This window comes from Dermacentor variabilis, chromosome 4 (assembly GCF_050947875.1).
Source record: "Dermacentor variabilis isolate Ectoservices chromosome 4, ASM5094787v1, whole genome shotgun sequence".
In the NCBI taxonomy this organism is placed as follows: domain Eukaryota; kingdom Metazoa; phylum Arthropoda; class Arachnida; order Ixodida; family Ixodidae; genus Dermacentor; species Dermacentor variabilis.
Genome location: NC_134571.1, coordinates 60,821,647 through 60,891,646, shown reverse-complemented (window position 1 = coordinate 60,891,646; position 70,000 = coordinate 60,821,647). Strand labels below are relative to the sequence as shown.

Below are 70,000 nucleotides of genomic sequence, written 5' to 3'. Positions count from 1 at the left end.
TGAAGCTATGCGCCGCAGTGATGGAGACTTGGCGTGGGGCCTCCCAGTTGTGCAGCGCGAAGGCTATCAAGTGTCGTGCTTGCATTCGGGCAAGGGACGGCCTTCGAACAAGTGCCAGCTGCAAGTTCCGTCGTGCTTGTTTTCTCGTGTGTTTTCTTCTCATCACTGGCATTACGAGACATCTGGAGGGAATTCACATCGCACTAGGAGAATAAAGGGATGAGAAGCATATTCCGCCCCGCAATCGCTGTTAAACAGCGTCACTCCGAAATTTGCGTTTTATTGCTCGAGGTACACTCATTCAAAACTCTTTGCGCTTGCATGATATTGCCTGTGCAACTTTGAAAACGTTTTGTCGTAGCAGTTTGATTGCAATTTGTAAACTACCCTAATAATTTTTTTTCGCCGCGTTCGCGCTTAGCAATTGCAATGGAGGAGAGTATACCTTCGGAAAAAATGGTTGAGTTACAGAAAGCTCTGTAACATCCTGACGACAGAATTTTAGGGTTGACCTACATAACTGCATATGCCAAGCTTAACCCTCAACTAAATGCAATGTTGTTCTTGAAGACTCCATTCTTGAAGCTCTTCTTGAGGCAATGCTGTTGAAGAATTACATTACTTTTCTAACGTCGAACGAAAAAATAACGCACTGGATCCATACAATCAGTGCTTATAATGCTAAAACTACCACTGACAACTTGCCATAGAAGCTTATGCATGACCCGAAACCCTAATATTGCCGTCTCCTGCACAGTCAGGGGCTACAGAGGTGCCTCTTGCAATTTAACCACGCCACAAAAAGGAGATCTTCGTGTGTCTCAATGAATATGAGGCCCATCATGAACTCAAGGCTGAAAAAGGTTTAAAGAAAGGAACCATGTGCAGATCAAACTTTCATCTGTTTTTTGCAAACCACCCAATTCTTGGCCGTCCTCCACAGTGGGTATTTACCATTTGTGCAGAGGAACAACAATGCACATGTTGGAACCTACGTGAAGGGAAGCTTAAGTACGGTGGTTAACTAAGTGCCTTACAACTAAGAATGATGCTCGATGATTAGGATCATTATTAGTATTATTATGTAGTGGTGGACTGCGGCCCTGCTCCACCACCAATTAGCCAGGCGGCCCCAACTTGCCACAGCCCTTGCTGCTGTGGACGATGTCGACGATGATGATAATGGAGTGATCATAATTATCATCAGCAACAGCAGCAAGTTGGGGCCGCCTGGCTGATCGGTGGTGGCGCAGGACCGCGGTCCAACGCGGTCTCCTGGTCCCGGCCTCAACAAGGGCCACCATGCCACGCTACTTCGTGGTCCTCTGGCCTCCGCCCATGAGGTTCTCCTGGTACCGGCATCTTCGCTTGCTTTCCTTTCTAGCCTATGTCTCATGTTCTACATAGCATGCCTCGGGCTACCGGGAGGCAGTATTCTGTGTATCATGTTAACGAACCTCAAGCAACCGGATACCTTTGTTGTCCAGTTGGTGTCACTTTTGTGATTACAGTGAATGTGGCAATACCTCGGAGGCACGTGATTTTGCTTACGAGCTCCCGCCACAACCTACTCTTACAGCCTGCTCTGGGGAAGAGGAGAAAAGGAGAAAAGGAAATGTTAGATCACGTGGTGAGCAACTGGTGGAGTACGGGTTTACTGACTCAATTATTATCCCGACTATATCGCAGTCTAGCGGCCATGCATGTGTTGCTTGCAAGCAACATCAACAGACGGTTTATTTTGCTGGCAGTTTCTGCGGAAAGCCTTTCGCACGTGTGCACTATATCATCAGAGAAGCAGCAAGGACACGGTGTGCTTGAAGATTATGGTGCAAAGGCAAACGTATTTTATTCTGTATTTCAAATATATTTCAAATTTATTTCATCTTCTTCGGTATTCAGTGAATCTGTTAAAGCTATTAATGCTCACGTCGACGCCCCGGTATTTCACTGCCGCCAATTACCATACGAATGATAGCTATTTCAGTCTGTACATATAGCTACTGTTTGAAACGTAGCGCTAGAAAACGGAATCAATAAAAAAAGACTCTTTATATTTCCTGGTATACTTTGTCACGGAGCAGCTGCCCACGAGACGTGACCACCTCAGCCTAAATGTTACAATCTCTTAAGGAGTGAACGATCTTTAACAATATTGAAAACGCTGACTACACGATGCCGAATGACGACTTATTTTCCATGTGGTGACGTAATGATGGGCCAGCTAGGCCGGAGAAGCCTATGCCGTCACAAGTTTGCTGAATTTCAATTCGCCTTATCTTTGAAATCTGGTGAGAACCGTGAGTCAGCTCCTCCCACAATAAGGAGGATTCCGTGAACGTTCCCGAGAGACTTCAACTTCTATGGTGCACTCGGCTTTACTTGAGACCACATTTTTCACTCTGCTTTAGCGACCGACTAAAAGCTGACTATAATATGCTTTCCGAAGCCCGCGACAATTTCAGTTATACATTTACACCCCTACAGGGTCATTGCGCAATTTTTTTAAGCAAAGCGATTTTTTTTTTTTACCTACCTTCCCGGTGTTTGATGTGTCGCTGTGTATCTCGCCGAGTAATAGAGGATACCGGAGACGGCGTATAAAAAATGGTGATTTAGTAGGCCAATCCGAATACAAGTGCACATTACGTGTCCTTGCAAGGTCTTTAATATGCTTTGCAGCGCAGGCCGATCCTAGAGGCACTGCAATCAAAGACATCTGTGGGCCGATCTCGATAGTGCTGTCGCATGTCTCCTAAAAGCAGCATGTGGACCTTAGCTTCTTTGCCTCTTTCTCCGGGGTTTGTCGCCGTTGTCTCACTGAGGAGACATTGCGGACGGTCGCCCACGCAGCTGGAACACGGAGATAGAAATAATGAATAAGAGCTGTGATGTTAATGCGGAAAGGATTGGAGAGGAAGTGCTCATGCAGTGGGCGTTGGTTTAGAAGTCAAAAATGGTGTTCGTGTAGTTCAGCGCGACATTAGAAGATATTTGCCGACGTCTCAAAGCGAAGGTGCTATTTATAAAGCATTTGCAATGGATATAGACGCGCTAAACGTCAATCGTTATGTTCCGTATTTCGCTGTACGCACACCCATATGCTTGCAATTCTACTTGGGTCGAGATACAAACATTGTCTTGGCATTGGGTGATGTTATGGGAGCCGTCGATCACATTACAAAGTTTTTATTTGCAAGCTTGTTTCTAATTTTCTTCTTGGCTTTGTTCACTCTGTGCACCTAGGCAAGCACCAGCACTTGTAAAAATCTCGTCATCGTTCGTCGTTGTTGTTGTTGTCGTTGTTGTTGTTGTTCCGATGCGAGCTAAAGGTATTCGCACTACATTCGCGCTCACACTGCCATGCGCCCCCGTCTATATATTTTCAAGATTGTGCTGCATGACCAATACATGCTTCTAAATTTATTGCGCCTCATTGATGCGTTTCTGCATTCTCAACCCCTACTATGACTGATACTTTCCTAATGTAAGAGAGTTTAGGAAAGGTATGGAATGTTTTAGACATAGATAAGTCTTATTTATACATCTTGCACACTTCTCCTTTTGGCAATATAAATTTTACAGACGTATTTTTGCAGACAAAAATTGTTAGCGTGTTTATTTTTTGGGGTGCACTTGTGGTTTCTATTCATTTAAATTGATTTACCGTAGAAGTTATACAGGCACTTCTGAACAAAGAGCGTGATACTGTTTACAGATATTCTGTACCCTCCGTAGAAAAACACTCGTTTAGGTGACTTTATAGCTATGTCGACCTATTGTTGAGATCAATGTCGCTGGTTCGAATCCCGACCATGGCAAAATATTCCGTAACTCTCCATAAGGCGTCTCATACACCCCCGCTGCCGCTATGGGGCGTTAAAAAATGCATCAATGAATCTCTATTTAAAAACAATAAAAGCTATTCACATAAAACTTTGACTGGGAGGTCATCCAAGTCTCTTTTGAGCGAGCTCTTTCAAGTGTACGTTCATGTCAAGAGCGACCTAGCTCAAGCGATAGCTCGTTCAAGTCTCTCTTGCACACGGTGTCTCTGATGCACGCTTTCTTTATTATCAATCGCCGCTTCTGGTGCATGTTGACGGCTGCCTTTATGTCTGCTGCGGCACTGTATTGGTGCCATCATTTAGCTTCCCCTCTGCGAACGAAAATTACCTTTGAGATTTCAGTGCGCACCTTTGATTCTTTTTGCCGCCTTTCTTTTTTTTTTTGCGTGATCAGACATATGACACACAAGAGGCTTTAGACAAGATTACGGGAACCATTGCAAACGCCAATTATAGCTTGAGTTAAAGTCTCCTGATTACGTATCACGGAAGCACATGTGACGTACAAGAGGTTTCACGAAACAATATAAACACCAAGTGCGATGATTGTTTAATTTATACATTTATTTTCTGATTGATTGATTGATTGATTGATTGATTGATTGATTGATTGATTGATTGATTGATTGATTGATTGATTGATTGATTGATTGATTGATTGATTGATTGATTGATTCTAACGTTCCAAAGCAACACCGGGGCTATGGAGACACGCCGTAGATCAAGTACCTAGGTTAATCTTGAGGGCCTTGGGTTTTTTAACGCGTACCTAATTCTAAGCAAGCGAACATTTTGCACTCCGTCCACACCTAAACGCGCTCGCCGCAACCGAAAATCGAACTCGCGACCCTGTGCTCAGCAGTAGAATGCCGTAGTCACTAAGCCGTTGTGGCAGGTAAACATTAAGTGCAAATTGATCGGCAATTGAAAACGCGCATATACTTATCCTGAGTGCTGATTTCAGTAAACAGGTGCTTCCTGCGCGTATGCGTGCGCGTTCAGGTGCGTGGTCAGCCGGCGCAACGTGGAGGACTTCGCGCGCTCGTGGCTCTCGTGGCTTCAGTGCCAGTGGCTGCCCGAGGAACATGACCCCTTCTGCTCGGCGGCCTCGACGTGCGCCCTGGCGCTGGCGTTGTCCGACGGGCGGCCGCGCAGGGCGTTCCTCGCGCTCACCGTGGAGCTGGACTTCTCCAGAGAGCCCGTGCTCCACAAGCGGATGCCTGTGTACGACTGCGAAGCCTGAACGACTACTCTCCGCGGCCTCTCTCGGTATCAGTACTGGGGCAAAAGTGGATGTATTGGCGAGAACGGTATCCAATGGGTGGCGCTCACGCTCGAGCGGGGCTCGACTAAGGAAGCCTTCGAATGCGCAGTCGGCCGCAAAAGTTCACGCGACATGAATTCAACTGGAAATGCGATTTTCTTTCTTTCTTAAGGGATCCAGAGAAAAGACGGGGAATGGCACTTAAGGGATGGCACTCCTCATTTAATGGATGACTATACGTAACTCGCAAAACTATGTAATCTTTGAAACCCAGGCTTTACGGAAATCAAGCTTTTAATGCAAATCTCGCGTCCCGCAATTTTTTGCGGCCGACTGTACACTCTGCACCTTAAGAACTAAGCTTCAGTGCTACTCATGTGGAGATAACAGCTTTATATATATATATTTAACCATATTTCCGAGGGCCATCGTATGCCCCAGCGCAGAACGTTCACACTCTGGCATGTCGCTATAGTTGGCTAAGAGGATAAATAATCTAATCATAAGGCGAATCCAGCGAATGTTTTAAACTTGTGGCTAATTTTTGAACGATTAATCTTGCAAGTAAGTGTTTACTTGACATCTTAATGATAACGGTATTGCAGCAACGCCAACCATCCGCAAAATACCTTTCATTGCCTTAACCATACCCTAATTTCTTACTCTGCGGACACTCTGAAGTCATGTCCACTGGTAAAACAAAGCACGAAATAGCGAAATAAACCCATCATTGCAATTAGAGTCAACTCATGACAACAAACTACATTTCATAAAGAACGCAAGGAAGTAATTAATAAAGGGAAAATCAGAAATCCACCCGTTCGTACCAATTGCTACAAAGGAAACCCATACGGGTTCCTCGAAAAAAAGGCCTCAGAGTTGAAGAAAAATTCGTCCTGGTCCGGTACTCGAACCCGGGACCACCGCCTTTCCGGGGCAGCCGCTCTACCACCTGAGCTAACCAGGCGGCTAGCAGTTGGCAGCGCGAAGTCGAATTTGTCGACAACGCAAAGCAAAGGCAAGTGTTTGACGCAGTAGTTCTGCGGAAACCCGCAAGGTGGAGAGAAGTAATTAATAAAGGGAAAATCAGACATCCACCCGTTCGTAGCAATACACCGGGACTCTAATCCGGTGGTCCCGGGTTCGAGTCACGAACCAGGACAAATTTTTCTTCAACTCTGAGGCTTTTCTTTCGAGGAACCCGTATGGGTTTCCTTTGTAGCAATTGCTATACGAACGGGTGGATGTCTGATTTTCCCTTTATTAATTACTTCTCTCTACCTTGCGGGTTTCCGCAGAAGTACTGCGTCAAACGTAAGGAAGTCATTAAGGACGTTCGAAGCGATCCCTCTCTCTAGCCGTGTAGTTCCGTCCTTGTTGGGCTGTTTGAGCAACCGTAGTGGGCAGACTTAAGCGCCGGATGTTTTCTAAGTACACTTCGCACGAAACTCCCTACAATGCCCTCGATCACGGGCATGCTGGAGACTGGAGCGAAACACCAAGAACGAAGGTCGGATTCTGATGACGGCGGGTTGAAAAACCGTGGTTATCTTCATTTTAAGACAACATTAAAGAAACCCAAGTGGGCAGAATTAACACGAAGGCTTGCACCACTCCCATACAGCGTCTATTGTCAGTCCAGATTTAGCATCAGGAGGTCAACTGCGTAGAACTTCTGTGCTCAGCAATATGTCCTTTCGGTTGCAATCAGCAGAACAAGGGGTGGAGTACGAAGAGAATTTAAATCACTCATAGTGCTTTGACGCCCACGGTTTAGGGTGTTCTGCATCCACTTAGGCTTGCGACTTTACCCATATAGTACTGAAATGTAGCCGCAGAAATCAAGCTTTAGCGTCCTCTGTGTTTGGTCTCCCAGCTAAATCTACCCTATGCCTACCAGTGGGTGGCACAATGTTATCTTTTTCCACTCTTTCCCATTGTTCCATTTATTTCCTTTATAAGAGTATTGAACCAATTACACTATATCAATTTCCTCTTTGCAGTACCATCCTGTACCTCTCCTGCGCATTCATTGTCAATCACGAGTGTTGGTTTTTTCTGTTAGTGCTCTTAAATGTAGATTCGGCGCGCGCATGCATTTCTTGTTGTTATCTTACGTTTCATATGCGCCTGAACGCAGTTGCTGGAACCGAGAGGGAAAGCTTCCGAAGTTCGACTCTGCTGCCCGGAATCCTCAAAATCGGAGGCAGGGCCCCAACTTTCCGTTACAGCTGCGAACGGAGCGGACATTCCACAACGTTTCCTTTTCGCTGGGATAACCCTGTGCCGTGATGATAAAAAAAATTTCTCGTACTAAGAGAACAAAAACATCGGGAACGGAGACGCGGATTTCTGTTTACTTGTCTTATGTATAGTAAACGCAGCACTTCCACCGCTCCATTGCAGTTAACCTCACCCATACAGGTCGAGAAGTTGCGTTCGGTCGTGACACCGCAAAGTATCCACAGAGTCTTTTGTCTCACCTGTATCAGGCTTGCTCTCGTTGATACAGGCGATCTCGCAAGCTCTTGCGAAACTCGCTCGTCAGCGGTTATCAGGCAGCAACTTGACACTGCAGCGGACCCAGCATGTTTTCTGTGGTGTACCACGCTTGTAGCTTTGATCACGCCCAGCATTTGTTTTTTTGTTTTGTTTTTTTACTTCGGTGGAAACGTATATCGAGAGGGCGCGCTAAGAATAAGCAAAGAGTGTTGCACAATACAAGAAAACATTGCCCGGCTAACAAGACACTGAACAGAGGCGCTAAGCTTAACTTGTGGAATACGCTTCTAGATGGAAGGCTTGTTAGCGGCAAAAATAATTGCGACGCGACAAGTTTAGTCATTTTCTAGAAGTATCGTGTCGTCGTTTCCATAAGTGTAATAAAATACTTGAGTAATTGTAGCTTACTGCAAATAATTTGTAGATATTCAATTCGTTTACGGATTCGAGCGAGTAGCTATTACCTCGCTCCCTTATTTGTTTCAATCTGCTGAAATGCAGTATAACAAGAACTCTACTTAATTACACTATCACCGCAAGCTTAAAGGCAGCCAGCTCGAGCTCCCCTCGTCGAAGAGCCTAATCTAAAAGCCTAACCTAACGCTGTGCGTTCCGAAACACTTTAAAAACTGACGCCAGCAAATTAAAAGCAAGGCGAGAAGAAAGTCGGGTAAGTTAGGCCAGTCTTTCCTGCTTTATTGCGCTACACTTTAAAAGGAGACATGAGGACATATGATAAAGTAATAACGAACGCGATAAAGTCAACGCGCATGCAAAAAAAAAAAAGAAACACCGTTCACTTCGCATTCAGACGCACTCGTACAGTCTACTTGCCTTAAAAGAATAGCGGTAGCACTGCAATATCTTCCTGTGTGGATAACGTTCGCGGCCAGGATTCTGGTGTGTTTCGCTGCGAGAAAGTCCACTGTCCACTCGGATGAGAGTACGTACCACGGTGATATGCAGCCGGTGATCCTCCAAGAACGAACAGTGGCAGAGGACAAGCCCAGTAGACCCACCGCCATCGCAAAGGTTGCACGAGACACTGTCCGCTGCAGCTGTGCTCGTAGAAAAAGGTTGAGCGTTCAAGAGGGCTGCGTCCATCTACAAGAGAGACAGTTAAGTTGCTTAGCAACGAGAGAGACCACGCGGAAGACAAAGTCGCAACGAAGAGTCGAGGGAGTGCAAGGTGAAGATGGTAAAGTCTTCTGGACGTCACTGTTGTAATGAAATGCGACGTTCAACTTACTGTAAAGGTTCAACAAACACGCGACGACAAGAATTAGCACATATGCTCGAAGACGTAAAAGAGCATCCGAGGGCGTCAACGTACACTTGTCCCCGCCTGCCGCTGTATAGCCTGACTCTCCTCGATGTTAATGACAATCTATGCAAGGGCACAACACAGAGAATACAGACAAACATCATAGCGTCTAGCGTCTCTGGCGTGTGTCTGTATGTCTTGCTTGTGACTGTGCCCTCACGCTACTTTGTCATTTAATAAGCGCAAGTTAGCAAAGAGCATGTCCTTCTCCTCAAACTGATTTGAACAGTGATATCTATGGTTGTCCGGAGCCAGGGATTCTTAGCACCCTCTCCTGCGTCGCAGGTCTGACCGCTGCCGTGGTCAGTTGCTTCGCAGCTGCTGGGGACTGAGGGCCGGGGTTTGATTATTGTATCCATATAGGAGGTTGTGGTCAAGTACTGCACCAGGGTGGCCCATCCTGCTCTGGTCTAGTCCCCGGAATCAGGCCGCACTCCAGGCCTGTTTATGCAATTTTATCAATACGCGGATTTTTTTTTAATCGGGTGGAAAATTGCACGGCACCGAACCACGATCCTCTTGCACGCGAGGCGGATGTTCTACCTCTACGCCACCCCGCTGCACTAACTCAGGGGACCAATTGCAATGCATGCTCACTGACCTGGAGAGGCAAAGCAGAAGGGTGGGTCTAAAAATTAATATGCAGAAAATTAAAGTAATGTTTAACAGTATCGGAAGAGAGCAGCAGTTTACGATAGGTAGCGAGGCACTGGAAGTGGTAAGGGAGTACATCCACTTAGGACAGGTAGTGACCGCGGATCCGGATCATGAGACTGAAATAATCAGAAGAATAAGAATGGGCTGGGGTGCGTTTGGCAGGCATTCTGAGATCATGAACAGCAGGTTGCCATCATCCCTCAAGAGAAAAGTGTATAACAGCGGTGTCTTACCAGTACTCACCTACAAGGCAGAAACCTGGAGGCTTACTAAAAGGGTTCTACTTAAATTGAGGACGACGCAACGAGCTATGGAAAGAAGAATGATAGGTGTAACGTTAAGGGATAAGAAAAGAGCATATTGGGTGAGGGAACAAACGCGAGTTAATGATATCTAAGTTGAAATCAAGAAATAGAAATGGGGCATGGGCAAGACATGTAATGAGGAGGGATGATAACCGATTGTCATTAAGGGTTATGGAATGGATTCCAAGGGAAGGGAAGCGTAGCAGGGGGCGGCAGAAAGTTAGGTGGGCGGATAAGATTGAGAAGTTTGCAGGGAGAACATGGCCACAATCAGTACATGACCGGGGTAGTTGGAGAAGTATGGGAGAGGCCTTTGCCCTACCGTGGGCGTAACCAGGCTCATGATGATCTATGGCTGAGGCTGATGGCAAACAGGCTACTTGAATAATCTGACAGGTACTACTCGCAATCGCGGGTCACTTCAAAAATGCGATTGCGCCGGTTAAATGAAACAATTGGTACTGAGTTGCGGTAAACGGCTGCGGATCAGCAGCGTGTTGCGATATCTGTGGAGGACCAGCCGTCGCTTACGATACGATGTTGACAGGTGTACTTTCTATCAGGAACTGCATTTCACCCGCTAACCACTCGAAAGTTATCGCTCAGCGCAATACGCACTTGCGTGATTGGAACTTGCTCGAATGTTATCGCTAATTCTATCTGTCGTGTATGCTCGGCTTGTGTAATCAGATTGCATGCGCGACACTAATTGAGTATTAGTTCCAGGAAGGCGCGCGGGCACCATCGATAACGCTGGAACTTTCGACGAGTAATGTATAAAAGGCGACGCGCTTGACTCGCAGATCAGATTTGGACGACCGCCGGCGGTGCCCGCCGCTGTTGGTTTGTTTCGAGCGTCACTTGCTTTTGTGCGGGCACAGGTTCGCCCAAATGAAAGTTGGTTTCGTGATTCAGTGTTGCTGTACTGTGTCCTTCACCGTCACTACAACGTGACAATATATAACTATTAAGTGAGGTAAATGCCCTTAGAGCGTATGCTTCCGTGGGACTTCCTGTGACATAGTTTCTTTTCTTTTAATGGCTGAGTGAATAAACTTTGCCTTTCAAGAAGAAAAAGAAATCTACCACGGTCTCATAGAAATACTCTCACCTTTGAAAGTCGCAGGCATCGCAATTTCACTGATGACAAGTCTCATTGTTCATTTATGTTTTGATGAAAGCGTTAGCAAATTAATAACTAGCAATCTAGCGTAAAACACTTTCTCCTGAGACCCGCAAAAAGCTCAAGAACCTAAACGCTTTTCGTGCCAGTTATCATGATCAACTAGTAGGTTACAAAGGTGAAGAACAATTTCTTTTTGCGTTCAACATCCTTCGGGAACTTTTTCCCACTTTGTGACATGGGTACATCAAACTTATTTCACCGAGTGACCCAGGTTGTCTACTAGTTTGGGCCACTGCCTGGACCAAGTTGGTAGACAGCCTTGACGGGCAGACAACATAGGCCACTGGTTATGTGCCCGAATAGAAAACTCGCTCATGGCTACTGTATGTTCTAGTACGACTCGTGTCTCTGAGTGTGTGCCCGCACAGTCAATGTCGACACGGCGTATAGAATATTGGTACACGCCCCTCATTGGCCAATCCCGCAGAATGAATGTGCCAAGGTGACATAAGGGGTACGTAACCTTAGATAGTGTTACACTGAGGTGAAGACGAAAACGGCACAGCCTCGCTGGGCTGTGTTAATTAGGAAACCCTTTAAAAAACACGCCAACTACAAGGCAGGCAGAGCAGGTAGATTCACGCTGATCTGCAGGACACCTTGGGGTCACTCGCACGTACGACCATGTCCGCCGTCGCTTCTACTGGCACGGCCTCTCTCGCTTCGTACGGCGATACGTTCCTGCTTGCGAGCCTTGTCAACATTTAAAAAAAACAGCGACGCTCCCTGTCGGGTCTCTTCAACCCTTTACTATTCCAATCGAGCCATTCTTTCGGGTGGGTTTAGATCTTCTCGGTCCTTTCCCCGAGTCCAGAACCGGCGACAGGTGGATCGCTGTGGCTACTGGTTACGCGACGCGCTACGCCATTACCCGAGCGCTTCCGACCAGCTGTGCAACCAACGTCGCGGATTTCTTCCTCTATCGCGTCATTTCAGCTCACGGTGCCCAGCGACAGATACTCATGGACAGAGTAGCACCCAAGTCAAATCCGACAACTTGCACTCTTGCTCTACCAAGCACCATGCTCACTGCATCCTATACCATCCTCATACATATGGCATGACTGGGTGATTGAACCGGACCATCGGTGTCATGCTAAGTACCTTAGAAGGGTACTGTGCTGGGCTAGTCGGTAACAATTCATGATAAATGTTATTTGTGCACCATTTGAAGCGAGGAGTAGGAAAGGACAGACACAAGCGCGAGTGCAGCTAAGTGCGTTTCGCCAGACCGCCGTGAGTGGGACAACGCGCTTATAATTCGTCGCTTATGTTTGTTCCCGACCCGAAATGGCCGTTTTATCTGTGGTTCGGTCACGACCCTGCATCTTTCGTGGACGCTCCACTTCCATCTGCTAGTGCCTCGAGAAACAAGTACACGCGCGACGTCATTGTCCCAGCTGACCACTCGCGGAAGCTTGCCTGTGCTCGTCTGTTGGCATCCCAAGAAACTAAGACAACGCATTTAGAATTAGCAGCACCATTACGTACACATTTCACTAGGTTTAATCGTGCTCCTTTGGTGCTGAAACTATCGACAGCGCGAAACGGCATGAACTACACATTAAAGATACACGGACAAGCGCTTGTCAATAGTTTTAGTATGCCCAACGTACCGTCCTTTTGAAACTCCTTTACTCCTCTTGCCGCCGAATGGGCCTGTCAGAAAAACTCATTCCGTGCTACAAGGGCGCTTGCCGCTTCTTAAATTACCACTGTCCACCTGTGAGACAGTTTCCGTCAGCTTAACCGTGTCGTCTGGCAAAATATCACCTGGCTCGTATATGACTGTATCCTGTACAAACACTGAGTTATTGTTTAATGTTGGTTTGAAGCCAATGTGCGGCGTACCAAGACTCACAAGAAGATATACCGCCCAAAAGAATTGAATTCTGGTGTTTTACGTGTCAAAACCACGATTTGATTATGAGGCACGCTGTTATGGGGGACGCCGAATTAATTTTGACCGAGGAAGCCGCCCGAGTCCAAGGACTCGAGGCCGTCACCTAGGCTGGGATGCTTATGGCCCCACCCCGCCCAAATCGCCGGACATTTACAATAAAGTTTTCACTCACTCACTCACTCACTCACTCACCAGGGGATCCTTAACGTGCCCCCATGCAAGAGACACGGGAGTTCTTGCGTTTCCCTCCCATCGAAATACGGCCGCCGCGGCGGGGATTCGATCCCGCGACCTCGTGCCTATAGCAGCGCAACACCAAAGCCGCAAAAGCCACCGTGGCGGGTCACCACCTAAAATAGTGCAATAAACAACACCGCCAATTAACTTGTTCAATCCTCAAAACGCATCAACATAACAACTAAAAAAAACAAGTGTTGGACGAGGTCATCACAACGGTATTAACAAATTTCGCAAAAGGCCAGGGCTCCGGAAAAAAAAAACCCACTTATGGACATGGTGCGACTGGTCAAGTTCAATGGAATACATTACTTGCGACTTGCGCAAGAGATGGTAAACAATTAACAATCACGGCAAGAAATATGTGTTCATGTCTTTTCTTTGTAGGCGTGCCGCGTTTAGCTTCAGTTTTAAACAGGGTTGGTCGCGGTGGCGATTACAAAAGATAACTGCACGCACAAACAACATGCAGGCGCACACGGACCTTACAATGAGTATTGCGCGAACACGTCCCACGCATATAGATGGCGACGCTATCCCCTTATCGCTCCTCGATTTCAATCGGGCATCCCCTCCCTATCTTTCTTTGTGACGACCACATCGTAAGTATTTTCCTGCCGGGGTTTTCTTCGGTGCGCACGCTATTCGAACGCGTTCGCGCAGATGGATAGCACGGCGCTGACAGCAAGCCGTGTGCGGGGAGTCAGCAGCCATATTAGCGGCGAACGAAATTTGTAAGGCCCGTGCCATCTATAGACGACCTTCTTTAAAGGGGGACGTGATTGCGGACTATGTCTAACTCTGGGACTTACGCTGCAAGCGCTGCACGAGAGCTCGGTGTCATCGGACAGACTGTGCAACGCCGAAAATACGACCTGGACAGGCCAGCGGAGGGCTTTCAGCTGGACTCCTTCGTCGGGACTCCGGAAATCACGGTCTGTATGCAGACGCCACTGTAACCGTCCATTTCGTTCGTCTCGCGCGCGTTACTCGGAAGCTGCCTTCGGACGAACGCATTTCCGTTCGGAAGCGCTCTGGCTCTGTTGAATGCGCAGTCACTTCTGTTATAAGTTCATACTATGCCGTAGAAGGCGGTGCTCGGCACAAACGTGGCACTGCATGAACGCATGCTTGCTCGCAGCTGACAATTGTCAAGATGAACTGCAAGTCGAGACAGAACAACAGAAACGGGAATGTGCCGCCTCGTTGCATGTAGTTGACGATGCGATGTTTCAGCGAGTAATGCATGTATCATGCTATACGCACAACTCGGAAAAATTAATTCACGAAGGAAGAAATAGTGGCTTGGGAGCGCTTAGCATGCCATGTTGTTTCAAGCGGGCTATTTGTAGCCGATATGTGATTCCCGGGAGTTCTGTTGTTGAAGGCACTGTGATAGCTTATCACGATAAAACACTCCGGTAGCTGATTAGGAATATAACGGTTTCTTTTTTTTCTCCCGTGAGTGACTAGATCCGTGTTGAGTGTTAAGTTAGAAGCCCTAGTACTGCTAGGGTATCTAAGCCACTAAGTTCAGCCACGTTAGTAAATTGCCCATCCTCCTATGACATTAAAATCCGTGAATTCGCGCTTGGATACCGGCGCTGAGGTATCTGGAAGTTAATTATTATTTATTTGACAAATACTGTAAGCTTTGCACAAGATATTAGAGGGAGGGGGTTTCAAAGTGCACATGAACGTACAGACGTTACAATTATTTGCCAAATACAGCAAAAATACAACAAACAATTCATAATAAGTTTGATTTAGGCACGCTGCATTTCGATGAGCCGAAATGCAAAAACGTCCGTGTACCGTGCATTCGGGGCACGTTAAAGATTCCATGGTGGTCAAAATTAACTCGGAGTCCCCAACTACGGCGGGCCTTATAATCAAATGGTGATTTTGGCGCGCAAGACTTCGGGATTCAATTGATTTAAGCGCACCGACGACGCGTACCAGTCACCGAATACACACAAAGCGCTTGTGTGCGCCCTCCACTCGCTTGTCTTCGTCGTCATTGCGCTTAAAAAAACCTTAGGTGTATGTCTTACCAACAAGGCCGTGCATCAACCGCTGCCAAATTCATTAAGTCTCGTAAGCAGAAAAACACCGACGTCAAACGTCGAGAAATTACGGGCAGTCACTTCAAGAAAAGAAAGGTTAGCCTACATTTTCGTCGGTAATAGGGAACATTTTTCCGTCAAATGAGTGAAAGTGACATAACTTTGTATTTAATTTAGTGTTGCTCTTTAGTAGTATAGTCTCAGCTAATATGTATCGCCGTTTTAGACCAACTGCTACTAGATTTCACTTTGGCTAAATTGGTATAGATGAGTAGTACACAATACTGACGCAATCTTGACGAAGCAGCAGGACTGGTAATTGTCTAATTTTCTTCTTAACGGCCTTTAAGTAGCACCTAAGCAGATGACGCTAGCACCTAGTTGTTAGCGGATATACCTAATCTTAGAGGTCATGCCGAGGCACCGCGTGCGTTGGTGGCGAGCGGTAGTGGCGTTCTTTTTATTTATTTTTTCCAGTTTACTTATTAAAGACGTCTGTATTGGCGAGTTTTCCATGACGCATCCATTTGAATTGCAAATGTAAAATCTTGCACGGAGGCTACATTAAAACTACATGTAAAAGTTTGAGTGATGGAGGCTGTTATAGAACTACACCATCTAAAGCTAAGCCTTTTTTACGTGGTGCAAAATTTTGTTGCAGTTGGCCTTATTTGATGCACTTCTCTCGGCCAGCTGTATTTGTGTCACTGCGTTCAAGCTACTGCATGTTATGCTCAGCAATATCCGGCTTTTGTAATTAGATACGTAAAGCAGCGCGGTAGGAGAACGCCAACATTTATCTAAATTGGACATTCCTGCCCAGTCGTTATCTTGCAACTTTTCGTGGACTGCTCAAAGTCTGCTTATCGGCGACACCACGTTGGCGGAGCTGCTGCAATGCTCCAGTGATGAGTGGTGGAAATTGTGCGGCCGCAACTTATTCTCGCGATCCCCGTTATCTCGTGCAAGGACGTGCGATTCAGTTCTTGACAAACAAAGATTAGAAGCATAGTGCTTGAAATTGTCGCTTGAGGCACTTATCGCGCTTCGTCCTTCTCTGCGGTGAACGCATGTTCCGAACTTATACGATATATGCAAATTTCGCGCACCAAGACCGGACAACTCTGTTTCAGCCTCCTCCAATCATGACGCAATGACATTCTCTATTTTTTTGTCAGATTGTGCCATGTTTCGTACTATATTCGTTATTATGCGAGTCTGCATGTAGTGCTCACTATCTCGCTGTTTTAGTGGCTCGCACTTGGCACCGTGAATTTCGACGCATTTCCGTACAGGCCGTTTAAGCAACTGCGGTATCGTATTGGCAGTGCTGCAGATATGGTCATATATACGCATGCTACGTAGCATTTTTCGTTAAGTTCACAATACGTTCACAATACAATACGTTAAGTTAATACTTTTTTAAATGCTTAAGGGTATCTCTCACCTGCGAAAATGAGCTTCGCGCGTGCCGCCCGAGGTGGTCCGCCTGACACAACCAGTGACAACATGCCGATACGTAAAACTGATAACGCAAATCCGAGGGAATTAGAGAGGTGTGACAAGTGCTGTGTGGAAAATTTAATTGCTTCAAAAACTGACGGCCCGCACTTATAAGCGCATCAACCGGACACATTAAGTAGCCGTAGTTCCATACATTTACAATATTTCTCATAGTCTTAAATAGATAGCTGGTCGCGCACAGGTATCGCTAGTTATTTTCTGCTCCTAACAAGCTTCTCAGCCTGTGCAAGAGAAGCATGCCTAAGATGTCACAGGGATTGTCTTAAGAAGCATAAATACAGTTATGCGGCTTTCGTCGACTCGTACATCAGATCCCTTTGAGCTGCAGCAAATGCTCTACATCGGACTGTTCGACGGATGCTTAAATGATTGCTTCAGGGAGCGCGGCTCTAAGGCGCGCAAATCGAGCAACAGTCTTCTTGCGAGACTCGTACCAGCGCGTTCCGATGTCAGCCAGAGTATTAAGAAATGTTAGGTAATTTCTGACCAAGACAGGCTACAGTGAGAGATTACTAAGGTCGTTTTATCGAAAAAAGTGAAATTCCCTGGGGCCGATTTTAAGCGGCTTATAAAGTAATGGCTGAGGCAGATTGACATGCACACTTTCTTTGAAATCACGCGTCCACGTTTCCCGTCCGCTTTCAAATAAACGCTTGTTGAAAGTTGTCACTAACTTGCCGTGGTTGCTCAGTGGCTATGGTGTTAGGCTGCTGAGCACAAGGTCGCGGGATCGAATCCCGGCCACGGCGGCCGCATTTCGATGGGGGCAAAATGCGAAAACACCCGTATACTTAGATTTATGTGCACGTTAAAGAACCCCAAGTGGTCGAAATTTCCGAAGTCCTCCACTACGGCGTGCCTCATAATCCGAAAGTGGTTTTGGCACGTAAAACCCCATAATTTTTAAAGTTGCCGCTTGTGGGTCTTGCATCCTCTGACCTTAATTCCGTTTTGGGTTACCACTCTTTCGTGATGTACCAACACGTCCAGACTGCTCTCGTCTGGGCGAGATACTACACTTTTCGAGACAGCGACATTCACTCGCACCAGGAGTGTGATGATTACCGCTCCAGTGATTAACTTGCCACGCTGCCTCGGCGAACGCACCTTTCTCCCAATCTTCGCAGGCTTTCGGAACCCAAGGAGCTGCGCACTGAGTATTCGGAAGATATTCGCGCTTCACAACGAGCGCGAAAACCCATCAGAAGCCACTTCAATAACTGTTCCGTCAGTGGAGATTTCTGTGCTACACTGGATGCGAGAAAACCAGTTGCTTCGATTTTGCACATTATAATGGGACTGCGCAGGCCCAGCCCAACAGCTCTGTGCTTTCATTGCTCTCATTGCACCACCGTTCATCAGTGAAGGAAGTTGAGGACGCTGCTTTCTGAATTCGGAGATCACACAGTGCGCCATATAACTCCCTCCACTAGGCACCCAGAAGCGATTGTGCATCCAATGGATCTTCCTTTCTCACTACAAGAACTCTCGGTGGCCATATTGGACGCGAACAAGTAGTGATCATCTTTCGTCCTGATGGCATCAGCTGTCAGGCTATTACGCATCTATACCGCCACTGTCGACTCCGTCTCTTAGAAGTTTACAATTCTTCACGGACAAGCAGTGGAGTTCCTGCTTCGTGGAAGCTCGCAAAATTTATCTGCGGAATCAAGCCAGGCAAACAGCTAACGAGCTTTGCTTCCTTCCTGTCGACAGCCCTCCTTAGCTGTGTCGACAGGGTAGTGGAAAAATTATTCACAAGAAAATAACTTGGTTTATAGAGACATGAGACTTGTATCCCGAAGGAATGAACGTATCTCGGCAACACAGTGGACGACATTATCGCTTTCGTACAATCTTAACCTCTGGATACCCCGTCAATCATGATGCCAAGAAATCCGGGTCGTGGTATAAGAAATGGCTCGACCACCAAGAATAAGCAGGAGATCCAGCTGCAGCTCGTCAAAAAAGCTGCGCACTCCAAATGAAGATATCTTCGGTGTATAGCGTGATGTTAACCCCTCTTTAACAGCAGCAGAAGAAATGTTCTTGACGTGTTCCAATCGGAATTTCTCCCGACATCAAAGCCGCCTTTGACTCGGTTCTGCATACAGCTATCCTCGATACCCTCGCGGCTGTTAGCCTTGGAGGAAAGCTCTATTCTTGGATTTCCAGTGATCTGGCTGGGCGGCAACATTTCATGGCAACACCCGAAGGCCGAACTACATTTTAACCTGTAGGAAAAGGAGTCACTTAAGGCTCATTTCTCAGCCCTCCACTTTTCAACCTCATCCTACTACATATTAAAAAGTGTTTACAAAGAGGTGTTAACATCATGCTATACACAGAAGATATCTTCATTTGGAGGCGAGCTGCAGATGGATCTCCTATTTATTCTTGGTGGTCGAGCCATTTCTTACGCCAGGAATCAGATTTCTTGGCATCATGATTGACGGGGTATCCAGAGGTTAAGAGTGCACCAACCAAGTTACGGCGTATCTCAACTGAAGAGCTACCTTGCAGGTCAGCGATGGGGCAGCGACTGCCGTTCCGTGGCACAGCTCCACAATGCCTACGTCGACGGCATACTTCGTTATAGCCTTCCGGCCCTACAGCGGATATCTCCTACAAACCAGAAAGCCTGTAAGTGGTGGTTATTACTTATGCGTGTGCCTCAAACTTCTCAAAAAGCTCGTCTCGTGTGAGAACTGTAGCGAAAGCCAAGTGCTTCCCTCTCGACCTTCTACAAATTCAAGAAGCGGCCCTTATGTTAGGCCCGTACTTCAAACAAGGAAGTACTTTCTTAGCTGCATAATAAAAACAAAAAAAAATTCATGATTTGGTCAAGCCGTTGGCATCAAGCGTGCAATCCCCGCGAAAGCACGACAAATTTCAATGCTGCCCTTCACGGATGATGTCATCTCTACACATACGGCAGTTTATCTCTAATATTGATTCCAAGAAAGCTATGCCCCGAGCAGCTTTTACAAACGGCATTGGGCTATATCAAGACGGATTTCTCAGCTACGACATATTATTGCAATATCATAGAGAGATGCTCAACAGACGAGCCGCCGCGAGAACGACGATGAAGTTTGTCTGTGCCCTTGGCGCGAGCGAGTGTCGCGGCGGACTACACGACCCGCTATGCCGTAACCCGCGCTCTTCCGACCACTTGCGCAACTGATGTTGCGGCCTTCCCCCTACATATCATTTTGATGCATGGTGCTCCGCGTCAATTGCTAACAGACCGCGGCCGTACGTGTTTGGCCAAAGTCATTGAAGACATCATGCGTACCTGCCCAATACAGCATAAATTTACCACCTCCTACCATCCTCAAACGAACGGCCTCACTGAGCATTTGAACCGCACCCTTACAGATATGCTATCGAAATACGTTTCAGACGCCCACCGGGACTGAGACCTGGCTCTAACTTACATTACCTTTGCGTACAACTCTTCCCGTCTCGAAACTGCTGGCTTTTCCCCGTTTTACCTGTATGGCCGAGAATCGACGCTACCACTAAACGCTGCTTCCGTCCACCACAGCTTCAACTAGCGATTATGCCCGTGATGCAATCGCCCGTGCTGACCACGCTCGCCAACTTGCGCGCGCTCGTCTACAAGTGTCTCAAGACAAACAGAAGCAACGCTACGAACTCCGTCACCGTGATGTCCATTTTGTGCCCGGCACCCTCATGTTGCTTTGGTCACCATCGCGTAAAGTTGGCCTTTGTGAAAAACTATTTTCCTGTTACAAAGGCCCATATCGCGTGCTCCGCCAAGTGACCGATGTCACCTATGAAATCATGCGAGTGTCGGCCTGGCTGTCTGGCTCCAGTGTAAATAGTCTGTAAATAGCCTCTTTCGTCTGTGTTATTCCACACGTAACAATATCTTCACTGATGGCTCCTCTAAGCTCAATTATCGGCTTGTTCGTGCCCTTCACAGGGAAAGTATCTTGTCGATTTGAAAGAACATCATCGACGTTAGCTAAGATTTATGCCATCAAAAAAGTGATCAAATGCTTAATACATTTTCCACTATACGCTCGTCCACCTTAGGTACTCGAATGCAGCTTTGCAAAGTCTACACATGAGAAAAACGAGCTCTATCACCTGGCCATGTAGGATATCACATACTGGCACCACTTAGCATGTAAAGCTGGTCATTCATGACCTTTCAATGGATCCCATCGCACTGTGGCATACTGGGAAATGAAACAGCATATGTGGCGACTTTTACGGCCTACAACCACAAGAATTCGCGAAATATATTTTTCACAAAAATTGAGGCATTCGCAATGGCAAAGCGCCAAGAGCAAAAGGAACTCTGGTCTTCCTCCCTACGAATTTCTATACTGTTTTGACCCGGAACCTCAATCAAGGCTAAGACAACTACCCCGTGAATTTCAGACACTTTACCATCGGCTACGACTAAACGTGGCGTACACAAAGAGCCTCCTCCACCGCCTTGACCAAAAAGTCCCTTTTGGGACAGCTGTGGCTCTATGGAAACAATCGTACATATTCTATTATACTGTAGAGCGTACAGTGATGAAAGGGGCATATACAAGAGATAGGGCAGCATTCTGTCAAGGCCCTACGACACTAAGGCGCATATTAGGCCTCTGGAAAACTCCATGAACGCAACGTCAAGCATGCGGCTTCTTATTTGATCAGCTTCAATCAATTGGCTTTCTCTCAGAACGCTAGCTGTTGTTCGCAATGTTGCATCATATAAAAAGCAAGCAGTGAAGTCACGACTACTGATACAGTCGGACAGCTAGGAGCCAAAGCGAAATAAAGAAGTCAAGTGCTTTTTTTTTCTTTTTCTCCTGCCCCCCTCCTACAAAAGCCTCTCCCCTTTCTTCCCCACCTTTTCAGGGAATATTTCTACGTCGCCCCCCCCCCCAAAGCACTCTGCCTTTAAATAAAAAGCTGTCTCTCCCTCCCCCTCCTTATTTACATGTCTCATGGTTGGCGTGTCTTCAATGGTTTTCTGGTTACTACGGTCGAGCCTACTTTCTTTTTACGGTTGTGTTTGAGTTGCTTGGGTTAACGGCCAAACCTCAAAGTTGCAACACAGTTGGTGGCCCTTCATAGGCCCTCAAGAAAAACGTTCCTGACAATGGAGACCAGCTATCACGGCATAAGATCGGAGCCTCAAGCGGCTCGGCCTGGGTGTCCGCAGTTCTTGGCATATACGCAGCATCTGTAGCGATTGACGCACAGAAATCATCTTTCGAGCAATAAAATGATACAAGTGAGGCCGATCGATAGAGAAAGGAGAGCTGTTTTATTTATTATAGAATTGCTTAACTGCGAGCGCCACCTAAGACACCCGAGTCGTTTCATTAGAAACCGGCGCTGAGTATCAATTTGGTTTCAGTTCCGTTCAAACTTTCATCGTTTTCGATCCGGTTGTGGTTCCAAAACCTGCCTAAGTGTGTTGAAAAATGTCGCGAAGAGAAAAAAAGAATAAACTTGCCTCATAAGAGATTACTCTGTGAGGCCCAAATATAAGTCATTTAGTTCGTGAGGGAGGTTCGCAATCGTAGCGTATTTGTCCATATGAGGCTCCCGAGTACATGAAAGAAAACGACCATCGTTCCACGAAGGGCACACGTATTTCGCGTGAGCGTGCTTCCCTCAGTTCGGCAGTCATTGGTTACCTAGTCATATTCATATTGTACGTGGAATTGTTTGTTACTGTTTCTCTCATTATTTGTCTTATTTTTGCCGACCACGTTTGGCTCGAGCTTGGTATTTAGCGAGGACTTCGGGATCGATAGACTCACGTTGTTCTAGGCGGCGCTTCCGTTGCCATCTCGGTCCTTCCAGCCCACCGTCCAGCCATAGGTTCAGCTGGGAGATGACGAGAATGACTCGCTCCATCCATACTGCTTCACAGCGAGGAAGCAGCGACTGTTTTTTCCAAAAAGCGCCGATACAGAACTGATTACGTGCATCTCCGAGCGCCGAGTTACAACGCTGCGCGTTGAAGCCATCGGCTCCGCGCCGCGTTACCTGTGCAACTTGTCACCGCGCCAGCTGTGACGATGACGTCATCCGTAATGCCCCTTGCCGATTCTTATCTAGGTCCTCCATTATCCGCCGTGACAGCTGCGTCACTGACCTCGTTCTTGGCGCTGTGCCAATTTTTATCGCCAAGCTTCATGCACCCGCATCGCGAATCTTCAAAACGGGGCATATACGCTCCTACGTAAGAAGTGTTTGCGTCAAATTTGTCGTTTGCATTGAAACAGTGGTTCGTGATCACGACTTCTTCTTGATCCCTCGCTGAGCACACTGCGAATCCTCTGGTTGTTGCTGCCCACAGATTGAAAAACACTGTTAACTATGACATCGACGTCATAGTTTTGACGTCCTTTACGGTCCGTATTGTTCACTCGCTTCTTTCCTGACATCCTCACAGGCGTACAGAAAGCAACTGCAAAAGGTGCGTTCCTCCAGCCTCCAAGCTGATGGTGGCGGCGAAAAGACAATGGTGACACTAACGCGTATCGAGCGCTCTACTTCGGAGCCCTGCTCGATGGTCCACGCGTACCAGCAGGAGCGGCGCCGTAGGGCACAGAGCCGCTCTTTCTCCGTGGACCTCAGCCGAAGACAGAACGAGGAAATGCTCTGGTCAGTACTGCAAAGCTCTTGGTGAAAGTGAGCAAGTTCCGCACGCCGAGTGCGAACTAATAAGTCTGTCGTTTGGGCGGTGTGGAGACGCACGATTTTTCGAGAACTTTCTGGGGAAATTGCTGATCGCGTTCGTTGGGACAGGCGGGAGCACCAATTGAGACTTCAAAAAACAGCTTCGACCTAGCAGGACAGGGGGTTTTCAACGAAATTTCATAAATGAATACAGTTCAAATAAGTGCCCCTGGCCCCTCTGGAATATGTATGTTATTCTTATGCTTTTAGACAGCCCGCACGCTACGTTGGCCAGAAGTGTTATGCTTGTACTCAATACAATGAGCGCACTTCTGGCATCCGTCGAGTATCGAAGCCGCTCCATAAGCTAACACCCTTTTCTGCACAGAATATGGGCACTATACAAGCAGCTTAACACAGGATACTGTGAGCTTTATAAAGCAGCTAGCTTGAGCGAACGACTACAACATTTAAGCGTGATTTGTCTTCTGTGTGCTAAGCTAGCGCCAAGGTATGTTTTGTTTTCCTTCACCTTTTACGTTCCCCTTTTCCCCTTCCCTAGTGCATGATGGCGAATCCGATAATCCCATCTGGCTAACCTCCGTGCCGTTCTCTCTCTCTCTCTCTCTCTCTCTCTCTCTCTCTCTCTCTCTCTCAACTGTGTTAGTACCTGTTTCGAGATGTGTAACGACGTAAATTGGCGTTCTGCGTATTATTGTCCCTAAAAAGGTCCCGCTACGTATTGCCCCGCAAAGCTACGTGACTCACGAACTCATTTCTTGGCACATATTTAGGGACGCATACTTTGGTCTCCATGCTTTCTGAATTCTCAATAACTGCCATTTGCCTTGGGCGCAGACTGATCGATTCAATTTCCGCAACCTAATGTGTACTTGCAGCAAAATTGGTTGGTAGGTTTGGTTAATCAGATCCACAAGTAGTGCGCCGTTGTAGGAATGCTACCTGTCAACGTTATCTGATTATCTATTACCCTGTTATCTAGTATCTCATTGTCTATCTTCTTATAGACATTCCTTATCGAAGCTTAACAAACAAGATGCCATTATCATTAATTTTCCGCTACTAGCTTTCTCGTTGTGGTCGCCCGCCTTTTTTCTTGTCTAGTCGCGCTGCTCCAGCCTTGAACTTGTACCAACTTGCCCGATTTTCCGTGCTTTCCTGCTTTTACTTCTGTATCTGTTTATCTCTCCAAAGCCTGCCGCTTTGGAGGGTACTTTTTTTCTGCACCTCTCTTAAATATAGTATTTCAGCCATAACTGATGGAGCCGCGAAGTGTGCGGCGAAAGATGTACTACAGCATTTTGACCACTCAAAACAAACTGCAGATTGTGTGTGATGACAGGGTGTAGGACCGGGGCTAATCCTGTAGTCCGGTTGCGCGCTGTGATTTGTAATGTCATGCATATGTTCACAGATGTACATGCGGTAACCACAATAATAAAAGAATAGAAGATACGACCGCTGCAGCTATCGGCGCCCGACTTTGTTCCCGTGCCCTATCTGCCACAATCAAGTGGGTCGTGTGGAATGCGCAACTCTAGGTCGAACGCCGGAGGCCGCACTGCTCCCACCCCAGTCGCACGCACTGTTTGTGTCAAGGCACCGCGGCGGGTCATGGGCGCTTCCTCCTACGAGATGCGTGGTAATCGCGACGCAGTGTTTGTGACTCGCAGGAGCAACCTGGCGTCTCTGCTGAGCTACATCTACGCCACTCTGATCGTGGTCCTCGGAGGCGTCTTGACCGTAGTCCATACGTCGGTCAAGATAGGTCGACACACGATCGAGCTGGATGACGTAAGTCCAAGAAGCCTCGTCTCTTTTCTTGTACGGGTGATTATGCGAAATTACCCGGATTTTTTTTTTTTGGCCACGTGGTTACAAGCACAATATCAGATGCGCGATGTATGTAGGATCCTGTTTCTGCTGTATGACGGCCAATGTGTGTGCGCAGTGTGCCTTTACTTAGGCATCACGCGTCAAAAACAATCCACCGTCATCATTGCCTACGTTTAAGGGTTCCATACTCATACATTCGTAAGTCAACGCACGTGATTTACTTACTACGCATTCGCAGAGTAACCACTAGGCAGTTATGATTGCAGCACGTTTGCTCGTGTGAACTATCGTTACGCGTCTGACAACCTCAAGAGTACATCGAGCCACTAGGCTATGCTTAAAGGCTGTATGCTGCTTTACACGTGAGCTGCTTTAATCTTTAGAAGCCTCCCCCCTGTTCAAAACAATATAGGTGTGTGATGTGAAAGCAATTAGGATTCACATCGGCGGGTTTACTGCAGCGATTCGCTCCATTTGCCCGTTTAAATCTCATTAGAACGGGCTGTGCAATTTATTTAGAGTGTGAAATTTCGCATTTTTATCCAGTGATATTCAGTAATTTCTTCTCGCTCGCCGATACGCAACGGCGGTGCAGATCGAAGTTAATTTTTTTTTTCATCTCTTTTACGCATTTAGCTCTGTTCACTAGCACAAGCTACTGGGATACCCCCAAACATGTAGATGTTCGAAAAAATGAATTTAATATTAACAGTGCATTAAACGTCACCAGAAAAACTAACAGAAGCACTTCTGTACGCACTTTGAAGTTCGGGGCAGAATTCGCTAGGGAGATTAGTGATGCTCTTTTAAATGCGTAAGTAGTTCTATGCCTACCCAACGAGAATCTTGTCCGTCCACCGCGTACGACAAATGCAGTGGCTCATACCTCCCCCCCCCCCCCCTAAACAGCCGTTCATATCCCCGTAAGCAAGCAAAAAATCCAATCGCTCATACCCAGGTAATGCAGAGACTACAAGCGTTCAGCGAATTGAAGTGAATAATGCGTACATTCATTGAAATCACCCATACAACACGCAGAACAGCATACGTTTCAGTAAAAAAACAACCTCAAAACAAGTATTCCAACAATCAATAACGCATTGCATGCCCTCCTCAGGAAATGTAGTGGTGGTTTCACAACAGCTTTGCTGGACATCCAGGTCCTTAAGGACCGACAAGAGTTAAGTGCCGAATCATGTTCGATAAGGTTGATAACGACCGATGTGTGTTGATTAGGGTTTTTATACTGCACGGATCACGTTTCATAACATTGTTAATGCCACCGGGCTGCGTGTAGATGAGCAAGTGACAGTGCTTACGCATACGTAGACAACTTCAAGAGGAGTTTCTGCGTGAATTTTCTTTTTGTAATCGCCTTAAATGCCATGATGTTTTTGTGACATGTTCGTCGTAATCATCGTGTTCTTTCAACGACGCAGCATGTGCAAAAGGCTTTGTGTTAGTTTGCAGCGTTCAACACATTCGCCTCACGAGAACGTGTCCGTGTATTCGACTTCAACTACGTGAACGTTGTTCGTGTGTTTGGTGCTCTCTCACTTCTTTCCTCCTTGCACCCCTCTCAGTTCAGCGTGCCCAAAGAAGTTGGAGAAACAAAGAGCGTCACACCGCGTCGCAGCGAGGTTCTCTGCGAGCTTTAGCTTCGCCCATTGTGGTAGTTCAGCGTTATGGCTTTCAAGTAAAGGCTTCGCTCACCGGCCGTAGCGGAAACGTGCCGGTTGGGTCGAAATGAGGAAACGCCCGCGTACTGAAATTTCAGCCCATGGTCGAATACATTCATATAGTCATAAGTAAGTCAAAGTTCCTTGGTGCAGAATACTAAATAACCTATAAAGTAGCGAGGAGTTATATCGTATTTGTTGGCGTAAGACAAGCCCTCGTCTAAGCCCCGCGCACCTTCACTTTGGAGTGCGAAAATTTGAACGAAAATGGTCTCGCCATGCGTCCCGCAGCTAACCGCGTGTTGGTTAATTTCCGCAAGTCGCTACCAGATGTCACTGGTCCTGCCGACGATGGCATTATCATCTCCACATCCCGCACTCGGCACCAAACCGCAACTCCAGGCGCTGACTCCGACAATGCGCTAGTTAGGCCTTGGACGCGGGTGTAGCGGGCAACAAGTGCATCTTTAAAATGTTCGTAGCAGTAGACCAAACAGTCCATTGGGCTGAAGATCATGGGCTGGACTAAAGACCATGCGTTCGAACAGCTTCAGATGACGGCGAAAATGCATGCTGCTGGCCGAGCGCTGCCGATGAGATCAAAAACGCCCTGCCGCTTCTTCGTCGCCAGTCACGATGCAGCCGACCTTGTTCGCCGAACGCACGCTTGAGAATAGCACAATACAACTGCGCAAGCGCTCCGTCACGTGGCTTTTTTCATATTTCGCGGGCTTTTTTTGCAACCAGGAAAAAAGGACTACGTGAGAAGTATAGTAAAGAAAACGACTCGATCGGTAGTTTCTGTAGGTGCTCTACAAATCTGCGTATCGTACTTAGGGTCCTCAGCCAATAATTAAAAAGTTGGGTAATTAAACTTAATTATTTAGTGAGTTATGGCGAAAACGAAAAATTGTCTAAATTGCTATGGATATAGAAGTTTTTAGAATACAAAATGCAGAGAGGTGGGCCTGAGGTATATTCCTCTAGCCAGCTACTCGGCGTTGGGGGAAGGGAAAGGGAAAGAAAAAGGGAAGAAAGAGGCGCATTATGGGTGACGGTGACGAGAGAAGGATGTAAAACATATGGCAAGCAATTTGGCATTCTCAAAGCCTGCAGTACAGGCCCGTACTTTTTAAAAAATTCAGTAACGCCTGGATGGCCTTGAAACTCGATTGAGCGTCTGGCCAAGGGCCTAAAATAACGTCTTTTGACAACGGTGAGCTGTCAAGACGCGTAAGGTCATCGTTCAACTTTTGACGCCCTTCCACGTACTTAGGGAACCCAGCCAGCATCCGGGCCTCAGCCCGCCTCCACACGTTGCGGAGAGCATCCGACCCTTGTTTGGGCCGATCTGGCACGTCCCAAGCCTGGCGCCAATACCGAGGCTGCTCCGGCATCTCGTAGCAACCCGCCCACAGAGCAAGCTAGAGACGCGGAAGTCATTCGCTTACGCAAAGAAAACGACGACCTCAAGAACGCGATCAAGAGGCTAGTTAGCGAAATGGCAGAGATCAGGAAACTCCTCGTTTCGAATGTGTCGGGTAACGGCGCGTCAGTGACGGCCACCGAGACTCCAATCCCAGCTCCGGTAGACGGCACTGCGACGTCCTCCAAACGCAAGGAAGTACTCAAACAAACATGTGAATCGGGAGCGTTGTCTGCAGAAGTCAGCGAGATTAAGCAAAGTCTCATTGGGCTGGCAGACGGCCTCAAACAGGTCACCGCTAGCGTCGCTTGCCTCAGTGATAACGTTCGCCAAATTCAGGTTGCGCTCATGGACCCCAACAGGGGCCTCGAAGCTCTCGCAGATCGCATCGATGCCATTGAGGCGCGAATGGCTTCATCCGCCTCCGTCGTACAACCACTGACCGTTCCCGCCATACTAAAGGAAGCTAGACTTCATTATCCCACCAGCACGGCGACAGGAGGTCCCAGTCTTTGCGCAGGCCTAACTGCCCCGTTAGGTGGTAGTCCGTCAGGTCAGCCATAATGGATAGATCCAAAGAGAGTTTTCGCATTTGGCAATGTAACTGCAGAGGGTATTATAACAAAAAAGCCCATCTGCAGCAGTTTTTCAGGTCTTTTGCTGCGAAACCTCAGGTCATTGCTCTCCAGGAAACATTAATCTCCGCCGCCTCGCTCCAGGGCTCCATGCCGTGTCGGGCCGGCCCGGGGGGCGAGGGATTTGCACCTTGATCGATAAAAGGCTAACTCATATCACCCACAACCTCAAGCTGGCTGGTGGTAGAATCGAATATGTCATGGTTGAGATCCTGCTCGACGTTCCGCAGCGGAATCAGCGCAGAAACAGCGTGTTCGTTCTCAATGAATATAGCAACCCCAGAGACTCGCGCCAGCAGTTCAAGACCATTCTCAAGAAGGCGACCGACTTGGCCGGCCCTCGACCCTTGGTCGTCGTCGGCGACTTCAATGCACCATACGGCATCTGGGGTTACGTCTACGACACTACCAAGGGGTGCAACCTGTGGCAAGACGCCAACGAGATGGACTTCACTCTGGTCACTGAAAAGAATTTTCCTACGCGCATTGGCAACTCCGTCGCCCGGGACTCGACACCCGACCTCGCCTTCGTGAGGAACGTCGAGGACTTGGGTTTGGAGAAAACCACCATGGAGTTCGGCAGCGACCACTACATTCTTGAGACCAACTTCAAGGTGTCTCGGAGTAGGGTCAGGGAATTCACATTCATCGATTGGCACCATTCTCGCAAGATTGGTGAAGAACACGGGAGAGCCAGGGCACCCGTCACTCTTGAAGAATGGTGTGAAGGCATCCGGAACGACGCTTCCTCGGCCACCAAGAAAGTGGAAACAGATCTCGACGTCGAGCGGATGGACAGCAGACTCGCCCACCTGATCGAGGCCAAAACTGCCTGCTCCGCCGGTGTAAGAGTAAAAGGCTCAATCGCAGACTCCGAAAGAAGATTTCGGAGCTCAACAAGGTCATCGATGACCACTGCAAGGCGCTATGCCAGCAGCAATGGGACGAGCTCTGCAAATCCATCGACGGACAGATGCGCAACGGCAAATCCTGGGGTATGCTGAAGCACCTTCTCGACGAAAGCGGCTCGAAGTCAAATCAAAGGCATACATTGGCCCAGGCCCTTCACGAAGCCACCAGGTCTCACACGGTCGATGAACTCGTCGCAGAACTCATACAGAAGCACCTGCCTGTCCGTCGCGACGGAGATCCGTCGACCCAACTCCCGGACTACCGAGGCCCTCCACGCCCCGAGGGCCACGCCACGAAGACTTCTCCATTGCCAAGGTCAGACAGGCCATCTTCGCGCTCACCACAAGTCTGCGCCGGGTCCGGACGGAGTGACCAACAGAATGTTGAGAAACCTCGACGACACGTCGATTGTCTTTCTGACCGACAAGATAAACGAGTCCTGGAAGAGCGGCATTGTACCTGCAGAATGGAAGACGGCCTGCACGGTTCTCATTCCCAAGCCCGGCAAGGCCCCGAACATCGAGAACTTGAGGCCGATTCCTCTGGCCTCCTGCGTCGGCAAGGTCATGGAACGTGTCGTCCTCAACAGGCTTAACGGGTACCTCGAAGACAACGAGGTTTACACGTACAACATGCTCGACTTCCGCGCCGGACTCTCAACGCAGGATGCCATGAAACTAATCAAGCATCAGATTGTGGATGGCTGTTCCAGAGACGTCAAGGCTCTGCTCGGTCTGGACCTCGAGAAGGCTTTCGACAACGTGCTCCACACCTTCATCGTCAAGACCATTTCAGACCTGGGTCTCGATTCCAGATTCCACAGCTACGTCAGCTCTTTTCTAGCTGAAAGGAAGGCCGAGCTTCGCATTGGAGACTTCCGCTCCGAAGATGTGCCTCTCGGAGGGTGGGGCACTCCTCAGGGAGCCGTCATCTCCCCAACACTGTTTAACATCTGTATGATTGGTCTTTCCGAGAGGGTGGCCCGCGTCAAGGACGGCAAGCACACTATCTACGCCGATGACATCACCATATGGTGCTCCGGCGGCTGCGAGGGCAGAGTCGAAGAAGCCATGCAGGAGGCGATCGACGTGATCGAGGAGTATCTCCGCCCCACCGGACTTCGATGCTCCCCCGCCAAGTCGGAGCTCCTGCTTTAAAGAAGAGAGAAGGGAGGCAGACCCAAAGATTGGAAGCCATTCTCCGAAAGCAGCATCAGACTTCGCACTTGTGACGGGGTGGGGGGGGGGGGGGGGGTGATACCGAAGGTCGACGTTATTCGGGTCCTGGGCATGTTTGTCGAATTCAACGGCGGCAGCGGAACTGCTCTCCGCAAGATCATCCCAAAGACGGACAACACTTTCAGCCTCGTTCGCAGAATCGCAAACCGGCATCGAGGCATGAAGGAAAACAATCTTCTCAGGCTGATCAATGCCTTCGTACTCTGCCACTTACGTACACAATTTCTATGCACAACTGGCTCAGAGCGGAGCTAGACAAGCTGAAAGTTCTCATCCGCAAAGTAGTCAAGAGGGCTCTTGGGGTACCCATCAGGACCCATACCGAGGATCTCTTGAAGCTGGAGGTACGTAACACCACCGAGGAGATTGCCGAAGCCCAAGAACGCGCGCAACTCAGTCGCCTGACCACCACAGCGGCAGGTAAACGCATCCTCGAAGAGCTGGGTTACCACCCTGCGGAATTCTGAACGGAAGCGAAGATCTTGGGAGCCTGGCCTCACAGCTCATTGGCCCAGAAAGCAGTTCGAGCGCTTTTTTCGCTACCTGAGGGCAACAGACTTGAGTGCCCGACTATAGACATCCTACACCTAAGTTCTCTCTCTCCCTCTTTCACTCCCCATTCCCCTCCCCACGTGTAGGGTAGCAAACTGGACTCAGTCTGGTTAACCTCCCTGCCTTTCAGTCTTCCCTTCTCTCTCTTTCTCTCTCTCTGAATGGTCAGTACCCCGATCTCTAGGCGCATTCGTGACAAGTTCGTAGTGGCCCCTGCGTCCCGAAACGTCCATCCCGTCCACAACGAGGGCAGACGCAAGGCCAGAGCAGTAGCCATCCTCAAACAGATAAAGCAACACGACATTAGAGCAAGCTTCGTCGACGCCGCGGAGTACAGTGACGGGAAGACCTTTGCCGTCGTTGTGGTCGACTCGAGCGGCAAGATTTCCAATAGCGCCTCGATTCGCACTTCAGACCCCGGAGTCGCCGAGCAAGTCACCATCGCCCTCGCCCTGCTAGACGGTCGTCGGTCCGAAATCTATAGTGATTCCAAAACGGCAGTTAGGGCTTTTCAGAAAGATTGCATCGCCAAGGAAGCTGTTCGTCTTCTTAACGGCACGAGTCCACATGCTCTCACAAACCATTCAATTCACTGGTTTCCCGCTCACGTAGGGTCGGTCGAGGGTTCTCCCCCGAACCTCAATGAGTCTGCTCACGAGGCTGCGCGTGACTTCACCGACCGCGCTTCCTCTATAAGGAGCATTGACTCCCCTCCTCTCTACGGTCACAGGGACGCTCCCGCTACTCACAACGAGATTATCAAGTATTTCTACATGTCCAGAAGGGTCTTTCCACCCCCTCACCCCAAGTTGAATAGGGCGCAAGCCGTTTCGCTTAGGCTTCTACAGACCAGCACATATCCCTGTCTGTCCGCTCTCCACGAGGCTTGCCCCAACGTGTATCGCGACGACGCCTGCCCGTACTGCGGCCGGACCTCCACTCTACCTCACATGCTCTGGGAGTGCGGGTCGACATACCCCAAGTTCATCAAGGAGGAGGAGGACTCACTACTGCGTAGCCCCGCTCTAGAAAAGCAAATCCTTGCCGTCCGGCGTGCCCGCGACCGGGCCGGTGGGCTAGACCTGCCGGTCCCGACGTGGGACTAGCCGGGTGCGCGACGAGTTCGCGTCCTCGCCGGACCTGCAATAAAGTTTATTCACTGACTCACTAACTCATTCAGTTACGCGACCATAATTGATGTCGCTGCTCATTGGTTCGGAACCGCCTTTCAGCGTCGCCTTCGCGACCATGTAAATTGACCTTGTACGCTCAGAAGGGGCACAAAGTGCAATCGCTATCTGCTATAGTCTAGTCCAGTGCGCCGTGATTCCCAGCTACCTGTCGGTTCACAACGCTATCTGCCGCGAAACATTTCTGTCAGTGTGTTGCACGACACCTGTCGCGGTTTACGTGAAATGAGCTGCAGCAGAAATTTGAGCGGTTTGTTTTCATTGCGTTTTGTTCTCACTCCGGGACGCAGCTGACCTTTGCATGCCCATAATCAGTCCAGATAACGCTGCGCTGGGGAGAACAATTAACGCGCACTCTTGCCCCCTTTCGTCAACGCCTTACGTTCCCGTCTGGAAAACCCGTCGCAGCAATGTTTCCATAACACAATGCTGGAAGGTACAGGGCCATAACAACGCGCTATTATAGGTCGATGTTTTCGTCGTAAAGTGTGCAGTGACGAAATCCTGAACGCGATAAGTCTCGCTGGCTTGCCGGTGTCTCGTGTTGATTACGGCTTGCTTTCAACCGTCTGTTCAGTTTTTTTTTTTTTTTTACTTTTTCTCGGTTTGCCAAGCGGCGTAACTGCAGTATGTTATTAAATGTGTACACCTATTTCAGCTTTGTCGCGTTACTCATTCCGTTTGCAACAATGCCTAGTCTTTTCCGGCATCCGTAAGCCTCTTACTGCATAAGGCGCTGTTCGCATTCACATTAAACTATGGCGCTGTCGTTTGGGCCAACACAGCGTCTGAGAAAGTTAACAAATTGCATGTTTTGCAAAAAAGAATGAATCGCTCGTCTAATGAGTCATTCGCCTAATCTAAACCTGGCAGTAGCTTTGCTAAAAAAGTTTTGCGCGCAGTCGCGCCATCATTTCACTTTACGTAAACACTACAAATTCCTTCTTTCAAATAGGATGACCCTTTAGCTGAATAGTTCGATCAGAAAGGAACGTGGTGGCTTAAAATACTCACTATCCAGAGCCATGGAAGGTTGACAGCACCAGTAACAACTATAAATAACGGCTGAAAAAATTTTGCTTACTCACGCTGGTAATGATTTTTCTAAAGAATTTCTTTTTAACATCTCTTCGAAACACTTACGGACAGCAGAAGCCTACACAATTGAGCTGGTTGGTTCATGACTTGAGCAGAAACAGCGCCAAAGAGCAGGACGGGATCAATTTACGAACATTGTGTATGTAATTGCTAGGTTATTATAGTGCGGTTGCCACTTTTCTCTTACAGTGCTGAATATTTTCTTTCTCTCTCTCTGTCCCTTTTTAGTTTGTTATATTTACGTTTACGTGGCACGTATTTCTCGATTTGTTCGTTAATGGCGTAGTTTCGCACTAAAAACCATAATATATATATATCGCATTACCTGTGCAGTTGTATTTGCGTATATGTTACCCAATATGCCCAGCTTTACTGTACCCAACGTCATCTTTTTTTCATTCAGCAGGCTCTGAACTGAAGTAGCGTACGCACTCTTTTTTTTTTTTACCTGTATACGCTCCCGAATATAAGCAATGCATCCTTACTTAACGTATCGTCGTCATGCGCGTCAAGGCTGTACAAATGGGGGCGCAGACCTCGTCAAGCCATTATAATTTGACCTTTTGCGTGAGCTCTCAACATCTTACGCTGAAAGAGTTAAGTAAAATTCATTGCTTATATTCGGGAACGTATGCAAGTAAAAAAGAAAAAGGATGCGTACGCTACTTCAATTCAAAGCCTGATGAAAGAAAAAGATGACGTTGGGTACTGTAAAGTTGGGTATGTTAGGTAACGTACGCGAATTTTATTCATTTCAGCTTGTAGTAGGGGTTTTAGTAGACTCCCTACAATGATGTAGACTCGCTAGAATGCACGAAGCCTGATCCCTCAGTGCTGCGACGTCGCGATGCTTTTACCGACAGCCCACACAAAATGGCAGCGCTAGAAGAAGACCACTATAAGTGCCAGATGGAGGCGCCTTTGCAAGCATTTGCAAAGGCGCACGGCAAGCATTTGCAAGGCTGCCGCGCGAGTCATGCAGCAGGCTCCTGGTTGTTAAGAGCTAAAAGCGTTGCCGACGACGCTGCGCAGGCGTTCGCCTGCGTGGTGTGCGTGGTCGGCCTGGCTTGGCTGGTGTTTCTGCACGCGGACCTGACGTGGCACGATGCACGCCGCTCTCGCCGGCCGACTGCGCCGTGCGGGCGAGGCAGCAGCTGCGCCGGCAGCAGCTGCACCGGCGACGCCGAGTCCGTGGGCACGGCAGACGCGATGGACTGGAAGGGCTGCCACATGGGCCAGCCGAACGGGTACACGTACCTCACGGGACGACACAGCGGAAGCTTCTACCTCAAGGCCGGCATGACAGGCACGTCTGCTCGCTTTGCTTTGCAAGGCGTGAACGCTTTGCTCTTTCGATCGAACTCTTTGTTCTTTCGGTGTGATGTGGCGAAATCGGGAGCTTTCTTCGTTAATAGCCTTGCATTCTCTTTGCGAGACTGAGCAAAGCTAGTAATACGGAGCGGATAATGTAAAGCACAAGCACTGTGATTCGTCCTTGTGTCGATTACTAACCCCACTATGTACTTCTAGGCGTTTTCATAATCGTCTCAGCCTCAAGCGAATGTTTGGTAGAACCAAAGCTTTTAATTCCTCAGCGTTGTCACAAGCCACTGCACTCACGAATGATCTTCCTGGTAACCTTGTCTACATCACTAACCATGAAACATTCCGCGAGAATCGGTACTCACTTGTAAAATTGTGTGTTAAGTAATGTATAGAATTTTTATAGTCATTAACAACGTTCATTTGTTCCTCTTTGAGCTTTATGTAATTTTGTTGCACTTCCTCTCCCATCACTCCATGTTCCTTCTGGAACCTGTGGTGTATTTATAAATAAATAAATAAATAAATAAATAAATGCGCACACGCACGCACACACTCCCCACGTGTAATGTAGCAAACTGGACTAAGTCTGGTTAACTTCCCTGCCTATCCTGCACACTCTCTCTCTCTCTCTCTCTCTCTCTCTCTCTCTCTCTCTCTCTCTCTCTCGATAAATGGAATCATATTTTAAACCTCGGAGGCAATTTCACTGCTCGCCATTCTGAGGCAGAAAGCTTGGTCAGCTCCATTTGTCGCTGACCTCCATCATTCCACGCTTATCGGTTTTATTCAAACCGCCGACGTATATCTTCCGGCAATACCAGTTAAATGAATGAAGCAACGAGAGAATACAAGCGTCGCTGCACAGGCGCCGCTTATTCCTTCCTCAAACTCGTTTTCCGAGTGCTTGAAGTTCGCTTATCTGGGCGGTCTTCGCGTATGCCGGCATAATCGCGGCGCGTGTATGTTATCTAGGCCTAGCGAGCAAAAAACATGACATTCACTCGTGTGCTCGGTATTGTTTCTTTTTTCCTTGCTTTCTGGTTTGCCTGCTGTTTATTGTAACTTTGAAAATAGCGTTCCCGCAGCTGCAGGTCACTGTCCCACCAGCTCCTTGTATCTTTGGCAGGCTTTTCTGTTCTTCTCTTCTTTTTCTTCATATCTCGCATCCGTTCCCCCTTCCCCGGTTCATGGTGGCCAACCGGATATATCCTGTGGTTAACCTCCCTGTCTTTCCCTTGCTTTTTGCTCTCTGTCTCTCTGAAATGTACTTGTGCAAGAGCCAAATTATGTCATATTAATTTTGTAATCGTATTTGTATTCTTAATTTTTTTTTCACGTGACATTATAGGAGCATTCGATGGTACTGCATTGCTTGCTATCCGCCATGCATGGTGACGTAGGGTCCTTGGCCTTGCGCTGCGAAGCCCGACGGCGCGGGATGAAATCCCGGCCGCGGCGGACGCATTTTCATGGGCGCAAAATAGAAAAAAATTCCCCTGTACCATGCGATGGGCGCACGTTAAAGAAACTCCAGGTGGTCGAAATTAATTCCGAGTCCGCCATACGGCGTGCCTCACTATCATATCGTGGTTTTCGCCCGTGAAAACCCAGAACCTTTTCTTATGTTGCTTGTTGCAGTGTTCTGCTGCGGCCACCTCATTCACGAGGGTCTGCTTCTTGGCCAAGAGATCATTGCATGGATGCACGCCGGTGAAGTGTGCACCGACATCGCCCTGCTTCTGGTTCACTCACTGAGGCCGCTCTTCTCCTTCTACCAGCTTTACTTCCTCTTCAAGTACTCGAACGTCAGTATACCCTCTTGCCGTAATGCATCTAAACCCGTAAAAATAGTTCAAAATTTGTTTTATGGCCGCTCAGAATCTATCTGTTCATAGCTCACCCGAATAGACCACGATTAATTGCGCAGTGCCTCGTGATTGAAAGAACCATGCAGGCTTGGTCAAAACGCAAACTGCAAACTTTAGCCCTACATAAATTGTTTAACCCTACAATTGCTTACTTGATTAGCAATTTGCTGAGCTATCTACAATTAAACGCATAAAATGATACGTTGGGCTTTGAGGGGTGAATATGAACGACCTCTTTCTGCATGAAAGATTCCTTTGCTCTTGCTGTTTTTACATAGTCGCGAAATTTAAATGAAATGTAGCAAAAGTTATGTTTAGGTTTGCGCGTATTATGTTGAATGTTCGGGGAGTGTTCCTCGACGTCTTAATTGTCGCTGTTATTTATTTGGACGAAGTTGTGCATAAACATTAGCAACAGATGCAGTCGACGTCGTTTCAACAATAACACTGCTAATGACGCACTAGCACGTTAAACCTCAGCAGATAATGTGCGGAGACTGGCTCAAACAACTTCTCATAATTCCAAAATATGTGTGCATGTTGCCGTGTCCACCATTTTTGTTTCCACAACGCAGCGCCAAGATGATATTTCTCGCTTTTTATTATCCAACACCATATCTGCCTCTCTCCCCTCTCGATATCATTACGAGGGTAGCCTCTCTTTACCTCTCTTGGGTATACCATTAACTACATTGAAACACGGCTTCTCTTCTCTGCTGCTTTCTGAAAGCATTTCACACTTTTGTTGTTCATGTCGCCAGCGTTATGCTAATGTGACCTGACCACCTCGATCTTCGTTACAAACACCGTTTTTATTTCTTTATTTTTTGCCATTTCAGATTGTAATCAACCGATGGGTCACACTGGCCAAATTTGGCATCATGCACTGCTTTGCAACCACGCTGACTTTTTGGTTCCGAACCGTCGTCAACGACGCCTACGGAGATGTCGTCAAGGCTCTCAAGGGCAAAGCTTACAACCCCGTCGTCGCCCTTCAAAGTAACACCAGCTTCGCAGGTGCGTTTCTTAATATTCCTGCTGCGAAGGAGTCATGGCCGGCGGGGCCTTGCATGAACCTTTCGCCACGTGTTCAGATGTGCACGTCATGCTATAATTGCTGGCCTCCTAACCCATTCATTTTACCCGAGTTTCCACTGCCCCAACTGCGTTTTTCTTTGCTTCGTATTTTGTATTTGTGCACACTAGTGTCATAGCACGCAGTACTGCTGTGTCCGACGATTATAGACAGTATGCCCTGATCAAAAAAAAATGTTATTTGCCAGTGTGCCAACTTTATTTTCTAATCCGCCTCAAGTCCTAACGTTGCACCCATCATTTCTATTGCTCATTGCACTCTCTTCAGTTTTATTCTTTAGCGCCTTACTTTTCAACCCATAGACAAGAAGTACGTTGATTGGAAACTTCACAAACAAATGGAAACACACTGGTTTAGTTGGTATTTGTAAATACGAAACGTGCAACGAACGAATAAGCTGTCAAAGGCAGCGGTTTATTCACGCTGCGTATATTGCATCTACAGAGGAAATAGATGTCTTCATCCATATTCTTGTGTACACATGCAGAATCCCAGTTATACTTATCCGAGCGGCCCGAGTTCGAGAGCAACTGGAGCTGCGCCGTGGCCGACCTGTTCTCGCCGGCGTACATCCGGCCCATGCCGTACCTGTACCCGTTCGCTATTGAGTTCAACTTGGTGCTCGCCGGAGTCTGGTTCATCGTGCTCCAGAACGTGGGCACGTCCGCGCACAAGTACTGCCGCCACGATCCCGCCGCCGAGGCTTGCAGTGCGGTGACCCAGGAGGTCTCCGAGAACAACCTAATCATCAATGCCGACTGTCACTCGGCCAACCGCGGCCTGTTCGCTGGCTTCGTCGTGCTACTCGGCTCTGTCGTGGTCATGATCATCTTCTACGTTGCGCTGCTCGAAAACAGGTGCGGCGCTATTCTGTTCTGAGAAAACAGATGTGGCAGGATGTAGCGCGACTGTAGCCAAGCCCGAACCAAAGGAGTTCAATGACATTGTTTGACTTCTCCGCGTATACCGCAGTCGTATTGTGGGCTTAAATGGCCGCTTCTGGAATAATTTTTTGCCGTATTGAACTCAGCATGTTCCTGCGATTCTGCATCCCCCTTTTTGTAGAAATGTGGCATGGTAGGCCTCGGTAGAGACAGCTATCCCGAAGCATTTGTGTTTGCCGTGTGTCGTGTAGTTGCTTGCCGCTAACAAGCAGACATTAATTTTGTGAGGATCGGCTGATAAGTACTCCTGTTCCTAATCGTTGTGATGACTAAACTAAGTTTTCACATCCATACTGTTTCACGTTACATATATATACATTTAATCACCAACAATCTCGTTCAATTAAATTGAAGAGCAGCATACACGCAGAGCACAAGTTGCAGAGATGCTTTTCAGACAGGTACCATTCTGCGACTGCTTGTACCCTTTGTCGCTGTAAACATCAGTAGTGACAGGCTCAACTTGTTTCTAAATGGTGCTGATGGCCAACAGTTGCTGCGCGTCAGCGTTCCGATCCCAACTTCTTTCAACGAGCATGCCAAAGCTATTATTCTGTGTGTAGGTACAGCAATACTGGCGTGGCCGTCTACCTTGGCCAGGAGGGTGTGCTCGTAGCGCTGGCGTTCTTTGCCTGCCTGCTGGCCTACGGCCGTGTGGCCACCCTGGATGTGAACAGCCACCCCATCACGATGCTCGATGACTTCCTCTTGTGCATTCCCATCCCGTTCTTCTTCGCCCACGCGACTCTGGTCGTCATCGCCGAGCTGGAGGTGGGCGGCAGCTACGTGCGCATGACGCTGCAGGTGAGTGGCTGCTCGAAAGATGTCCATAGGTTTACCGCGAGTTCGCTATCTTAAAACGAGCTGCTGCACGAAAAGGTCGTCTTCAATGTCGTGACTGCCTGTCGTAAAAGTTGTCTGTCTAGCTTACTGTCATAGCTTAGGTAACAACAGTGCAAGAAGCGTAAACAAATGAAACATGAGGTCAACTTTCGTACTTTTGCGCCAAAAATAAAGAACATGGCGGAGACAAAGCACTTGTCCTGTCTTGTTACTGTGTCCTTGTCTCATTTGTGGCGCTAAAAACGTAAATGTTCATCACACGAACTAGCTCTGTAGCTCCCCCCCCCCCCGAAAAAAAATATATTATGGGGTTTTAAGTGTCAAGATTACGCTCTGATTATGAGGCACGCCCTAGTTACGGACTCCAGAATAATTTGGGCCACCAGGGGTCCTTTACCGTGCACCTAAATCTAAGGTGCACGTTCTAAAATTAAATATCTAAAATTAATCTGCAGAAAACTAAAGTAATGTTTAACAGTCTCGGAAAAGAACAGCAGTTTACGATAGGTAGCGAGGCACTGGAAGTGGTAAGGGAATATATCTACTTAGGACAGGTAGTTACCGCGGATCCGGATCATGAGACTGAAATAATCAGAAGAATAAGAATGGGCTGGAGCGCGTTTGACAGGCATTCTCAGATCATGAACAGCAGGTTGCCATTATCCCTCAAGAGAAAAGTTTATAACAGCTGTGTCTTACCAGTACTCACGTACGGGGCAGAAACCGGGAGTCTTACGAAAAGGGTTCTAGTTAAATTGAGGACGACGCAACGAGCCATGGAAAGAAAAATGATGGGTGTAACGTTAAGGGATAAGAAAATAGATTGGGTGAGGGAACAAATGGGAGTTAATGACATCTTAGTTGAAATCAAGAAAAAGAAATGGGGGTGCATGGGCAGGACATGTAATAAGGAGGGAAGATAACCGATGGTCATTAAGGGTTACGGGCTGTATTCCAAGGGAAGGGAAGCGTAGCAGGGGGCGGCAGAAAGTTAGGTGGGCGGATGAGATTCAGAAGTTTGCAGGGACAACATGGCCACAATTAGTACATGACCGGGGTAGTTGGAGAAGTATGGGAGAAGCCTTTGCCCTGCAGTGGGCGTAACCAGGCTGATGATGATGATGATGATGAAATCTAAGGACAGGGGTGTTTTCGCATTTCGCCTACAGCTGTCCCAGAGAACCAGAAAATTATAGGACTCCCTATGGTCATCCAAGATGTTTATTGACTCAGTGGCGCCACAGAGAGACCTAATCTAAATGTGCGCACTGTTTGCGACAAGTGAAGTGCGAAAGTCACGAGATTCATAGTCTACGCTGACTTTGTAAGATAACGCGCCGATTGCAAGAACCAAAAAGTAACAAACGTTTCTTTTTGCGACGTGCGCGCCATTGTACAGTTAGCTATGGGATAAAGTGGGCATATATAGGGTGCAACTGTTTCCGAAAATTCCATTTGATCTGTGACCATAAACAGTAACGCGAAGCATGCCAGCATGTAACGCTTCCTTTCTCTCGTTTGTGCAGCTCTTCTCAGTTGTTCAAGTGGTAACACAGACGCCACTCATCATCGACGCATTGCGGCGGTGCAGCAACAGCCCCTCCTTGCGCTACAAGAAGCCCGGCCGAGAGATCGTGTCCTTTTTGATCGTGGTCAACATCACCATGTGGATCGTGTACACTTTCGAGAGCAAGGCCGTCGGCAAGCTCTTCACGGGCACGCGCTATTTCGGTCTACGATCCTGGGTCTTCATCGAGCACACCACGGTGCCGCTCATGCTCTTCTACCGGTTTCACTCATCCGTGTGCCTCGCCGACGTCTGGAAATCGGCGTACGAGGCCGAGTGAAGGCCCGGGCAGCACCGTGAAATTAAGCGCGAGCACTTCAGCAATCGCACGTAAAGTTTTACGCTTTGTTTCGAGGCTCCGGTGTCACCGTACGCGACTGGAGCTTGCCGACGAGCGTGCAGTTCCTGCTTCACTGCTGTTTCATGACTGACAGCTCAACGTGGTCGTTTACTACGGGCAGCGAGTGTTGCAGGCCCCTGGTCAAGACGCCCTTGAATGATTCTTCTAGTCAACTTACCCTCGGTGATTGTGTAAGCAAGTGAACACCCGTGATTAGACTCCTTTCCATCATTTTCGCTCCCTGATCTCAGCATTCTCCGAACTGGTTGAGTGTTTTCCGTGACTATTCTGTTCAAGCAGGTTCAACATGGCATTTACAATCGCGTTGTTTGGGAGGAAACCATACACTGAGCAAATACAGCTGTGTACTTGCTGCCCGAACAGCGAAGGCTTCTTGCCCATCTCATTTGGTGGCTCTGCGCCCTTGTTTGTGTAATTCAAAGCGCTTTCGCCAATGAGTAAAGTATGCGCACTTTTCGCAGTCTCCTTCAACAGCACATCCCAGCAACTAACTTCGACCACTGCACGAGGCACGAACTCCAGTGGCCACGCAATGCATCGGGCTGAATACAGCTCGGCACGTGAACGTGAGGAATTCATCGCCAGAATTCGTTACGGAAACCTCATTACGAGGCAGCACAGCACATCTTTACCGCCAGGCTGTGATGTCTGCAAACTGTGATTCTCTCATTCAAGATGACTCGCGCTTTCTTACCATGAGTCTTTTTATTGTATGTTTCAATAGCTGTACGTTCGTGCTGTTTCATGTCTGACTTATCGCCGGTAGTTAATGTAATGCATACATTCGTTGTTGCTACATTTTGTGTCCACATGCTGTGATAAAACTATTTTCAGCATTTTTAAACGATTGCGACTTTATGCATCCACCAATTTTACTTGTATTTGTCTGACTTCGTGAGTAGAATATTGTTGTTCAAGGCGTGGTGGGGAGTCTTCACATGAGTGCTACCGAGCGCCTTTTTTTTTTTTCCCTTAAACCTTGACAGACTTCGAAGTTGAGATCTGTCACTGTCTCCCTCACGCGCCCTTTATTATTTCTTGTCGCGCGTGTAAGTTCTTTTAGTTTAGCATTTTAGTTTTTAGTGCAAGTTTTTTGTGTGAAAATAAACTTGTTCAATGGACGTGGTGCTCCGATACCAAAGTGTATGGTATCGCAACACTTCTCCGTTTAGGCACAAGGCGCTATATTGAGTGCCACTCGATCACCAACCTTCCTGCATCGCTGCGGAAACCCCGCTTGCAGTGCCGAAAACCAATCTCGTCGAATGCCTGCATAGGCTTCACAGGGCGCCGGAGTTTCACAAGGTCGTTCAACAAGAAACGGAGCCGAGCATACGCACCTCTATAGTGGAGCCAGCTCGAGGGGACGATCAATGGCCGTATTTTTTACCAGTGCATTTAACTTTGCTTTCGTCATGGGTTATATTCGCCTGGTTGGTTTTTGAGCGCTCCGTATAGGCGTGCTTTACATTCGGACTGTCGAAACCGAACGTTTGAAATTCAGCTAATTTTTTTCAGAGCGCCTCGCTACAGCGCAGCGCACTCGGAGGCGCCCTCACCTTCGACCCGGGAGCACGACCGTGTTCTGTCGGAGGTCCGGTCACGTGGCTGCTGCAACTGTCGTTGCTGATGCGGCATCTGCAGCGGCGGGTATAAGAGCTGATGTATTTTCTGTTGTGATATCCGTTTGCTCTTGCGAGTCACTGTATACGTTCGGCTTGCGCATACACTCGGCGTCACAAGTTGGCGGTGCCACTCTTCCAGAACCGTTCCTGCCTCCGGGCGAGGATTTGATTTTCTTTACAACTACTGCTCCAGTTTATAGGTCACAGGCAAATGGAGGCCTCAGGAGAACACTTGAGATTATAATGAAGCGGGCGGTGCAGGATCTCCAGGGCTCCCAAGGGGCAGTGGAGTAATCGGAGCTAGAAACAGGGCGGTCCGTGGTTCCGGGCCAGGAAGGCCCGAGCGTGCCGTGATATGGGGTTCGCATACAACAGCGGCTGTCCGCGGTAGCGGTTAGCCCATCTTATACACGCGTTGCACGCAGAGGTTGCTGGTGTTTTCCACCATCGTGACAAAACCAGCAACGCATAAAATTAAATTTCGCACCAGTTCACCTTTCTGGAGACCACCTTTATCTAAATGGCTCCTGTACCGTCAATAGTGTACTTTAGCTGAGCGTTTGCCGTCCACTCCGCTCAGCCCGGCATACGCTATAAATTTAGCAATAGCGTTCCCAAACTTAGCACTAGCGTTCCCGCTAAGCTATAGGCAGCGGAACGAAGATCGCTTCCCTCGCTCTGCTTATCAAGCTGGTTGGATGAAGCCTGGGAACGAGTCTACTGGGCTTCTTGGTCGCTTTGCAAACTAGCTGATAGAGCTTCGCTCACGTCTCGGGAAGAGGCGCTTACCAAGTGCGAAATCTACGCAGTTCCCGACAGCGCCTCAGCGCGTGGAATCGGTGGCGTGTAAGCGGCGCTAAACTGTCCAATGTGCAGGAACGAGAAGCTTCGTGCACTGCAATGGATGGTCGTCGAAGAGCAGAGAATAGAAAAATTCATGCTGTCAGTTCCAGCTAGACTTCGAGAGACGGTAGTCTATCGCACGTGCCTTAGCATATATCGGCCGCCGGCGACTCCCAGAATGGAAAGCTAGCTATACGTGAAAAGGCGAGAACGAGAAGAATAGAAACGAAAATCAAAAGTTCTGGCGCGACCAGACTTCGAAAAAACGGTGCGCAAGTATTCGCAAGCGCCTACGGCGACGTATACGTTTTCCTCGTCCGCCTAACGCTGCGGTTTCTTTGATTGTTCGTAAAACCGAAACCATCGTAGAAATTTTTGTCCAATAAAGAGACAGAAAAAAAAATGACAAGGAGACTGAGTGTATAGAAGAGAAAGTGCCCCGTCAGTGCCGCTTAACCTAAACGAAATAGGAAAGGTCAGCGCCGATGCACGTTCGCCCGTGCCCCGCACTTTCGCGAGAATCTGATTTCCTCGTTTTTTCCCCTTTCAGACCTCGCGCTTGCCGAATCAGAACAATTTCGCCGCTCCGGTCCGCTGGCCTTCGAGGAAGCCGTTAATACGATTGCGCTCCCACTTGCGATGCTTTATTTCGCTGTTGCTAGCGCGTAGCTTTCGCAATCTTTCTTCCCTCGTTTTTTTGTTCGTTTTTTTTTTCTTCCATTGGCCTGCATGTTGCAGGCGTGGTGCCTCGTTGCATCCAGCGTCTGGCACCGCCTCCGTGATTCTGGCCTCAACGAAGGGACCAGAAACGCTCCCGTCAGCTCAGCGGAGCGCGCAAAGCTATAGGCGCCTCACTACCGAAACGGTCTCAGGGTTCTTTTGCTTGTTTGTTTGTTTCGTTGGCGAAGGTACATCGCGCACTAAGAGAACGCCACCAAGGCGAGCACTAATGGTTATTAAGCGTTTCTGGATGCCTCAAAAACGTTTTTAGATCCCACTGGTTTCGCACTTATATACAGGCGCAACGTGCGCGTTCTATGAGCAACGTAGAGTCTACTGTTTGTGTTCGGACTGGCCACAGTCGTCTTTAGGCGCAGGAGTGCTTTTATGTGCGAGTCATTTATTGCGTTATTGGCCCGCACAACAGTTATAATGCAAGGTGCCCCGGCTAATTTGCACCGGGTATTTTTTTTTTTTTTTTTTTTTTACAGAACGGATGAAATCAGGTTCATGTTAGCAGCGAACCGAAGAAGCCTTGATATCTTCTTATTCTGCTTAATGAACTAATTAGTAGTACACAAATTGTTTGCTTCAAATCCGTCAAGCGAATATCCAGAAGATTGTGGACGTATCATAACGGGGAAAGATTGTCATTTACCTGAGGTTAACATGAAGCTACACAAAGCGTTCTTACTGAAGGAGGAGCCTAGCTGGGTTTTCTTTGTAGCTTCGTGTTACTGTCGTCAGGATGACTTTATTTTTTCGGTTCATGACACACTTATTGGTTAACGGTACAGTCAATATGTCAACAGGGGGTTCTTACAGCACAGTTGAATGAATATTTGATGTTTAATGGCGCAAGGGCCACGTGTGGCCAAAGAGCGCCACATCAGCACAGTTGAAAACGTCGGTTTCAGTTCGAAGTGCGCTGTTTTTATTCCAGCTTTTCTTTCCGCTTTTGAAACAAAGTCCACCAACGTTCAAAAAGGCCGACGAGGCCGCATTCGCGTCATGCTACAACGCCACTCTTAGGCACGCTGCGAACGAATTAATTTCGGTCATGCTGAAAGCCCGCCTCTCTCATGAATAAAAGATGCCTCTTGTCTTCGAGATAACCGCCACATTCGTAACACGCTGTATGGGTTGACTTGACGTGATGAGTCTGTGTCGCGGTTCTCGAACGTAGTTTCATTAAATAATTACTTTCTGGCGCTAGTGTCTACGCGAGCTGCAGTCGTGGGGGTTCAGCCAGCATGGGAATGATGGGTAGTACGTGGATTTGCCTAGACTTCGTCCCTCTGGCTTCAAACGGCTTCATGACTTTGTAAACTCGTCATATTCAGCAAAGTACGGTGCAATAATAGTGAAACAAACATCATTAAAATTGTCCAAAGGCAGGATTCGAACATAGGACCTCTAGCACAGAAGCCAGATATTTGAGAGAGAGAGAGAGGGAGAGAGAGAGAGAGAGAGAGAGAGAGAGAGAGAGGTTAACCAAGGACGTGCACGGTTGGTTACCCTACGCTTGGGGAGGGGGAAAAGGGAAGAACAGATAAGGAGAGAAAAGAAAAATAATAGTCAGTCCTTCATAGTCAGTCGCAGAGGAGTCTCCATTGTCACAAGCGTTCATACAATGCAGTGTCCTTCAACAAACGCAGAAGGGCTTTCGTGGCCTTTTTCACGCAAGAACGCATAGGTCATGGTCCAAGGGTCTTTTTTTCTGAGAGCGCTCTATTGTCTAGCAGATTGAGTTTCGCTTGTAGAACTATTACGCCGCGGACGCATGTATCGACAAGCAGCCATTGTGAATTTCTCGCGGGCAAGCCAGCGCGTTGAGACGCTTGCCGCGCCTCGACGTGGCCACCTCGACAGGCTGATAATAAAATTTCGGTTTGACCACGATGGTCCCTGAGTGCGCCTAGCCAACGTTGAGTTTACTCTCGTCCACTGTGGACCGAATAAAGTTTCACTCACTCACTCACTCACTCACTCATTCACTCACTCGGTTGGAGTTATTTGGTACATAGTAAGCACCCAGGACAGCTAGCAAAGAAGAAACGAGACAAGCACTGACGCTGGCTAACGACTGCTTTATTCTTATGACAACGCATATATATACTATTAACCACTTAACCACGCATGCTCACGCAACACAAGACATAGAAATACGCATGTCGCACCAGAGCCAGTTACCGAAGGCATGTGCACAAGAAATTATATTCGGCTGAGTGCAGGGACAAGGCGGTATCACTGTATACAGCCGTCTTTTTTTTTTCTTTGCATGGAAAGCCTCCAAGGCCAGTCGCGCGTGTTCATTTATGCCGAACACACGCGGCAGGCTGAACCGTCGCAATGATTAGATATTGTGCGTGTTCGCAGAGTGTTCTGCACTTAGAGAAGTACAGATTACTCCGAAATTTCGGGAAGTGAAGGCATATAAAGCGTAATAACGTTACAAGAACACCTGAATTCACAAGCACGATGATCCGACAAATCCGTGTACTACACATGCTTCTCCTGGTGGCTAAACCATTGCAGCTACAGGGTTCCCTCCAGCAATTATTGTAGGAAACTCTATGTTCCCTAAAACTTCGACGTCGCGCATTGCGTTTATCGTGGTGACAAACTGTGCCGGGCTCAGGCTAGACACGAGGCTCGTCGCTAGCAGCAACTTAGTAGCCACAGCAAGATGAAATTCCCGTCGATTCGGTGCAACTGAAGAATTTCTACAAAAATTCTAGAGGAAACTCACGGGCTATACCGTCTTCGGGAGCTACAAGGATGGCTGTTTATCCCACCGCTTTTAGATCTAATCTAATCTAATCTAAACTAACGTATTAGGAGAACGTTGGTTAAGTCAGCATGGGAACGATGGATTTGTTTAAACGGAGCATGGATTTGTCCAAACTCTGTACACGGGGCTTCAAACGGCGTTGTGACCTCGAAAATTGGTCATGTTCGACCATATATTGCTCTGTATATCCAACAGTTCACAATGACTGGTATGTGCGCAGAGAATAGTTGTCTTGTTGTGTTTAGAAAACTGTGAGTGCTTGGAAATTGAGGAAGGTAAAGCGTAATAAATAACACCACGAGAACGTTCGAAGCCGCTAGAACAACGATTAGACAATTTCATGTATGTGCTAACCCTCGTTCCCATAGCGACTGAACGATCACAACGCCGTAGTTGTCAATAGAATTATTTAATACTAAAATCTATGGATGCAGCCAGTGAAGGCCTAACAGTGATATGGAAACCGATAACCGGAAGAATTGTCGGCTTCGATTTCTGGATGGGGACCAATGAATTTTTTTCTTGAATTGTGAAGCTAAACTTCTTTCTGAGAAATTTTCCTCTGCAGCTTCGTGGTGCTGAAGGGTGGATGAAAATGTTTACTTTCGTGCGTAATAAGAATAGGGCACACTAACTGAAGACCGTAACAATGGGTAATTCACCGTACGGTATAGGATTAAACTGCGTGCGCTATTGTTTGCTGACGCTTGATGCTGACGTCGTCAATCGCCGGAGCATCCTCCGATGGCCGCGGTTTGAAGCGGGCCAGAAAATTCGCCTGCTGGGGGGAAAAAAAAGTGAACGCAGGCCGCGTGTTCTGCCCTTGCACCCAGAGGATGCGTCCGGCCAGTGTCCGCGTCAGAAACTGGGCCGACACGGATGACCAATGACCGCGACGCGCTCTTCCCGCGCGCGCGTTCGAGACGACGGAGAGAAAGGTCCGGCGCCGGCCATCGCTCTCTTGTCCACTCGCCGATCCACTCCGCCCTTTCTCGTACGGCATTACCCCCGCGAGACGAGGCGCTAGGAAAGCGGTCTTCATTTTTTCGAGGTGCTCGAAGTGGTGGTTCGCGCAGCTCATACGGCACACTTGTCTGGTGCGAGATACACGGTACCGCTCGGCCATGGACCGCAACGGCAGTAAGTACATCCGACCAGCTGTCCCAACTACAACTATAGGCCGGAGATTGCGAGTACGCGACGCCATGGTGATCGCTAAACGAATCATCCTGACGGGGGTCGAGATGCAAAGGCACCTGTATTCCGTGCATTGGGAGCATGTTAACGAACCCCTGGTGCTCAAAATTTATCTCACCACTATGGTGCGCCTCGGAATCAAATCGTGGTTTTGGCACGTACGTAAGACCACAGCATTCATTCATTCATTCATTCGTTCAGAAATCATGCTGTGTACAGCTTTACGTAGCTAAGAACAATTGCCTCGAACTATATAGGGTGCGTAACTGCAGCCACAGCGAGTATACGGAGTTCGCAAACAGCGTGGTTCTACGATTGCGATACGTAACGACCCAGTTACGCGGGCGCGAATAGTCATTCTTACTTATTTAGCACCTCATTTACCGCAACCAATGTTATGTTGTGCTCAATTTATGCTCAACTTCAAGAAATATCCTACAACAGTTGTGTGCATGTGTTGTTACTGTTCCCGGGCAAGCGAAGGGAACGGCTCTACGCGCTTGCTGTAGTCACGGACAAATGCAGGTACCTCCTGCAAGGATTGTTAACGCTAGCGATAGAGCAGTACCGGTGAGCTGGAAAATTATGTCTTCAAGGAAAGAACTGCAGTGTCCGTATTCATTGCTCTGACAATTGATCTTTATGTGGGATATTTGTTGTTAATGAAGCTGCCATAATGTCGGCGCTGGAGCTCTTCGATCATACCTGCCCGCTTGCGTCATAATGTATACATCATCATGTTGGCGATGGCAGGTGCTTTTGCGAAAGAAAAGGCATTCTGTCGAAGGAGTTTTGGTTATGTGACCAAGTAAAAAGAAATCATGAGCCATTCCACTCTGTGAAGGTGGGTGACCAGCGAAGCTGTTTACCACGCGACACAGAGGTGACACAGAATTTTGAACAAAAGTACAAACTCATTTACCGTGATTTTTATATATATTATATATAATGTATTTATATATATATATATATATATATATATATATATAATTTTCAAGGGGGAGTGGAAAAGGGCGGTCCTGGTTTTGGCCAAGGCTGAGCTTTTCAACTGTGTATAAGCTACCCGCGTATAAATAGAGGGTGTTTCAGCGAACACCTTCAAAAATCTTTAAAATTTGCATGTGGCTCAATTTGTTAACAAAACATCGTTTCATGCACTGAAGCACACAAGTAACTGGAACGCCAATGCATTTCCTCACAAAGTTCGGGAATTTATATCTTGAAACTGGTGTCGTCCTGAGAATTCGTTCCAAGTGGGTCCGCCTTGCGAAGTCCACTGCTAGAACTTGTAAATTGCAATATAGGTCATAAGATAATTAGGTTAAAAGTTAATTAGTGGATTCTTGTTAATTGTTCGATTTTGCATTTCAATTTCTTTGTGCAATTAGTGTCCGCCGCTTCGAGTCGATCGGCTCATAAACTAGAATGGAGCTATCTGCCACAGGCAACCTTTAAAAAATTCTGAAAGTGTTCGCTGAAACACCCAGTATATATAGACCCCGTAAGAAAACTTGTGGTGAAGACTGTATTGCATCGCTCATTGTCACCTAGTATCGACGGTCAGAATGGCTTTCTGATCGCTTTGATATATGCTGATCGGCATACTCGCAACTGGGGGCAAACACATTCTTTGATAATGTCAAATCGATGCACGTATGCCGCTAGGGGATCGGTTGGGCCGGATTGGTGCGGCATCGCAAGCGATATGTCTACAACACAAAACGCGTACAGAAAAGGCCCGTAGTTTCCGCAAAGCCGCGGTGATTGCGGCGCTTTCTATTATTGTAGAGGAAACTACGCGATCCAGCTTGGTTATTCAAGACTGGGCTTCGCGCTTCCCCACTCTGTGTTTTCTGTGGTGACATTGGCGACATCGAACATTTCATTTGGCTATGCCCGCAGTTTGACACAGAAAGAAAAGCGATGGTCGACAACCTACAAAAAAGCGGTCTCACGCACAGGACCTTTGAAGACGTTGTTTTCCCCGGAGGGCCCGCGGCATTCAGGAAGAGAGTGCAACGACTGCTGATAGCCTTCCTGCGAGACACGGGGCTCATCGACACCTGGTGACACACCCCTGATCTCAACTCGAAGGAGGATCAGGCGGAAGAATTGCCGGCTATGTATGCCAGGCTAACCCCGCCTGCTTCAACATCATCACCACCACCACCACCACCACCACCACCACCACCACCACCACCACCACAAAACGCGTAAACCACTCCCTTTTCGGTCCCGACACATCTACATTGAAATCACCGACAACGACCACAGGGATAGTGTCATCGCAATTAACCCACGCAAAGTGAGTAGCCATGAACCTTACGAGGCTATGAGCCATTGCATTTTTTTTTTGCTTTCTTTCAGAGGCATGAGCTATTGCTTAAGGGGGTATGAGTCATTGATGATGTCAGTTTTCAACATTCGGTCCTGCATGTTGTACGCATGTTAGAAAGAACGTAAGCACTGTTCGCTTCACATGGCTGAGTGCTTGTAGCCTCTGCATTACGGTGCTATGAGCCATTGCATGTTTTGCTTGCCTACAGGGGTATGAGTGCTTACGAAGGTATGAGCCATTGATGATGACAGCTTTTGCGAACGGAGAAGAAAAATGCACTGAACCCCAGCCACATACAGCTTCGCTGTAAAGAAGTGTGCGTATGCTGCGACAGTATCGATTTAGTTCACTTTATATTGCTACATTGATAACGACGGACGCGACTGCTTAGTGTCCAAGGTTATCTCTCTATGACGACGTTTGCAGTGCTATTCCCGCGTCCTGATATGATTAATTAACCTCCGCGGATATCTGCAGTCACAAAATTATTAAACAGTTGATCATATCTCAGCCTTTACGGGATGTCTGCACACATGTTACAGTAAGCCGAGTTGGTGTGTATGACATAAGCACACGTTGAATTGAATTCCGGGGTTTTACGTGCCCAAAACGAAGGTTTGGTTATGAGGCACGAAGTAAGCACACGTTTCGTCATCATGATGAATGCGTGAACTTATTCGCGCGTTTCCACTTTATCAGAAATCTGAAACGTTGCAATCTCACTCACCGCTATCATGAAACGTATATGTGTAAGGACCTTTCTCATTTGCATTGTATATGAGCATTATGCTTATCATTTGCCTTCGTTATACCTTCGCGATGTTGACGGGTTTGCTGTGGCTTGATCGCGAAAGTGGGTGTGACTTGGTCGGATGAGTTGTACGCTCGTTGCTTCTGTGGGTGACTGCAAGAACAGTTTTTATGGAGGATGATTTCCGGTCTGTCCGCCTCCGCACTGTCGTCGCCGCGTATACCAGGCGCATTTCTCTTAGATAAGTGTTTCGTTCTGGGAAGGGGCCTGATATCGTTTCTCAGCGGGATTTGCTCTTGGATCAGTGAGATGCACGCCAGCTAGTGATACGCTGCATCAGTGTAAGATACCAGTGTCAAATTGAAATTGTGCAGTTCGGGAAGCGCCCCTGATAATTGCTAAGGAGGCTGCAGCACCAAACAGTCGTTTTTCAAGACTTCTGCCTAGTTTACGGCCCGTTACATCCCCATAACGCATATACTCGTACAGACGTGTTTCACGGAGGTTGTGATACTTCGCAGCTTTAGCCCGCCTTTGCACAATCGCATATTCCAGAGGGCTTGTCGAATAATGCGAGTGCATGAGAAAATGGCTACCGAGAGGTCAGCTATCCCGCAAACATCAAAACTGAACCCCAGATGGCCTTAGGAATGTGAAAAAAAAAATAGAAAAGAAAGGAATAAAAAATAGTCGGATGTATATAGAACATGACGTATTTCAAGCATAGTCTGCTATTCTCTATAACATAGTCAGAAGGCACGATATACGAGCCACACATAAATGTCAACTTTCATAATCAGCGCAGATTGCCTGATCATCTGCGCAGTCAGTAAGCCCGAGGCTGTCAGTACACCAGAAATTAAACAATCAGTGCGCGTTGTTCCAAAACATATTAACAACAGAAATTGTCATTTTATGTCTCTTCTTTAGCTGCAGCCCTACGAGGTGCGCAGTACTGCATCTAAACACAACTAAGTAAGAATAATATTGCATCGCGCGCACCAAATAATTTGCCTATATATGAAGAGAAGCATTCGCTCACGTGTACGTATGTGTGACTTCAGACAGACTTCCTCTTCGAGTAACTTAGACGTATATGTATTTTTTACAGCATGCAGAACACGTGTAACAACACGCGTCACCTGTTAAAGAAACTCGCTGGCAACGGAAGAGCATTGCGGTTACCTTAAACATGTCTACAAGCACCATCTGTGAGAAGGCGGTTGCTCTTTCAGTGGAGCTGTCATGAAAGCCCAGTGGAGAGACTGCTAGTTCACCATCGTAATTCATCAACATGACGTTAACGCAATCGCCAATTCCCACGGGTGGAGATAAGGCACCCATTGTTCCGATTACTTGTTTCTACCGCGATCCTCGCCCTCACATTGGCGCCTCAGTGATATTCGTAAGACACTCCTTCGCTGCCGAACTTGCTGAATTGCCGACTGCAGGGGGTTTGCCGGAGTGTCTGTGCAGCACTGAAGATTAGGCAGAGGGGGAGAGAGGCAGGTGGCGCAAGCCATCGCACAGTTAGATTCGCAAGCAGGGAGCGTCCGATCACTCTCGCAGCTAAAGCCCCTTTCCTTACTCGCGGCGCACGCTTAAAGCCAGTCGTACGCAGCCGGCGACGTTCTCGTTCTGTGGCTCTAGGACCTGTACAGTTCCCATATGCATTCCGAAAAAAATAGGCACTTCGTACTGTTGTTGGCATAAGCTTAGCATGCTATATTCACATGCTAACGTGCTATATGCGTTTACAAGCTAGGCAGAAAGCTTGCCTGAAGCACAACATTATGCGGCCAGCCGTCGACTTCTTTGTTCCGCAGTGCGCTGCTCAAGCGCGTTCGGCAAGCGTGCTGGGAGCCGCGCATCTGTCTTTTCAACGCGTTTGACCGTGACTATATGCAGCCCAAGTGGCAGACGTACTGGCTCTGCATGTCATCGACGGCGCGATGGTAGCCGCAAGTAACACGCGTATCGTTTGACGAACGCGTGATTTGCGCGCAGCGGAGCCCGTATTGACTTCTACGAAACAAAAAAATAAGCAAAACGAAAACTGGACCTGCGTGCTCACTGAACCGTGACCCTGGCGATCGCCTCTTTGGCAACGGCCTGCTGTCTTCCGAGCGCGTCCCGCTTCTCACTTGAAGCAATTGTCTGGACGATATATGCCACGATGTCCCTGTTATGTGAGTCGTCGCACACGAAACCTGGTCACTGACCTGAGAGCAACCTATGCACACGCAGTCTGTAAGAGCAGCGCACCAGTGAGACTTGGATTTTCCTGAATCATCATATAGGCCGTTCCTTTGATCTGATTATTGCGTGAAAGCCCTTAATGAGGTATCGTTCGTTTTCATGAAACCCAAAGCGTTCATAGGTCATGCCACTGTTGAGACATGCTGAAACGAATATTGCGCAGTCATATTCCTTGTAGTACGTGAAAGATTCACATTTATTGCCATTAGTAAAAATTATAATTATTCGCTTTGTGTTTAATAGCTCTTCCTGTGAGCCGGCGCAAAACTTTCAGGAACCTATAGTCTTGTTCGAGTGTTTGATTTACAATTTTGAGAGCTTGCGTCCAGATCAGTTCTGAAGACGTGCCTTGTTGCATCGGAAGTTTTCATTTCCGAGCACACGCACACCGAGATGGTCGGCTCGCTTTATGAGGTACACAGTGAACACTACAGCGATTCAGCGTCCTAATGAGTTTTCCAAGTTCCAGCTTACGGGAGTGCTGAGAAGGCGGTATACGGGATTCACAGCCCGTTACGCCTCCAGACGCGCGTGTATACACCACCTGTGATTGCACACGTGGGATCTCCTCGGGAAGTGACCATGCGCGTTCACTTGCCGATTGGAACCAAGAGCAAAGCATTCGTAAACAAAGCCTACCATTTACCTTAAATATCATATTGCCGCGTTTCGAAGAAATCAACATTTGCCTATATACAGCCGTACCGAGGAAAAACACCCGATCTTTTCTAAGAGCCAGTGCCCACGGCAGCACGAAGAACTCGCTTTGCTGCAGCGTCTCGTTCGGGCGAAAGTCGCTGAAAGCGGGCCGCGCTGCTCTTGGTAAAACAAAGAAAGAAACATAGAAAAAAGAAGAAACGAAAAAATAAAGCGCACTGAGCCTCGAAGATGGGCGCAGTCGCTTCCTACAACAAAGCGCACTCGTATTTCCATTTCCCCGACGTCGTCCAGAAAAACGCTCCCGTACCGGCCGAGCTTGAAGGGCCGTTGTTCACTCAGCCCTCTCCCTCTCTCTCCGGCCACCGACGCGAATCAAGAGTGCGTTTTGTCTGTAGGCAGCAGGGGGTACGACTAAGGCAAGCAGGCTTTGCAGCAGGTTGAAGAAGACCAAGCGAGGCGTATCGCACCGCCGGCAGCGCGCAGTATCTGGGTTAGTGGACGACGACCGCCGGTCGGTCGTCTAAGCCACGACACACCCTCCAAGCGGCTGCCGCTGCTGTTGCTTATAGCCTTGCTCGCTGTAGGCGGTGGTGGAGCACAGATTCCGCGGAACAGCAGCGTTCGGCCGAGCGGACTCGCTGGCGCTCGGCTCCTCGGTCACGGCTCGCTAAGCACGGAGGCCACGTGCCGGGGAAAGCGCGCGAGCGCGAACGTCCCTGCCGAGAAGCAAGTGACTGCGCAAACCGTAGGGGGCACCACTGTGGGCCGTACCAATAGCCGCACGACCTACGTGCGGGTCACTGCATCCTGTACGAGTTGGCCATTGTTTACACGTGGTGCAGCACTGCAGCGAGTGCGAGCTGCAACTTGCAAACGCCTGCGGCGAGATAACAGGTCTGGACCGGGTTAGCGACCAACGACTGCAACAGCAATAAGTATTTCTAAATTAAGGTCTGTATTTACAAAATATTTGAATAGCTGTTCGCACCGATAAATCGCGATGCGGAGCATATTTGCGAATGCGTCCTGAAAATGGTGACCGAATGATGGACTTAATACACGCCGGCCCCTATTTACTTAGAGGCACTGAATGTACGCTGATTGGCGGCTATTGATGTTTTCCGTGGTACATGATGGCGGAGGCAGCTGCGAGGGGCCGGGATGCAAGGGTGTTCCCGGTTGAGGTAGAGCATTAATAAAATTCTGGGGTCTTTCCTGCAAGAAACGACGATCTGATTATAAGGCACGTCGTAGCGGGGGACTCCCGATTAAGTTTGAGCACCTATGGTTCATGAATGTGCACCTAAATTTAACTACACTAGTGTATTTCTTTTATTTTTTTCCTTTCGCCCACGTCGAACATACGACCTAAAGCTCAGCTGTGCAACGCCATAGTCCCTGGGCCACCATGGCTCCTCTCAGATGAGTTGCCGCTTACAATTAACTTCGTATTGCCGTCAGCAGGTACGCGAGACGGTGATGCTGATGCTTGCAAACTTGCGGTGGCCATCAAAAGCAGAGCGTACAGCGGTGTCCTTGTATAATTGAGCTGTTCGTTCTAACGGGGTTATATCGCATTACGAAGGCTACTCTCCAACGTGAAGAGTTAATTCTGTAGTTTCCGCGAGCCCTTGCTACATATGATTGCGTTGTTCGGCCGATGACCCGTACAGAAATAGAATTCGCCATGTATACCCGTACGTGTTACACCCATATGCGGCTTAAACACGACGAGTAAGTGTGGAGCGGGATACTTAGAGATCACACGAACTTTTCCCGCCATGTAATAAACAAAAACAAAAAATGCTTATTCAGAAGCTACTAAGTTGATGAGGAGAAGTTGACATCTAAAGAAGAAAAAAGTGGATATCGGTTTGTCCACGCACGACGAGAGGAAAGATTCGAAGAAACAGCACAGGCAGCACGCACTAACAAAGCGCAGATGATTCTATTTGGTTATTCCGAAAATATAGGCGTGGTTTCTTTGTTCTATTGTTTATTGGGGGGGGGGGGGGGCTGCCACGGTAATGTGTGAGCAGAAATAGCAACAGAAGTGCGCGAACAGCAGGCCAAGGTAGTTCGAGAAACGCAGTGGCGAGAATTGCATTTGTACCGGACTCGAAACAGGTGGTGAGCAGTCGACTGACGTGAAGAAAGCACGGGCGTTGACGGAGCGCGCGGCGTCAACGACCGCTGTGCCGCTTCACGGGAAATGCAAGGAGCCGAACCGAGCGCAGCCGCGTGTGTGCGAGCACGCTCGAAAACGAGAAGCCGGAGGAGGAGGGTTGAGTTGTCGGGGCGTAATTATTCCCGCGGCGCTCGCAGCGTTTTGCGTTTGTTCGGTTCCGTCCGTGTTTGGCAGCGTTGTGCGGGAACCGGTTATCGCGCTCCCACGCGCGAGAACGCACGTGGTGCGTGGGAGAAGCGTAGGCGCCGGAGCGCATAATAGGATAATTGGAGCTCGGAGCCCCACTGTACGATAAGACACCGCTGGCAAGGCGGGCGCAGCTTTCTCTACGCTGGCACGCGTGGTCCACCGATATACGCTACATAGCGCGAGTGCGGCCAACTGCATGCACAGCTTGGTCGTGCGAGCACCGAGCAGTCAGACTCTTGCTGGACCTACAGTCGCGAGGAAAGGGAAAGGAATAAGCAAAGCAGTGAGGTCACATTTTGCTAAGAAGCGCTGACCGAGCGCCGGGCTGAATCCCCAGGCTTAAATCGAGTTAACTCGTATTTGATAAGAACCACCATGATATCGTCGCAGGCTTCCTGCAACCAACTGGAAGAGCAGAACGAGAGAAAGATATGCGAGAAAGTGCCAGTTGTCTAGAGCACCTGCTCGTTTGTTACCTTAAACTGTGGGTTGGGCAAACAGCTTGAGTATGGTGAGATAGAGTCAACGTACGGTCACATGCAGCGTTGATGAAAGGTTCACCTTTATTATTGTTGTTATGTTTTCAATCAGATTTCAGCAGAAACGATGACCCCTCTTCGTCCGACCTTTCATTGCTCAGTGGTGAGGCACTAAGCACTGCGTACATTAGTGAAGAGCTTAACACCAAAAGCATTTGCAGCGCGAAACCGTCGCTCTCGTGTGGCCCTGATTACCTTCCTATGACTCTAACTGAATTTATCAGGGATGTGCTTAGTCCAATACTAACGCATATACACCACCTGCCTCAAAGCACGAACTTTTCCTATACCATAGAAAATCGGTCGTGCCATTACTGTCCACAAATATGGCTCGAAAACAGACGTGCAAAACCACAGACCAATATCTCTCCTCTGCTCTGCCTCGAAAACCGTTGAGTCTGTCCTGCATGCATTATCCACAGAGAGAGAGAGGGAGAACCCATTAATGAAAGGCAGAGATTTTAGCCGGCGTGCATACATCGCTGACATGCTACTCTGCGTGGGGAAGAGAATTGGGGAGAGAAAGAGAGGAGAGAGGCGCAAGAAAAAGGAATAAGTTAAAAACATGGGCACTGAGTTTTCTGACTCATGTGCAACGGCGTGCTATGGTAAAGTCCTTCAATGTATGCACCGCCCCACAATGAGGTGACAGAATTCGCTGCGTGAAAGGTACATGAGGGTGACAGAGTAAAACTAAAGTTGGTAGAGTTCACCAATGTTTTCTAAGTATGTGAACTAAAAGTTCATCGCACGCCTCTGTCGTGTGAGGTAGGCTAAAGGGCCTAAGACACAGTCAAATGACAAAGGTCTCTGTGTAAGCGAATGCATGCAATGTTCATAGAACGCACGCTCGTCGGCATACGCTCGACACTCAAGCAGGATATGCTCCACAGTTTCAATTAAGCCACAGTTGTTGCAGTGTGGACTTGTCACTTGACCGAAGCGGTGCCGTAAGCCGTTTCCACAGGCGGTGTTCAGGCGAAGACGATGATACAAAGTTTCCAAATGACGAGGAATGTTGGATGGGAGTCTGGATCTGAGATTTGGGTCGATTGAGTAAAGGAAAGGGTAACGGTGGGTCAGCAAGCTCCACAGCCGGTACTTTTCTTCAGAAGCAAATCTTTTAGCGAGTTGGGAAGCATCAGATCTAGTGAAATAAATGCGCTTATAGTTTTGGTGTTGAATACCTTTGCATGGTCTCTCGGGAGTGCAAAGTTACTGATCTTGGAGTCACCTTTGATTCCAGGTTCAACTTCTCGCCCCACATAGAATGTATCCCTAGACATGGCCTGCACACCCCGGGTACATTAAGTCGAATCTCGAGGGAGTTCAGAAATGCAGGTGGATTTCTTAAGCTGTACACATCCATCTGCCAACTTTTGCTGGAACATGCTGCTGTCGTTTGAGACAGTACTTGCCGGTCTAACAAGGATCGAGTAGACAGAGTTCAGAGGAAACTTGTCTCTATAACATAACAAAATATAACATTTATATTATGTTATGTTCTGTTGTGTTATTTGTTATGCTATGTTGTGCTATTTGTTCTAAATTGCAATCGTACACACTATGCTTTGGTGGTGTTGGCGAAGTTGGGTTGTAGCTACAGGCGAGTGTAGCCTGGCGATCAAGGCCAACATTAGCTCCGCCCGAGCGTCTCTTATAATATCACTGCAGTGTTCCACAACACGTCCATCAAACCACCCTCTCTTGAGAATGCGATAGAGACGCGAAGTTTCCTTGCAGGCTATAACAGATCCTTCGGGCAACACAAGCTGTTGCAGGCACGTATCGGGAAGCGACTTCTTTTGCAGACCTTCCAGGAGAGCATTCCTTTCATCTTAAAATTTACGACACGACCACAGAAAGTGTTCAATGACTCCTGTCTTGTCACATCTCATACAGTTCAGAAAATTGAAAGTTACGATTTTCTTTACTTATGTTTTATGATATATATATATCCGTCTTACTCCATGTAACAGTTGCCACGACGCTTGTTCGAATACTGCTTTTGGTTCATATCTTTCTATTGTCTGCTTGCTCTTACCCTGAATAATTCACAGTTACTTTGGCTCATTGAACCTATTTCTTGTACTCAGCCATACACTGGCAGGTGGACATTTGACCGGCTGTGCATGTAATTATACCAATTCTCACGCGATTGATTGATTGATTGATTGATTGATTGATTGATTGATTGATTGATTGATTGATTGATTGATTGATTGATTGATTGATTGATTGATACAGGAGAGGGGCAGCTGGACTCGCTTATAAATACTCATGGTCATCATCATCATCAGCCTGGTTACGCCCACTGCAGGGCAAAGGCCTCTCCCATACTTCTCCAACAACCCCGGTCATGTACTAATTGTGGCCATGCCATGCCTGCAAACTTCTTAATCTCATCCGCCCACCTAACTTTCTGCCGCCCCCTGCTACGCTTCCATTCCCTTGGGATCCACTCCGTAACCCTTAATGACCATCGGTTATCTTCCCTCCTCATTACATGTCCTGCCCATGCCCATTTCTTTTTCTTGATTTCAACTAAAATGTCATTAACTCGCGTTTGTTCCCTCACCCAATCTGCTCTTTTCTTATCCCTTAGCGTTACACCTATCATTCTTTCCATAGCTCGTTGCGCCGTCCTCAATTTGCGTAGAACCCTTTTCGTAAGGCTCCAGGTTTCTGCCCCGTAGGTGAGTACTGGCAAGACACAGCTATTATATACTTTTCTCTTGAGGGATAATGGCAACCTGCTGTTCATGATCTGAGAATGCCTGCCAAACGCACCCCAGCCCATTCTTATTCTTCTGATTATTTCCGTCTCATGATCCGGATCCGCCGTCACTACCTGCCCTAAGTAGATGTATTCCCTTACGACTTCCAGTGCCTCGCTACCTATCGTAAACTGCTGTTCTCTTCCGAGACTGTTAAACATTAGTTTTCTGCAGATCAATTTTTAGACCCACCTTTCTGCTTTGCCTCTCCAGGTCAGTGAACCTGCCATATATATATATATATATATATATATATATATATATATATATATATATATATATATATATATATATATATATATATATATATATACATACAGGGTGTTTCAGCGAACATACTCAAAAATATTTAAAGGTTGCCTGTGACAGATATCACAATCCTAGTTCATGAGCTGATCTACTCGAAGCGGCGGACAATACTTGCACAAAAAATTGAGATTAAAATTCGACTAATTGATAAACATTCGCTAATTAAATTTCTAACTAATTATATTATGGCCCATATTGCAATTTGCAAATTCTAGCCTTGGAGTTCGCAAAGCGGATCCACTTGGAAAGAATTTTCAAGATGACACCAGTTTCGAGACATAAATTCCCGAACTTTGCGGAGAAATGGATTGGCGTTCCAGTTAAGTTTGTTAACAAAACGTCTGAAAAAAAAGGGGATGTGGGGCAGAGATCGTTTCATGCTTCCCACAGACTATTGCAGTATTATCGCGAGATAGCTAGGCTGGAGGTCGCAAGTTCAATTCCAGGCTTATATACTCGGACCATGGCCACGTTCCTCACTGGCACAAAAAAAGCGATTCGTGCACTAGTACAGTACTTGAAGTTACTGTTAAGCATTACTTTAGTTTTCTGCAGATTAATTTTTAGACCCACTCTTCTGCTTTGCCTCTTTAGGTCAGTGAGCATGCATTGGAATTGGTCCCCTGAGTTACTAAGCAAGGCAATATCATCAGCGAATCGCAAGTTAGTAAGGTATTCTCCATTAACTTTTATCCCCAATTCTTCCCAATCCAGGTCTCTGAATACCTCCTGTAAACACGCTGTGAATAGCATTGGAGATATCGTATCTCCCTGCCTGACGCCTTTCTTTATTGGGATTTTGTTGCTTTCTTTATGGAGGACTACGGTGGCTGTGGAGCCGCTATAGATATCTTTCAGTATTTTTGCATACGGCTCGTCTACACCCTGATTCCGTAATGCCTCTATGACTGCTCAGGTTTCGACAGAATCAAACGCTTTCTCGTAATCAATGAAAGCTATATATAAGGGTTGGTTATATTCCGCACATTTCTCTATCACCTGATTGATAGTGTGAATATGATCTATTGTTGAGTAGCCTTTACGGAATCCTGCCTGGTCCTTTGCTTGACAGAAGTCTAAGGTGTTCCTGATTCTATTTGCGATTACCTTAGTAAATAGTTTGTAGGCACGGACAGTAAGCTGATCGGTCTATAATTTTTCAAGTCTTTGGCGCCCCTTTCTTATGGATTAGGATTATTTTAGCGTTCTTCCAAGATTCCGGTACGCTCGAGGTCATGAAACATTGCGTATACAGGGAATGGAAGCGTAGCAGGGGGCGGCAGAAAGTTAGGTGGGCGGATGAGATTAAGAAGTTTGCAGGCATGGCATGGCCACAATTAGTACATGACCGGGGTTGTTGGAGAAGTATGGGAGAGGCCTTTGCCCTGCAGTGGGCGTAACCAGGCTGATGATGATGATGACCATGAGTATTTATAAGCGAGTCCAGCTGCCCCTCTCCTGTATCAATCAATCAATCAATCAATCAATCAATCAATCAATCAATCGCGTGTTCTAGAGCCAGTTTCTCTAGAACAATCTGTCCACCATCCTTCAACAAATCTGTTGTTACCTGATCCTCCCCAGCTGCCTTCCCCCTTTGCATATCTCCCAAGGCTTTCTTTACTTCTTCCGACGTTACCTTTGGGATTTCGAATTCCTCTGGACTAATTTCTCTTCCATTATCGTCGAGGGTGCCACTGGTACTGTATAAATCTCTATAGAAATCCTCAGCCACTTGAACTATCTCATCCATATTAGTAATGATATTGCCGGCTTTGTCTCTTAACGCATACATCTGATTCTTGCCAATTCCTAGATTCTTCTTCACTGTTTTTAGGCTTCCTCCGTTCCTGAGAGCATGTTCAATTCTATCCATATTTTACTTCCGTATGTCAGCTGTCTTACGCTTGTCGATTAACTTCGAAAGTTCTGCCAGTTCTATTCTAGCTGTAGGGTTAGGTGCTTTCATACATTGGCGTTTCTTGATCAGATCTTTCGTCTCCTGCGATAGCTTGCTGGTATCCTGCCTAACGGAGTTACCACTGACTTCCATTGCACACTCCTTAATGATGCCCACAAGATTGTCGTTCATTGCTTCAACACTAAGGTCCTCTTCCGGAGTTGCAGCCGAATACCTGTTCTGTAGCTTGATCTGGAATTCCTCTATTTTCCCTCTTACCGCTAACTCATTAATCGGCTTCTTATGTACCAGTTTCTTCCGTTCCCTCCTCAGGTCTAGGCTAATTCGAGTTCTTATTATCCTATGGTCACTGCAGCGCACCTTGCCGAGCACGTCCACATCTTGTATGATGCCAGGGTTAGCGCAGAGTATGAAGTCTATTTCATTTCTAGTCTCGCCGTTCGGGCTCCTCCAGGTCCACTTTCGGCTGTCCCGCATGCGGAAGAAGGTATTCATTATCCTCATATTATTCTGTTCCGCAAACTCTACTAATAACTCTCCCCTGCTATTCCTAGTGCCTATGCCATATTCCCCCACTGCCTTGCCTCCAGCCTGCTTCTTGCCTACCTTGGCATTAAAGTCACCCATTTGTATAGTGTATTTAGTTTTCACTCTACCCATCACCGATTCCACGTCTTCATAGAAGCTTTCGACTTCCTGGTCATCATGACTGGATGTAGGGGCGTAGACCTGTACAATCTTCATTTTGTACCTCTTATTAAGTTGCACAACAAGACCTGCCACCCTCTCGTTAATGCTATAGAATTCCTGTATGTTACCAGATATATTCTTATTAATCAGGAATCCGACTCCTAGTTCTCTTCTCTCCGCTAAGCCCCGGTAACACAGGACGTGCCCGCTTTTTAGCACTGCATAGGCTTCTTTCGGCCTCCTAACTTCACTGGGCCCTATTATATCCCATTTACTGCCCTCTAATTCCTCCAATAGCACTGCTAGACTCGCCTCACTAGATAACGTTCTAGCGTTTAACGTTGCCAGGTTCATATTCCAATGGAGGCCTGTCCGGAGCCAGTGATTCTTAGCACCCTCTGCTGCGTCGCAGGTCTGGCCGCCGCCGTGGTCAGTTGCTTCGCAGCTGCTGGGGACTGAGGGCCGGGGTTTGATTGTTGTGTTCATATAGGAGGTTGTGGCCAAGTACTGCTCCAGGGTGGCCAATCATGCTCTGGTGAGGGCCTGTTTGTGCACTCCACTGTGTTTGTACACTCCAGGCCTGTTTGTGCAATTTTATCAACACGCGGATTTTTTTTTAATCCGGTGGAAAATTGCCGGCACCGGGATTCGAACCACGGACCTCTTGCACGCGAGACGGCTGTTCTACCTCTACGCCACCGCTGCATCACTCATGGTACCATGAGTACCATCCATGGTACTCATGGTACTCATGGTACTCGCAATACTCATGGTACTGAAGCACAAGCAAACCACACATACTCTCTTTTTCTTAGCACTTCGGTACTACAAATTATTGTTATTAACTGCCACCCTTTATTTTCGCAGCGTTTGTCGAGCTCTCAGACAGCGCACGCCACATCAGTGTGGAATCGCTGCAGTTGCCCTGGTTTCATAGAACAACCAAGACAATAGAGAACTCTGCATAGCGCTAAGCTGATCGTCAAGCCCTCCACGCTTATATCCTTACGGTCCTCTTTAAGGACCACGAACTTACACTTCTTTGTTCAGCTCGATCCCCCTGGAATGCTCCGAAGTTGGGACTACAATAGAGAATGGCGTACTGAATGTTTACCAAAAAGTGGTGTCAGCGAACCCATCACCATAACTTTCCATCGGCGAGTACGTCATCCACTGGGACAAAATAACGCGTGCCCATACTTCAGTTGCCTAACCTCTCCTTCGTATGGAAACACGCCGAAGGCGCCAAGAGTTCACGGGGTGCATGATGCCATTCCCGCGGCATTTGAGGGCGCCGCCCGATGCGGAGCGCGTGCACGTGCCATAAACAAAACTTTCGCCGGGCCGGAACACTGTCCGGGCCATCTGGAGGGCTTGGAGCAGAACAATAAACAACCACGGTATCCACACGGCCACCAGAATTATCTTCCTCCCGGGCAGCTCTCACGGTGGCTCGGCAACCTGCGGAAGAAGCCCGCGATGTGGTTCGGTTGCTTCCGGTGGGAGACTAAGGCCTGGCGTCTATAAACACGCATTCAACCTCACTGGATATCGGTCTTTAGCAGTTTCGGGGCCCGCTAAGCCTATTACGGTTTGGAAGCCACAGCATTGAAATACGGCTCACCTAATACATATATATATATATATATATAAACGAACAGTTCAAGAAGTTCAGCTACAACTATTTATTGTGAGCTAACTTGTGCCCGGGGAGTAAATAAAAAGAGGACTGCCGCGTTCCGAACAGGGGATCAGGAATGATGATGATGATGACAACGATGACGACGACGACGACGACGACGACGATGATGATGATAATGATGAAGCTTCAATTAATGGCACAAAGCCATTATGGGGGATAGGCCATGAATCGGGTGCTGATATGATTCAATAAATAAAAGAAATTGGTTAATTAATAAATGACACACAAGAAAGGAAAATAAATATATAATTCAAGATGAAAAATAATCTGTGAATACATGAAATAAAGTATTGATCAATACCATACTCAACCTTGCGTTTATAGGAATACTAAAGAAAGAGAATAAAAAAAATGATATACTTAAACTTGAGTAAGCTAAATTGTGAATAATAATAGTAAGATTTAAACTGTGAATTTGTGCTTCTACTTTTTGAATTTCCTAACCTGAAGTAGAAGTAAATCAATTGTTGAAATTAATAACTTTTAACAAGGCATTCTTTTTGTGCCAAATAGAAAATTATAAATGGCTAGGCAAACGTTCCTGTGGCTATATCCCAATACTGTTGCTCCAAGGGAGAGTATAACAGTACTGCTTAAAGGCAATCCTAAATTTTAAAGTGGAATTTCTAGACATAGTTTTCGATGAGTAGAAAACCGCCGACATGATAATAAAAAATGATCTATAGATTCTGGTTCATTGCAGAGGCAGCAAAGAGGGGATACCGCCAGACCACATCTGTGCAAGTAAAAATTAAGTGTTGGAATACGGCAACGCAGCCTAGTAAATGAAACTTCGAATTGCCGGTTAGGACACCATTGCTGGTTCCAAGAATAATTAGGTGCAAAAAATCTAGATTTTGCTCAAGACCGGGCTTTTTTGTCTTCGCTCAAAGAAAATTGCCTATATCGGGCTGCAGTGATGTGTGCAGTTTCCGGCAGCACAGATAGCACAGGACCTGTCAAAGAAGCTCGTGCTAAAGAATCGGCTATTTCATTAATATGAATGTCTCGGTGGCCTGGGACCCATACTATATGAACTAAACTTAAGTGAGGTGGAGCTAATGAATAAAGCGTGTTTCCGGTTGTCGACTTTGTAGACGCAGTAAGTGCGCTGCATACAGATAGAGAATCTGTGACGATAATAACTCTTGTAATATGAATGGGTAATTTCCGCAAGGCAAGAACTATTGCCAGAAGTTCGGCATGAAAAACTGATGTGTAATCTGGTAGGCCAAGTGAAAAAGACCAATCGAGGGATGGTGAGTAGATACCCCCGCCTGCCTTCTCTTCACACGAAGAAGCATCAGTCGCTATTACATTTATTTTGAAACGGGCCAAATAATCTTGTAAACGGTCATTCAAATATGCTGTGGGCAGAAATTTCGCATTGTGTGGAAAAATGTCTGCAAATTCAATTTTAAGTGACCCCGGAGACCTATGGAGCGGAATTATTTCTCTAAGGCGAACATTTAAAGGTGCTAATTGCGCTTGCACAAATACAACTTGTGGGGTATGGAACCGTGACCACGCGGTTTCAAAAAATGGATTTGGTTCACTAATAAATGCATATTGCCCACGTCGTAGCGAAGATTCATAAGCTCTTAAGTAGGCTTGAACCGTAAGCATACGGAATCGCGTGCGAAGAGTAGGTAGGCGCGCTTCCTGGTATGATACTTTATTAGCAACGAATTTAGGAAGACCCAAACATAGTCGAAGAGCTTCCTTTTCTAACTGAACAAGGGGTCTTAATTTATAGTTTGCCCTTCCGGAGAACAAAACACAGCCAAATTCTAGAATCGGCCGTACATACATACGCTAAATCATACTTAGTGTGTCACTTCGCATACCAGAACGTCGATTACTGATTCTATGTAGTAAACCTACGCCTCGTGTCCCCTTCGTTCCAATATTTTCTATGTGAGAACGCCAGTTAAGCTTTCCGTCATATATGATACCCAAGTGTGAGAACGTCAGTTAAATTTTCCGTCATATATGATACCCAAGTGTTTAAGCGACTCTACCTGAGGAATGGTTCTCTATTCATATACTAATGATAATTGTAAGGGCCTGGAAAGCGGAAAAACAAGGACTGCACTTTTGTTTACGTTTAGTGACAGGTGCAGATTCTGAAGCCACGTCTGTAGAGTACAGAGATACGCTTGCAAAGACAGATGAAGGCAACTGATGTCTCTAGCTATTGCGAAAAAGGCAATGTCATCTGCGTAGACATACAGATTCACGTCCAGGTGCAGTGGTACTGAATTCATCAATAGGTTAAATAGTATTGGAGACAGAACAGCCCCCTGGAGCACCCCTCTTGTCTGATCGAACTTTCTTGAAGAAAAGCCGTTTCGAAAACAATGAATTCTTAGAAATTCGAAAATCCATGCCGTTATATATCTCGGAAAATTGTTGGACTGTAATCTGTCCAGCAGTAGTGAGTACTCAACGCTGTCATAAGCGTTTGCTATGTAAAGAGTCACTAAAGCACTAACTTCTTTTGTTTGCTGAGCAAGTTGGATGCGGCTTTCCAAATCTACATGCGCACACCAAATGAAGAAACATGGCCGGAAGCCCATTTGACATGGGCTCAGTAATGAATTTTCAGATATATGATCCCCATCATGCGATCATATAAAACTCTTTCAATTAGTTTTACCATGTTTGACGTAAGAGAGATAGGCCTAATGTTGTCAAGGTTGTAGCCAGCTCCTTGTTTTTTAAGCAGCGGAATAATTTTAGCTGTCCTCCATTCTGGTGGAATCCAAGCATTTTTTAGAGAATAATTCGCTTTGTTCAGAATGTCATCAGAAGACATTTCAAATAACATTTTTAGCATGCCATTGGAAATGCCGTCAGGACCTGGAGCTGAGGCAGGCAGAGATCTAAGGACATTAGAGAGCTCTGACACTGTGACTTCCTCAAAGTCATCGGCGATGGGAGGCCTTAGTGGCCCATTCGGCAAACGCAATGTTAAGCGTTGCGCTAAGCCCTTTCCTATGAATTCTAAAGAAGCAGATAACTCGCGTGGTGAAAGAAGTATCGATTCAGTATTCGCTGGTGTTGGTATGAATTTTCTACATCGAAGGAATCACAACAGAGCTTTTTTGTTGCTGGGCTTAGAGAGGAATTCGTGATGTTTTTCGTCATACTCGTGTTTGGCATTCGATATTGTTCTTTTGAACGCAGCAGCTGCGAATTTATAATCACTCCAGTTACTCGGACACTAATTGTAAAGTAATTTCTTCCACGCGGCTTTTCGTCTTCTATAATGCCGCGTGCAATCCGAATTCCACCAAGGAGAGGTAGTACTTTTGCTTATGTTAATATTAAATTGGGACTTTTTAAAGGAACTTTTTACTACAGCGCAAAGCCTCATGGCTTTGATGTCATTGGGTACCGTTTTTCTGGGAATTGACAACCGTTTTCAAGATACTCTTAATTGACAAACGTACGCGTCGGAGACTCCAGGGGAATAACAGGGCAGACAATATCAAACCTAATAGGTAGATGGTCACTATTTGAGGCTGAGTCGACAGTAGACCAGGAACTTACAGAAATTCCAGAACTGGCAAAGGTTAGATCCAATGCCGATTTAGAAAGACCCTAAATAAAGGTAGCTTCGTGTTCAAGCAACGAAAATTTTGATTAATTGCTCAGTCCGACAATCGCTTTCCACATGAGTCTGTTTAGAACCGCAAGACACATGATGCGAATTAAAGTGTCCGGCTATCACAATTTCTTTCCTACAAGATTTCACATCGATATCGAGGAAACGAGTATCATGCACGCCTGTGGGAAATTATGTATTAACTAAGGAAAATGGGGAACAACCAGGAATAGTTACATCTATTGCTAGTATCTCACACTCCGTAGACATATACTGGTAGGAAATTTTTACTTTGTGGCATATTTTAGTTGTTAGCAAGAAAACAAGTCCTCCGCCTTTCGATGGACGGTCCAATCAAAATAAACGATTTTTATATGAAAATATTGGCCATTGGAGAGCCAAGTTTCCTGCAAAAGAATAATGCCGGGAGAAAGTTGCGAACAAAAATATATTAAATCGGAAGCTGCAGAAATAATGGAACGGCAGTTCCACTGTAATACCTTTAAATAACCTATGATGCATTATCGCCTACTTTAGAAACCGCTTGCTCTAAAATACTGTCTTTTAAAAAATATTTCTTCGAAAGGTTGTCTTTACCGTACTTTGTGGGTTTTGATAGAGGGTCAGAGCAGGAAGAGTTAGGATTAGAATCTGACTTGAAAAGACTATCTTTCACAAACATTTTGGTTTTTGAGTGCGGGACAGAGATCGATGAATTATCGTTGGGTGATCTTGAGCGTTTGCGCGTCGGGAGGTCAAATTCTACATCCTGGTTGCTTTCCGACACTGATCCAGAGAAGCATCCGTTGTCGGT

At 47.3% G+C, this 70,000-nt stretch overlaps 2 protein-coding genes across 5 annotated transcripts in view; both read left to right on the top strand.

The window, feature by feature from the left end:
• The window catches only part of LOC142579249 (uncharacterized), a 46,290-nt gene extending 38,782 nt beyond the window's left edge, over nt 1–7,508 (top strand). For 3 of the 4 annotated variants that reach the window (XR_012827371.1, XR_012827370.1, XM_075689271.1), the window contains exons 2-3: nt 4,851–5,117; nt 7,253–7,508. Coding sequence is in view for 2 of the 4 variants with exons in the window: in XM_075689271.1 (XP_075545386.1) it covers nt 4,851–5,091 (241 nt within the window). In the remaining 2 variants the exon portion in view is untranslated. The remainder of the gene's footprint in view (nt 1–4,850; nt 5,118–7,252) is intronic. The other variant, XM_075689270.1, reaches the window with a different exon arrangement.
• A 6,309-nt stretch (nt 7,509–13,817) lies between these two features.
• On the top strand, nt 13,818–43,259 carry LOC142579248 (proton channel OtopLc-like). The gene is made up of 9 exons (XM_075689268.1): nt 13,818–14,161; nt 23,256–23,467; nt 25,177–25,297; nt 35,102–35,375; nt 37,034–37,200; nt 38,103–38,280; nt 38,847–39,216; nt 39,867–40,107; nt 41,673–43,259. The coding sequence occupies exons 1-9, from the start codon at nt 14,018–14,020 to the stop codon at nt 41,991–41,993; spliced, it is 2,028 nt and encodes a 675-aa protein (XP_075545383.1). The 5' UTR covers nt 13,818–14,017; the 3' UTR covers nt 41,994–43,259.
• The last annotated feature ends 26,741 nt before the right edge of the window (nt 43,260–70,000 follow it).

Bases quoted from the DNA above. Each gene is read 5' to 3' on its own strand.
- LOC142579248 (XM_075689268.1), top strand. From the start codon at position 14,018: ATGTCTAACTCTGGGACTTACGCTGCAAGCGCTGCACGAGAGCTCGGT. The intron at 23,468-25,176 runs GTCAGTACTGCA...TGTGACTCGCAG, and splicing joins CAGAACGAGGAAATGCTCTG to GAGCAACCTGGCGTCTCTGC. The intron at 39,217-39,866 runs GTGCGGCGCTAT...TTCTGTGTGTAG, and splicing joins GTTGCGCTGCTCGAAAACAG to GTACAGCAATACTGGCGTGG.